General features: G+C 42.3%; 2 pseudogenes; one reads left to right on the top strand and one right to left on the bottom strand.

Annotated features, from left to right (window-relative positions):
• The first annotated feature begins 37,358 nt into the window (after nt 1-37,358).
• Nucleotides 37,359-59,489, top strand: LOC106983988 (mitochondrial-processing peptidase subunit beta-like; annotated as a pseudogene).
• A 9,591-nt stretch (nt 59,490-69,080) lies between these two features.
• LOC113600930 (uncharacterized) lies at nt 69,081-69,181 on the bottom strand (annotated as a pseudogene).
• Nucleotides 69,182-72,089: the final 2,908 nt, after the last annotated feature.

Raw genomic sequence — 72,089 nt, 5'->3', positions numbered from 1 at the left:
TAGGCATTATTCCAAGAGCATCAGTCTGGAAATTATTAGCTCTTCCAAAGATTCTGTGAGTGTTTAATATCCCCCTATGAAATCTCTCCTTATACAAAGCAAGTAGAGTGATAATGTTGTCTGCAACTAAGAACATGAACTGATGCACTGTCCAAAAGCTTCCACAGGCTTGCATTATCACTCCCTAGGCTTCCCTTCCCATCAGACCATTCTCCACAATGACAGCAGGCTGCCTTGTAAAAAAGTAAATCCTCAGAAAAATGCCAGTTCTGTGACTGAATAAACGAACTCATGACTGAAAGATCATTTGGGGGAATATTAGAATTTTTAAAAGGTGAAGGGATTAGGAAATTATTGAGCTCATTCTACACATTGGACAAATGAGACTCAAGACCCAGAAGGTTAATTTGACCTGAAACATCACACTGATATTTCTAGTTCATAGGTTCCACCAAAATTATCACAAAATTATGGGTGTAAAATCATCATCTCGCACTTAAAAGATAATATTAATTATTTTTAAGATTCTAGAATTTCACTCTGTGCACTGCCATTTGAAACAATTAACAGACTCTGGACATCTATTTTTCTTTTAGGAGAGGCTTTGATCTTCATGATTTTCATTTAATGAGCTTCAGGCAGTGACAACATTAACAAGAACTACTCTAAATTTGTTTTCTACAGTTACACCCACCCCTGGCTTACACCAAGGTACAGCATTAAGAGCATGGGGTTGGGGAAATATCAATAGGCTAGGAAGATCATTATATTGTTCTTTCCTTAATATTTCCAGAAAATGAATCTGTAGCATTGCGTAGCATTGGGAGTAGAAGGTTCCGTTCGATGTTGAACTTTTGTGCATCTTCCTGCAACATAACCCCACACATACCCTTATTCTCTATCCAAGGGTCTTACACCAGCATTAAGAGCATGGTGTCGAGAGCCAGACTATATGAATCTGAATGACAGTTCTGGCGCTTTCCAGCTACGTAACCATACACAAGTGATGGATTCTCTTCATGCCTTAGTTCTCCCTTTGACAACTGGGTATAATGATCATACTTGCCTCATAAAGTTGCTGTCAGAGTGAAAAGAGTTGGCGTTTGTAAAATATTCAGAGCAGTGCTTGTTAGTGCACTGTAAGTCCTACATGTTTAATTAAAAAAAAAAAATGTAAGCTTGCAGTTAACTAAACTATCAAATCTCTTTCGTGTATGTGGCTGCCGATTCAGACCCCCAATCTATTGGTGGTTGATTTCTTTTTTCCACCCCAAATATAAGACTTTGCACTGAGCCCTGTTGGATTTCCCTTTGGTGGTGCTGACTCAGGGGCACTCTCCTCCCCTGAGACCTTCTGTGCTCACCCACTCACCCAGCCACCCAGCCACCCAGCCTCCCAGCCTCCGGGGCAGGTGCCAATAAGAGAGGTGTAAAAGAGAAGTCCTCTGCAAGATATGCATGCAGTCTGCAGTCAGTCAACACACTCTGCTTGCAACTTAAGTTTGTAGCCGAACCAACTGTAAGTGGCTCTCAGTACTGTTAAGTTAGGCAGATAGTTAAAATTTGACAGACACAAAAACCTAATAGTGGATCAATTTCCAGCCAATACTACTACCAAACTGATATTTTAGCTGCCATCAAAATAAGCTCGGGAAGTTGTGATTCAAAATACCCCAGTGAAACGAGACAAGGAGCACGACAATGGGCACACTTGTGACGATCACAAAACTGCCAGGTCTACAGGTGGAATTAAGTGTCCCATTAATGACTAAAGACACAATTCTGGGAAGCAAGCCATCCAAATGCATCACTTGAATCCTGTTTGGCCTTTCTGACGTCGAAGATAAGAAAAGGAATCAACTAGGGAAACGTAAGATGCGGAACTACAAAAATAAACTGGTTTCGTCCCTGACATCTGTGTTTATAAATGCATTATGTTAAACAGCAGAGATTTTCCCCACGGCTAGCCAATAGCAAGATGGCGTCTTGCGTGTTTTGTTTTTTCTATAGCCCTAATCATAAGGGCTTTCCTTACTGTCTCTCAGCTTCCAGCTTTTGTTTTAGTCACTCCATAAAGAGTTGGCAGAGACATAGACGGGCAATTTCAGAAACATGGCTTATAACCAACCTGCTCCACTATTTTGTGACAGAACCTGAGTCTGTGCTAATTGTTCTTTAATGGAGAAGTAGTCACTCCATACCCCCCTGCTCCTAACCCAGCTGGAGATTTTCCCTATCAATAACCCCAGAGCAGGCTTGAACCAAAGAAGTGACACATGCGGGAGCCAGATGTTTGGAGAGTGAGAAGGGGAGGTAAGTTCACACAATTGTTCTGCCTTCTTGCTTTCCGCTGAGGTTCTTTCCTGTGGGCTGTAGGACACATTAACAGGCTCTGGGCATGTATGCGGACAGCTCCAGCCCAGCCCTGCACTGAGAGCCTGCTAAGCAGGCTGCCTTCCTTTTCCGGTGCAGCTGGTGTTTGCAGAAGGACATGATTTGAAAGTTGATTTATTTACCTTTTTTTTTTTTAAATGAATGGACATAGATGTCTGTTTGTTGAAACAATTAATGAACTCTAGTGTTATGATTAGAATTTAAGAGAAAAACATCCTTGGCTTTCAGGTGGAAATCTAAGGACTTTGACTTCTGGAATGTTCATAAAGGTAACTCAGAGCTAAATCAGAGGACATTTTTTGGGGGGTGGGAGTGAGGGGGTCTTGTTTTTAAAAAATAACAGCTCATCACTTTCACTTGTGGAAGCCAGTGGGCTCTAGTTTATGCCCCTTCAGTTTGTCTCTGTTGTCTCTGGAGACTTCGAAGATGTTTATACAGCATCACCTCAACTATACAGGGAAGATAACATGCCAGAAAGGGCCTCTTCCTCGTGGGCCAGCTCCTCCTTCCAAGTCTCTTCAAAAAGTCAAGGGATCGGAAACCTAAGAGACAGAACCTGACCGCCGTGCAAAGTGCAGATAGACTGAAGAAAGCGTGCTTTCTTCTTTAAAAAATTTATTCATTATTTTGAGTAGGGATATGAACATGCTCACTGATTTAGAAAGCTTTAAAGGAACATCCAGTGAAAAATAATTCTCTCTTGTACCCCTGCCCCCCACCAAGCCCTGAGTTCCCGTATCAGAGGTAAGCATTATTACCAGTTTCCAGAGTATTCTGGAGAGATGCTATGTAGATTATAAACATTCTATACGTGCATATACGTCTCAAAAACACAACTGATTATGTACAACACACACTGTTCTACACTTTGCTTTTTTCACTTAACAATACATCAAAGGGCTCTGTCTTTTGTTTGTTTTTTGTGCCTAAAGTGCTATCAGGAGAGAGAAGTCATCCTTCAGTTCAGTGATCTGCATCTGCTTCTGGTTTATCATACTGACAACAAATAAGATGCCAGGTTAAACTCTACCTCAGCCTCAGGCCATCTCAGCCTGGAGAAATAGAAATCACATTTAGAACCTTAAAACTCCTAAAGAGTTAAACAACAGGAAGTCTGGGGTGCATAGAAGAGGAGGGAAAGACGAATTATCTTCAAAAGAAGGTTGTGTGGCACTGACAGTGGAGCAGAAAGACACTTTGAATGCAATCTTGCAAAACTGAAATCCATTGGTTCTACTGCCTTTGTAAGTAGAACACAAACTTATGTAGTTGTGTCATTTTTGCTAGTTGAGGATCTCTAGAGGCAGCAGAGCATCAATATTCTGGGCACAATATGAAAGTCTTAGAATCAGACAGACCTGGATGTTAGTACTGGCTAATATGTTAATGATAGTTATTAACTTAAATAAGTTATTTAACCCCAAAGAGCCTTGGTTTTCTTTTATGTAAAAGAGAAACATGTACCTTACAGAATGGTTATAAGAATTTGTTAAGGGGCGCCTGGGTGGCTCCGTCGGTTGAGCGTCCAAGTTCGGCTCAGGTCATGATCTCGTGGTCCGTGAGTTCAAGCCCCATGTTGGGCTCTGTGCTGACAGCTCAGAGCCTGGAGCCTGCTTCTGATTCTGTGTCTCCCTCTGTCTCTGCCCCTCCCCTCCTCATGCTCTGTCTCTCCCTGTCTCAGAAATAAACAGTTTTAAAAAATTAAGACACAAGAATTTGTTTAAAAAAAAAAGTGAAAAACATCAGCCATCGTAGGCATCCACTACCACTGTGATGGTGCCACATAACAAACCATCCCCAGTGCTCCATGACTTGAAACAATGTACATCTAGTTCATGTTCATGGGTCTGTCTGCTGTGATTTGGCGGCACTCAGCTGTGTTTATCTGAACTTGGCTGGACTCGAAGCTTTGGGTCAGGTTCAGGGTGTGTTCCACACGTCTTGGTTGCAGGTCAAAGAGCAAAAATTACCTGGGGGCATGTTCCCTTCATGGTGGCGGATGGAGCCTCAAGAAGAATGGCAGAACCTCACCAGGTCTCTTATAGCTCCAGCTATAAGTAACTGGCACATTGTTCCTTCTGCCCGGTTCTATTGCCCAAAATACCACAAAGGCCAAAGTCAATGGAGGAGGAAGAGTATTCCACCCACAGTGAACCACAGCAAAGGCAGGCAGGGGAGGAAGAATTGTGAACAAAATGTAGAGGCACCCAGTACAGTCCCAGCCACCTAGAAAGTTCACATAAATGGGAGTTATTATATTTATTCATATTATCTAATAAATATATCTATCATTATTATCATATACTCTTCACATATGAAAAGCATAAGAGATGACATTAAACTTACAATGATTCTAAAATACACCCTAAAGAGTAATGTTTAAAAAAAAAAATACCTACTTTCAAAAGTCCAACCATTTGTTACCCTGTCATTGATACGCCTGACCAGCACTGGCATTCGCCGGGGCCTCTATGCAAATTTCAAAGAGATGTGTCCCCTCTAAGTAGGTGCAGCCCCAGAGCCAACAGCACGACAAGTACATAACAAGGGGACAAGACACAGCTCTGCCCAAGAGCACGCAGGTTGGCACCTTGGAGAGCTGCCCCCTCAGCCAGGCACAATGTGCAGTGTGGCCTGCACACCACAGACAGCAGCGCTGCTCTAGAAACGGGAAGGCGACTCTGGAATCTCATCATGTACTGGGTTCTGGTTCATTGCCACCATTGCTATAAGCAATTTCCTTGGAGCTTTGATTCACAGCTTCCTTTCTGCTTTTCAGTTCTGACCTGGAAGATAGGAGCTTTGGGAGTCCAGTGGCACCTCTTTCCCAGAACCCCTAGAGCTTTTCGTGCCTGAACCCAGACCCAGGTGATGTGGCAGCTTGCAGGCGGCTCTAAGGCCTGAAAGCTGGGATCACAGAGAAATGTAGAGACTTACACAACTTAATTTCTTTCATCCTGACTGACAGGATAAGGACAGAAGGGAAGAGGAGAGAAATCTAAAGAAGCTTTATAGGCGCTGACATTCTAAGCTTGTGGGTAGATAAGCTGCTCATCAGGAGTGGGGGTGCAAGGCAGCAAACATGGGGGAGGGGGAGAAGAGTGGGGAGTGGAGGAGAGGGAGAGAGGGAGGGAGGAGAGAGAGAGAGGGGAGAGGGGAGAGGGATAGGAAGGACGGAGGGAAGACAGGAACTTTGATCCCAGGGTCAAGAGCAGCACCTGACATGGAGGAAGTGCTCCTTAATACCAGAGGGCGTGGGGGAGACAGAAGACATGAAGGCTTGTGATGTTGACCTTCATGATTTTACTAGAAGCACTGCCCAGTGAATAAAGCGAACATCTGAAGGTCCCACCAATCGATCGTGATGTATCTTACGTGGAGAAGCAACGTGCCTCTGTCCAGCATAACTCACCAATCCTCGCCCTGCTTCCTAATCATCTTTCTTGACCTTCTTCTCTCTCCTTCTTGCCCTCCTGCAGACAGAGCAAAGGATAGCATCCCCCGCTCACTGGCTTGAAGGCTCTCCCTCTCTTCGGTTTTCCTGTTTTCTCTCTTGTAAGAGTCTGTTAGACACTTTCTCTGAGGTTTACTTGCAGTCAGACCTGAGCATCTTGGAAGTAGTCTCTCTCAGGGTCTCTTGCTCCAGTGACACTGTGGGGCCCCCCTCAGCAAGACATGGGGAGCAGCATGGAGATGGTAACAGCCAGGCATTCTCTGCATGCCATCGAGCTGGAGGCTTCTAAAGAGGGCAGAAACCCTGAAGGATACTCCTGAGTGAACTCTCCTTGGACACTGGCCAGAATCCAAGCTCGGCTTCCTCTGATCCTTTAAAATGTGGTTGGGCTCTGTTGGGTCTTACCCGCTCAGGAGTGAGTCCCGCCACTGGGCCATCCAGCCTCCTCTCTGGACCTTTCCAAGTCCATTCAGGACCCAGCTGCCGGTGCTGGAATTCAGCATTCGAGGGAGGACGTGTTTATTTCGAAACAATCGTGAGGCTTGATTTGATGTAGTGAAAGAAATTAGTGCTTGCTGAATACGGCCCAATTAGTACTGCATTAATTCATACAGATTAGCAGCTGACATTGGCTGGAAGGCACGCATCGGGACATTTCAGCAAGTTTGGCTGAGCTACCTCTTCATGGTTGCCGAGCCTCCCCTCCCTCACCCCGAAGCTCAGATGATGACTCTGTTTGGAATGATTTTCACATCAAGGGTGCATGGTGTCATTTTAGTGTTAGCTGGAAATGGACAAATTGAACCATGGTCAGCAGATGCCCCAAAAGTCAGTCATCAAACTGACACCCTTCTGAGACCTGCTTTCTCCCAAGCCCACATTCTAACCATTAAACAACTCACCCAAGATGGAAGACATTGTCACATGCTACTATGGAAATACAGCAAGGCACCTTGTGGACCATCACACGTGGGATGTGAATCCACACCTGGTGTGAGCAGCTAAATATGCAGTAACAGTGCCTTGAACAAAGACAGGATTATCTGTTCACGGTTACGGGTTGATTGTGTCCCTCCTCCCCCATACGGTGTTGATGCCCTAATCCCTAATACCTCGGAATGTGGCTGCCTTTGAAGATAGGGCCTTTAAAGAGGTGATTAAATTAAAATGGTTCCCTTGGGATGGGCCTGTATGTTAGTCGGGGTTCTCCAGGGAAACCAATCCTGAAGGATATACAGATAGATAGATTTCTTATAAGGCATTGGCTCACAGGATTATGGAGACTGGCAAGTCCCGAGATCTGCAAAGTGAGTCAGCAAGTTGGAGCCCCAGGATGGCTGATGAAGTAGTCCTAGTCTAATCCGAAGACTTGAGACATGATGGTGTAGTTCCAGCAGGAAGCTGGTGGGCCAAAAGCTCAGGAAGAGCTGACGTTTTGGTGGAGCCGGAAGGCAGGAGAAAAGCTGATGTCCTAGTTCAAGGTAGTCAGGCAGGGAGAATTCTCTCATCAGGAGGGCCATCTTTTGGGATTCTAGATTCATTCTTTGCTGGTATATTTCCAGGCCCCAAAGACTTACTACCTCAAGGTCCTTCCCTTCATGCATTCGTTCACGTACAAAAGACTATTTCAAATGTTTGGCACGCACTGTGTCCTTGTGCCACTGTGTCACTGAAGTCACCCTGTTGAAAAAAAACCGAGAAGTCCCCCGTGATGTAATTTACAGATTAGAGGAAAGAAACCTATTCAAGTTATTATAATGAAGTGTGTGCTCAGGATCTGAGAGAGAAGCTCCTAGGAAAGTAGGAACCACACCAGCTGAAAGATCTCATCTATTACCTGTTTGCCAAAACCTTTCCCATCCTGCGCGGCCTGGGGCAAATGCTAGCCCTTCACAGCTCAGCCCGTGCCTATCAGAACTGCGCCTTTGTGCTTTTATGTACTTAGTAATTTAAAGAGCATTTATGGATGCTAGGCTTTGAGCTAAGTACTAAAGAGAGCTTATATCATTGAGCCTTTACAACAGTCCCATTATGTAAACTATTTCACATTTACAGACAAAGAAACTGAAACTCAGAGACTCAAGCTAGCAAACCTTTGCACAAATACTTCCCTCTTTCTAGGATCCTCTTCCTCCAGATGGTCATCTGGCTGCCTCCTTCCCTAGGTCTCAGTTCAAAAGCCACCTCCTCCAAGAAGCCTCCCTTGACTACTCATTCTTAAAGAACTACTGCTCTGAGTCACTCTTACATATGACTCTTGTTTTTCATAGCCTCTACCAGTCTCTGGAAGCATGGTTTTTGTTTGTTTGTATGCTTATTGTCTGTCTTCCTCCATTAGAATGTGTAAGTTCAAGGAGCCTGGGTGGCTGGTGGACCGTCCGATTTTGGCTCAGGTGACGGTGTTGCAATTCGTGAGTCCGAGCCTCCCATTGGGCTCGTTGCTGTTGGCGTGAAGCCCTCTTTGCATCCTCTGTCCCCCCACCCCATCTCTGCCCCTCCCCTGCTTGCTCTCTCTCTCTCTCAAAAATAAACAACTTTTTTTTTTCATTTTAAGAAAAGAACGTGCAAGTTCTATGGGAGGGAGAATGGCTGCCCCCTCGAGGTTCGGCAACTCTGTACCCTTGGCACTTAGCAGGATACCTGGTGCATAGTAGGCCTCCATTTAATGTTCGCCGGATAATGAATGAATATAACCAAAGTCATAGAGCTAGTAAGGGGTGGAGTTGAGATTTAAACCTAGATGCGTTGTTCCCCAAACTCCGGGATTTCCTTCTTCTTGTAGACTCCCCGCTGTCTCTGCTTCGTGGTTCTGAGGTCAATGCAATCGCATCCTAGACAACTTTGCATCTCTGGTAGCTTCTGCTGGGACACTGCCATGCTCCGCAGACGCTCCACCCATGTGTGCGCAGATGACCAAGTTTCCATGACAACGCCAGGGGAGGAAGAAGGGCTCTGAGGCCCTGTAAGATTTTCTTTCCTCTCCGCTGAGGTTCGCATCACTGACTGGGAAAGTTCCCTCCTCCGGCCCACTCCAGCCCTTTGCGTCATTTGCAGCCTTGGGAGGAGGTGGGTCCCGGTGCTGAGCTGACCCGCTCCCCATGGAGGTGCTTTCAACTGAGAGGCCACCTTCAGTGGGCGGAGCTTTCAGCCTAGCCCCTATTTGAGGGTATGGCCAAGTCCTCAAGTTTCTTAGAAGAGTCTAGTCCTTCTGGCAGAGAAACGTGCTTGTCCCCTGGTACCATGGGCAGGGTTCTTCTCTACCAATGAGAGAGGCTGGGCATTTCAGTCGGCGCAAGGCTATCCTCTCGTTGCGGGGGGGGGGGGGGGGGGGGGGTGAATATAGCACAGCACAGAGGCTTCCTGCCTTGAGCCTGATTCAGCTTTTGCAATTTCCCTTCGATCGAATCTTTTGAAGCTCCCCCTTCAAACCCCTTTATTGGTGCCTATGGAGAGAAAGAGAGTAGTGAAGCCTCTCTCTGGGGTTTGCAAAAAAAAATTCACTCTGTTGTCATCAGAAAACCCAGAGGAGTAAAGAGGTCAAAGTTGGGCTCCTGTCTGTGCGCAGAGCTGGGCTGGCTACTCTGACTTCAAGGGTGCTCCTGGAACCACATGGCAGCTGTGCCCTAGGTCAGCTCCATGGGGACCAGCTCCAGCCAGAAGAACTGCCTCTCCTTCCCAGTACTTGTGACTTTATGAAGGGCTTTAGAAGAGGCAGTCTACTATCTTGGATTAACAGAGAAGACAGATGCCTATAGGGTATGATTTGACAGCAGTTAGACACGACTTGATCCTTCACAATAGCTCCCTATTGGGGCATCTGGGTGGTTCAATCAGTTAAGCCTCTGACTCTTGATTTCTACCCAGGTCGTGATCTCATGAGTTGGAGCCCCGCGTTAGGCTCTGTGCTGACAGCGTGGATCCCGCGTGGGATTCTGTCTCTTCCTCTCTCTCTGCTCCTCCCCAGCTTGTGAGAGCATGCTCTCCTTCTCTCCCTCCCTCTCTCTCTCAAAAAAAGCTCCCTATTGCCTGAACTTCTTCCGTTAACATCGTCCCCTTGAGTCTCAGAGTTGGCCTTTATGGAATGCTAATAAAACGCAAACTTCCCTAGAAACACAAATAATCTGCTAGACGGGTGTTGGCAAACTTTCTGCAAAGGGTCCGATAGTAGCTACTTTAGGCCATGTGGACCATACAGTCCTTATTGCAACTATTCACCTCTGCAGATATAGCCCCAAACACTGTGTAAGCAGATGGGCATGGCTGCATCCCAGGAACATTCATTTCCAAAACCTGCTGCAGGCTGCACTTGGCCCTTGGGCTGTGATTCCCCAACCCAGCCCTAGGCTGTAAGTCAGTGACATTTCCTGAGCCTCTCTCTGTCCCCAGTGCCTCTCACATGATGCACACAGTGAAGAGATTCAACATGCTGTTTGTGGAAGTACTTATCAGCTGACAGCAGTTCAAGACAAGTTGTTTGGTGGCCAATTTTACCAGAAGGAGCTTCGGTGTGGGGGAGGGGGGTTACATTCAGAGGCTAAGAATAGAAATCAAACTTGCCAACTTAACAATTTTAACCAAACACATTCCATTAGTTTTAGTCATGAATCTCAAACACAACTGGGCTGAGATTACCATATCCCCTGTCTGGGGACCAGCAGAAAGCGAAGTTTGGGAGCAATGCAGACCAGTGACAAACAAGGGTCCCTGAGCACAGTCACTCCCTCCAGCTTTGGCTCTGTTGTTATGTTCCTGCACTCAGGAATGGTGTTTGCTCTTATCATTCCAGACAGCGAGCCAAATTCCTACTGTTCTGGCTCAGATAAACCGCTAACACCCCTTGGTAAGGGGTTAGCTGTTCTTTAAACAGCCCTCTCTGCAATCTGGTGTTCTACTTACCTTGTTTTCTCCTCAACCGCAGACACCTCACTGTGGCAATCAAGGAACCCAAGATGTGCCTGTTGGCCTCTTTCAAGATGGCAGAAGTCATGATGGTGAATCTTAGCATCGATTTTAGGAAATGATAATTACTGTCGCCTTAACTTCAGCTGTTTTCTGGACTACTGTCTTAGTTTCGTGGAATGTGGAGCACAGAGGCCTGACAGTGTATTCATTGCAATTCCAAACATTCGAAGACCTTATGTCAGCCAGGATAGGTAAGTTTGGGCTGCAATAACAAATAAACTCAAAATTTCAGTTTCTTAACACATCTCAAGCTTATTTCTTGCTGATGTCGCATTTCCAACAAGGGTTTTCAGGCAGGACGTACTCATTATAATCGTTCGGGGGTGGAGATAATGCCGGCTCCACCATGACACGTGCCTTCATGGTCACCTCATGAGGAGAAAGGGGAGTGATGCGTCATGCCCTGACTCCTTAACTCTCTTCCCAGAAGCGTCATATCCGCTCACATTTCATTGACCAAACCAGCCCTATGCCAGGGGGCTGGGTAAGTGGACCAAGAAGGTGGGTAAGTGGACCCTACCAAGTGCCTGAAAGGATGACATAATTGTGAGCAAGCCTAACGACCACTCTAGAACCTGAATAAAGGGCCAGGGGAATCTGTTGGCACGAAGAGTCAACTATCCCCACCGGAAAGATGCATAATTAGAAGCTGAGTGCTGATATGATTCTGAAGGCCCTGGGAACAAGAGTGATTCTGAATATTTTAGATGTGCAGCAGATGAAAACAGCACTCACCAAGGAAAGGCGATTGTTGAGGGCTGAGGTGAAGTAGGCTACGTCAGGACAATGGAATGTTCCTCAACGGGGGAAATAGACCACCTTCTTCCAGGAAGAGGTACCTTTTAATAAGTCTGAGAGAAATACAATGCAGTTATCATGAGATTCTGTATGAGATCAAGGGTTAAGCACAGAGGTGGTTCTGAGAGGGGGTAAGACCGTTGACATGGGAAGAGGAGAGGTCCTCTGATGGAGCAGACAATGGAGACACAAGGAAGAAGCCGGTGTGTCTGCTCCATCCTGACCTGTATGTAATGCCCTCCCTGGACCACGGTGTCGGCAGTGCCCAAGACAAAAGCAAACCAAACAAACAAAAACAAGCCTCAGAGCATAGCTTGTTCAGTTGTGCAGGTTGGGCAATACACACCTTGAGGGAGGACCCATCACGCTGTGATTTCTGTGAAGGGAGCACATGAGACCTGGTCGTGCATGATGTGAGGCATTCTGGGTGGCAGCCCTGCCTCCAGGCCCTGTGAAGGCAAGATCTTGGACTCAGGGCTCCTGAGCTCATTAGTGTGGTTTCCTGTTTCTGGCATTGCCTTTACCTTCGAATCTGACAACAGACCCGAGTGTTCTGGTCTCAACACTTGGTGTTTACCAGCGCATAGCTTACATATTCCCCAGGAGTGAGGTCACAGGGGGGGAATCCTCAGCCAGGCAAGGCCTGTAACCCTAGAGAGGACAGGGAGAGAAAGACTACTGTCTGCAAGCATGTTGACGCACCCCACAGAACACTACGAACCGGAAAGAGGGATTAGGATGTGACTGGGATTCCCAGGAGCAGAGGAACTAGGGAATTTTTTGTTCCAGTTACTGTCATCCTATGGGGCCACTAACACTGGCCTGACCTGGAAGAATACCCGTAACAGAAGTACACTCAGTGTCTAACGCAATTCTGAGCATAAAGGAGGTCCTCATTACATTTTTGTTGAAAAAAATTCACGAGGATGTATGTTTTTTTAAATTTTATTTATTGTGAGAGGGAGAGAGAGAAAAAGAGAGAATGAGGGGGGAGGGGCAGAGAGAGAGGGGGACAGAGGACCCCAAGCAGGCTCTGCTCTGACAGCGGAGAATCCGACATAGGGCTCAAACTCACAAACCCTGAGATCACGACCTGAGCAGAAGTGAGACCCTTAACCAACTGAGCCAACCAGATGCCCCATGAGTATGTGTGTCAAAAGAATATTCAACTTTCTTCTGTCCATAGCCAATAAAGATGATGAGAATTTGGCCACAACACAAGCTGTTGAAATGTGAAAAAGTCAATCAACCAAAGTGGAGGGAGAGGCGGCGAGTCTTTGTTCTGCAGGAAACTGAGTGACCATCTGGAATTGGATTGATGCTTGGGGACTGTGCCTTGTAGATCCACCTTCCCTTGAGAATTAGTCCTTGTCAGTTCAGCGTGAAAACATTCAATGATGGAGTGAGCTCACAGCTCTTTAAATGCTTGTAAAAACACGAGGCAGGGTTAGTGTTGGATCTGGTAGTGGTACGACCCATTCAAGGCATCACCATCTTGAAAAGTAAACATGAACGATGCTGCCATCACAACGTGAAACGAATAGAGGGAAATCTGCTTAAGTGCTTGGTCCTTTTGAGTAAAAGCAATGCATTTACATACTTCTTCCTCAAAGTAAGCATAAATGTAAATGATAATTGAATGTGTGTAGGTGCAGAATAGCTATTCCTCATGAAATGATACTGCTTAGGGAATTCAGTAGTGATGTTGAGGTCAAGCTGACTTCAGGTGAACATTTGCCTCTAAGTGCACGTAGGACCTCTTCCCTGTTGTCCTTTGTCGTTTTCTTCCGGACAGAGACACAGGTGGAAATGTAGACATGTTGAAAACCTAACTCACCATCAGTGAGTCTCTTGGCCTGTACAATATCTGTCCTCAAATAAATAGAACATGCCACCTTCAAACAAAGAAGAAAATCTGGAAGAGGGGGAAGGGCAGGACAGAGGGCAGATCTAGATTTTTAGGACACTGTCATCCAATGGATTTTTCTCTGCCAAGATGAGTATTGGCTGTTACAAAACCCATGCTTAACAAAGCTTCCCACCATCACATTTACATAATGCCTTATTCACATGCATAGAATTCCACATAGCATTGCTTCTGACCAAAGAACTCAATTTTCAGGGGGAAAAAAAAAATGTGACCTGGGTCCAGGAATCAAAGGTGGAGTGAGAGTGGCTTCTGTCACAATTACACCAAATATCCACTCACAGAACGTTTGCTCTCTGGCTCTGAAATCTGCTCCACTGATTTGGGAGTTGCGACTGCCAATCAGCCAGGGGGCGCTCCTCGCCCTGCCGAACTAGCAGGTAGAGGAGGGGTATCTACACTGGTACTGGCGAAACCGGATAACTAAGGGATGTCGGATTTCTACTATACGAGAAGTCTTTCTGGAACCCAGGGGGCTCTGCACGTTAAGTACCTCCACGTGCAATAGTAAAAGGTAATGGAAATAGGTAGCATCCACAGCCACGGCAAAAAGTTATTATTTTATATGGAATTTCAGATATATTGAGAAAGTGTGCTGAGTAGCTGAGTAGCCAAGGGAGTGAACTGTGCTCAGAAGCTATACCTTTCTAGTTTCCGCTCAGTGATGTCTACAGCCCTTTTGACAGTTGACTCTCGGTTACGACCGGCCGGTAGGGGGCACTAGAGCAACGTCAAAAGGCCAGAGACGAGCTAGGGCCCGGACCCGCAGCTCCTCTTAGCTTTGCCTCACAAGGACCCTTCACCCTGACATTGACTTTCAGCGTTGCCAGCAGTAGTACAAAGGTCCTTCCCCAGAGTGTCTACCTATTAGGAAGACCACCTGCTTGTCTTTGTTTCCTCGGCCCCGAGAGTAGTTGCTACTTCCAGCAGTGGTAGCGTTGATGACTTCAATGGTCGCTTTCTATTCCTTTACCCCCTCTCACCTGTGTAATCAATTCCCCATATTAAACTCCCTCTGTTGATACATCAAGTGTGGGTTTAAAATTTTGTTCTTCCTGAAGGATAGTGGACTCACACGAGTTTCCGGTGTCCCACATAGCGATTCAACACTTCTATACATCGTTCTCTGCTCGCCACAACCGTGGTTTTTGTTTTCCTGACTGGACCCCAACCGACACCCATCATTAGAAGGACACTCAAGATGATTTGACATTTCACTTACTATCAGTTCTTCAGAAAGATCCATTCGGACGCGTAGTTTCAAAAAATTAAAAAAAAAAAAAAAAAAAAAAAAAGGAGAGAGATAGTTTAAGAAAATTTAATATGGAATGGCTACTCGTCAAATGCCACCATCCAAACAGGAACGGGAGAAATTTCTCTGAATGCTTGCTGGAAAACAAGTTCATTTTGTTAAAAGGTTTCCCTCTTTGTATTTGGAGGTTAAAGAAATGACAGAATTTATTATTCCACCAAACAAACCATTTTGCTTATTTTTGGTAAATTGCACTAAATGTGGTTTAATTACTGTGTCCAGAATAGCATTTCACATCTGTGGCCCCAAAAGCGGTTATTGCAATGGATCTGTGGGATAAAGAAATAGAGCCCTCTTGTGGCTAACTCCAATACTACAACCCCTTGCAGTTCAGCATAGACGGTTAACCTCCTACCGAGGCCACAGGATCTTTGGACACAGATCCTGGTACTGCCTGTACCTGACCCTGCCTGGTACTGCAAGAAAACAGACAAGAAGTATACTGTCCAGAGAAGTTATGCCCGTGCTTCTTGGCATTATACAAATACAGGCGTATCTCGTTTTATTGCGCTTCGCTTCACTGTGTTTTTTACAAATGGAAGGTTTGTGACAACCCTGCATCGAGCAAGTCTGTTGGCACCATTTTTCCAAGAGCACTTGCTGACTTCATGTCTCTGAGTCACATTTTGGTAATTCTCACAATATTTCAAACTTGTTCATTATGATTACATTTGTTGTAGTGATCTGTGATCCGGGATTATGACCCACTGAAAGCTCAGAGAGTAGTTAGTATTTTTAGCAATAAAGCGTTGGTAAATGTTTTAATGAAGTAATTTTTAACAATGTACGTTTTTAAATGTTTATTTATTTTTTGAGAGAGAGAGAGAGACAGAGCATGAGCAGGGACGGGCAGAGAGAGAGGGAGACACAGAATCTGAAGCAGGCTCCAGGCTCTGAGCTGTCAGCACAGAGCCCTACACGGGGCTCAAACTCACCAGGTGCCCTCCACCCCAACAATGTACTTTTTAGACATAATGCTACTGCACACTTAATAGAGTACAGTACGGTGTAAACATAACTTTTATATGCACCGGACAACCAAAAAATTCATTTGACCTTCTTTATTGCGACACTCGCTTTAGCACGGTGGTCTGGAACCGAACCTGTAATATCTCCAAAGTGTGCCTGTATAGCATAAACACACTTACAAAACGTGTAAACGAGGTCATTATTAACTACCCAATTTTTTGAGGTGTACGTAGAGGGCGTGAGAATAGATGTAAGCCAGTCTAGTGTGATCAGTTGAAAGAGACACTTAGATCCCTTAGAAGGCAGGGGTCTTAACGCAAACCACAATCATTTCTTTCTGAACTGGTTACACACACAGATAAGGTCCCCCAGTGTCACAGCAAGGGAGACTCAATGAATGCACCAAGAGGATGTGCAAGCGGAACGAGCAGGTGGAATGTGTGGAAACATGCACGTTGATATTTTTTGTCGGCAAAGACAAGATAACCAGTGGAGGGCAATGTAGAGACTTCACAGGACAACCCGGAGGGAGGGGCTGTGGAAGGGAGAAAGCATTTAAGGATGGCGATTGGATGGTGTTGGGTTCAGATGCCATCTGAGCACATTCCTAGCTGTATGACTTAGGGCAAGTTGCCCAACCTCTCTGTTTCTCAGCTTCCTCATCTGTAAAATGAATATTACAGCATCTACTTCAAGACAATGTATATAGTGTAGTGGTTGAGGGCACATGCTTCAAGGTCAAGCTACGTGGCTTCCAAACCTGATCCTGCCACTTACTCTGTGACCTTGGGCAAGTTACTCAACCTCACTGTGCCTAATCCATAAAACGGGATAAAATCTACTGACCTTGCTTGGTTGTTTTGAAGATTCAGTGATACATAAAATACTTGGAACAGGAGTCACGGATGAGTTTGCCAACATTACTACTGCTTAAAGAGCCCGACAATGCCTTGTCCATGGTAAACACGCAGTACACTTAAACCTTGGTTTGCGAGCATAATTCGTGCCAGAAACATGCTTGTAATCCAAAGCACGTGTATATCAAAGCGAATTTCCCCATAAGAAATCATGGGAACTCAGATGATTCATTCCACCACTCAAAAATATTCATATAAAAATAATTACAATACTGTAATATAATACAAAATAATAAAGAAAATACAAAATATTTTAAGAAGTAAACAAATTAGCCTACACTTACCTTTGAAAACCTTCATGGCTGGTGTGAGCGAGACAAGAGAGGGGAGGGTTATTATGTAGGACAACTTTCGCTATCAGTAACCGAATCACTGCTCTCTATTGGCTCAATGGAATCTTTTTCTGTGTCGGGGCCATTGTATGTGCTCACACAGATGTTGACTGCAGCACAGTATTAAGAAACTCTTGTCATATACTGTGTCTAAGGTAACTGACACTAAGGCAGCAGAGGAAAATTAGTCTATCTGCAGGCAGCCTGACCTAGAAGGAAGCAAAGCATTCCTAAGCTTACTCTTGAATGGAAAAGCAAAGGACCTTCCATAGGTGCTTTGAAGTGACAAAAAATATACTAGTGCCGTTGTGGGCACCTTTCAATGTTCTGAAACATCACTGATTTCTGCCAAACACTGTGGCTTGCGACCAAGCATCCAAGCATGGGAGACGATCACCCACAATCCCACAGGGAAAGAGAGAAGAACCCATTGGCTCAGTTGTGATCATGTGACATTCGGCATCATGTACTATTCGTATGGCAAGACATCACTCATTTATCAAGTTTCAATTTATTAGAGCTGTTTGCGAGTCTTGCGGAACACTTGCGGAACAAGTTACTCGCAATCTGAGGTTTTACTGTGAATATTAGCTTTATTATTGTCTGTAAGGCATCGTGGACACATTTACTTGTCTTTTCCACCTGCTTCATTTTCTCTTAAGGAGAGCCATGTGAAATTGCCATTTTTGTAGCTCAAAAATACTTGAATGAAATAACTTCTTGGTTTAATCTGATACAGACCAATGTTTGTCTCCACATCACATTAAGGGTTGTTGACAAAAGTCTAAGAGGAATAAAATAGAACTTTCTATCCACATTTATGTCAGTGAGCCTAGATCCCCTTTGCCACCTGCAATGACAAATCCCTTGAGCAGTTCAAGTGAGACTAAGTCTGCTGGGAATCCCCTGAGTCCTCCTGTTAGCCCCTAGGAGGCATGGGGAAGCCATGACTGGAGTGTATGTACCAATTAGAGCCTGGTCAGGAAAACAGAACCTATTCCAGGTAGTTCCATAGAGGGAATTTACTATCAAAAACTAGTTACACAGGCACTGGAAAACATAAAAAGGGGGGGGGGGGTGCCTGGATGGCTCAGTAGGTTAAACGTCTGACTTCAGGTCATGATAGTACAGTTGGTGAGTTCGAGCCCCACGTAGGGCTCTGTGCTGACCTCTCACAGCCTGGAGCCCACTTCAGATTGTCTCCCTCTCTCTCTGTCCCTCCCCTGCTCATGTTCTCTCTCTCTCTCTCTCTCTCTCTCTCTCTCAATAAATAAATAAATAATTTTAAAAATTAAAGAGTCTCCCTCTCTCTCTGTCCCTCCCCTGCTCATGTTCTCTCTCTCTCTCTCTCTCTCTCTCTCAATAAATAAATAATTTTAAAAATTAAAGAAAGAAAGAAAGAAAGAAAGAAAGAAAGAAAGAAAGAAAGAAAAGGTAAAAATCCATACAGGGGGCATTGAAGCAACCCAGGGATTAGCAACAGCAGAGAGTAGCTACACCCCTGCCTTCTGGAGGGATCAAGGGTAGATGGAGCATTGCCAGAGTCAGTCCCAGGGGCCCCAGCAGGAGAAGGGCCCATGTGGGGCTGCCTAGTCACTCCTAGAACTGCCCCTCACCCTGACAGAGAGGAAGGAGGGGAAATCTCCCTTCCCACTGCTCCCCAATCTGACTGTATCTCCCTTTGGCCGCACCTAATCCTATTCCAGTTGGCAAGGGAGCCTGGGACACGTAGCTCTCAGGGACTAGCTCCTTGAATGCAGAACATACAGGGGGAAAAAAGGGAAGTAGATTTAAAAGCAGGGAGGTAAATGCCTGCCCAGGGGAGCAGGAGCTGGGAGGAAAGAGATGGGAAAGGAAAGGGAGACGGCACGACCAAACGGGAAAGCCAGCTGCCGCCATATTGTTTCTCAGGCGCTTGGGAGTATCCTGGACCTAACAGAGGTAGAATCTTGGCACTTAGCTACTCTAGCCAGGTAATTCCAAATAAAGCTGTGAGAACCACACTGATCTCTCTTTGCTGACTTCATAAGATGGAGAAGGGTACAGGAAACTCGGATGGGTGGTGCTGGGAACTTCCGGCTGACTGACGACCCTCCAAGAAAGGGAAAGGGGTGTGTGCTGTGCCATCTTGGCCTCTGTCCTTTACTTTGGGCGACAAGTCCAGCAGCCGGGAAGCTGGACTTGGGAAACGATTCCTCATCTTAGAAGTTCTGTCCCGCAAGACTATGGGAACAAAGCAACAGAATGCAGTTTGGGAGCCTGGATTGAATCCTGGAACAGAAAGGGGCAATAGCAGAGACACTGGGTAAAGTCTTAATTTAGTCAATAGGATTGTGCACATGTTAATTTCTTAGTTTTGACAAAATGTGCTATGGATGTTAGAGGTTAACTTTAGAGGAAGCTAGGGGAAGGGTATATGGGAATACTCTGTATTGTTTTCTCTCTAGAAATTTAAGTTTATTTCAAAATTATAAAAAGAATTTAAGTTACCTCCTCTATATTGGTTTCTTCCATTAGCTTCAAGGGGAGGCTCCAGAGGACCTGTGATGCTACTGCCAACCTAATGAGGCATCACCCAGGGGAAGCCGACACCTCCCCAAACCACCCTGAAGTCAGTGATCACATCTAGGAGAGGGCCAGAAAGGCCACATCTGGGAAGCGTTTCTGTGGACATTTCATTGCTGGTACAAAATGCGAATTCATTAACAGTAGCCTACTTACAAAGAAAACGATTAACACTTAGGTTGTCAACATACCCCTGTCGTTACTCTTATCAGTGAGATGTTTGTTATGCCCCTTTGGCTAAAGCAATGAGCTGGCTAATGTTCAAATTTAATGGACGACGTTCACTCTCTAAGGAAGTTCTTTTTTTTTTATTTTTTTTTTTAACGTTTATTTATTTTTGAGACAGAGAGAGAGCATGAACGGGGGAGGGTCAGAGAGAGGGAGACACAGAATCTGAAACAGGCTCCAGGCTCTGAGCTGTCAGCACAGAGCCCGACGTGGGGCTCGAACTCAACGGACCGCGAGATCGTGACCTGAGCCGAAGTCGGCCGCTTAACCGACTGAGCCACCCAGGCGCCCTTCTAAGGAAGTTCTTAACTCAAGATTGGTCACGGTACTGGTCACAGATGCTCAGAGTTTACATACAATCATCCTTTAAAGTTGGTGGCCTTAAATATTTTTTTAAAAAAAGTAGAGTACAACTATATACACACATAGATGCATACGTACATAGATACACATACAGCCAGCAGAGCGAGGAGTCTAACTCATTAGTATCTAAGTGAAAAGTGAGGTTTCTCCCAGTTAGCTGCTCTCATTGTCTTCTGTCAAGGCCCCACTTCCCACTGGGTGGTGACTCCCTTTAAGGCATCTCCATCCAATTCTGTAAACTTTTTATTTACTTTTGGTAATTAAAACAGTGTCATTCTGGCTACCAAGACTCAATCCTGTGTATTTTAAATTTGCAATATTGGGGCGCCTGGGTGCCCCAGTCGGTTAAGCATCTGACTCTTGATTTCGGCTCAGGTCATGACCTCACAGTTCGCAGGTTCATGAGGTTGAGCCCTGTGCTGACAGCGCAGAGCCTCCTTGGGATTCCCTCTCTCCCTTTCTCTCTGCCCCTGCCCTGCTTGTGCACGCTGTCTCTCTCTTTCTCAAAAACAGATAAATAAGCATTTTAAAAAAGAGAGACATTTGACAACATCAGCTTCTGATCCACAAATGCTGGCCCCCCATTCCCATTCCCTTGATAGAACAAGCCTCTTTGGTGGTCCCTCTGGCAGTTCCTGGCAAGCCTGTGCCCCCCCAAGCTCACCTACTACCTTCAGCCCTAATCAAGGGTACAGACTCAGTACACCTTTTGGGACTCTCAGAAACCAGCACCCAAAATGGTGTTCTTTGACCCTTCTTCCCCATCTGGCTTTGCCCTGCTCAGGTCAGATGAGGTACATGTGGGTGGCCGCTAACCAGGGCAAGGAGCATCTTCCCTCTTTACAGAACCCACAATTCGGTAAGTAATTTCAGGGGTTGCCTTCTCTGGACTTTAGGGATGGGTATCATTCATGCTCACCCTCTCATCTCCCAGAGGGAGAGAAGTGAGGCAATGGCCTCTCTTTATTGTACTCCCCAGTGGAAGTTTGGCCTTGACCTCTACCTTACATCCCCTGACGGTTTAGGACCCCACCCAGTCAGTATCTATTACCTCTGGTACTGGAGAGTCTTACGCCAAAAATTATCTCTTATTTGAATTTGGCACTAGAAAAGGAGAGGCTTCTCCTATTGGGAGACCATCCCCATGGTGTGTAACCTCCAGAGCAGAAAAAGATCTCAATTAGGACCTCCCCCCAGACTCCTAGGCACCCATAGGTAAATCTATTCTTAAATGAAACAGTTGACTCCTCCACTGGAGTCAACCTACTCCCAGATTGACCTCCGCAGCTCCAAGGATACATTCTTTGCGATGGCGGTGTGTGTGCTATAGCTCTGTCCCATCTTGACATTCCTTTGAACTTCATGTATCCTCTTTGACTCTTTTAACACAATAGTGGCAGGGGACTTGAAAGGTAAAAATTACCAGTAGTTGTTTCAAAGCTCCAAGCATCTAAAATCCGGAGCATGCCTCCCTGTGGACCACTCTTTGAGAGAAAGAGAGAGCTGTCTGTGTCAGAGGACAAAGTACTTGGCTAAACTCATCCCAACCACAGCTCCGTATTGGCTGTGTGGAGTGTCTCTGGAGAACTTCCCTCATGTCTCTCTTCCAGGGCCATTTGTGTTGATGACGTACCAGTTAACACCTCTCTGCTGCTCACTTACGTTCTTAGACTATGTTGAAAGGCCATTGCTCCCTGCTCTCCATTCCCTTTGCATTGTTCTTAGGGATTTGACTAAAACGGAGCAGTGGAGGCTGAGAGGTGGAAGGAGTCCCTCAAATTCCATCGAGGTGTAATAAATGTTCACAACACTGAACACTCTGTTCTTCAAAACGCTTGCGGGTGGCCTACTAAATGCCAAGCGCAAAATAAGTACTGGGAGATAAAGAAGAGACATGGTCACAGACTGGCAGCGGAGACAGAGAAAAGCCCTGTTACCTTCTTAACTTGGATAAAGCATGCCGAGTGTATTCTGGGAAGGACTCGCCTGTCATTCTTGGGTGCCAGCATAAGGCTACAGAAAGGAAGCATCACATGACTTGGGCTCTTGAAGAATAAGAAACCAGGGGTGGAGATGAAGAGAGGCTTTGCCTGAGGCAAATCGAACAGCTAGGCAGAGGCTTGAGAGCCCATGACATGCGCAGTGGTGGTGCCGTCTGGCAGAGCAAGAGCCAGGAGAGTAGGCCTTTGGGAGCCATTTTCCTAGTAGCCACATGTCAACAGATCCTGAGGGATCAACTGGCTGTCTTGTGTCCAGGCCATAGGAGGGCTGGGTACACGGTGGAGGATTTGGGACCAGAACTGCCCATGGCAGGTCCTTGTTGGGATTCACATTTGTATTAAGCACTTACTCATAGGCCAGACATTCTGCTAAGTATGTGATATGCAGTAAACCCCACTTAATCCTTACAGCTACCCTATGGGTTGGTACTGTGTGTATACACCCCATCTGACAGACGAAGGAACAGGCTTCGCAATTTAAACGATTTATCAAATCATAGAGCAAATATACAAGAGATCCAGGTTTTGAGCCCCAGGGAATGTGACTCAAAATCTCATATTCTAAACTACCTCTCCCTTGCATGAAGGATGGGGAGATATAGTCTTCCATTAATGAATCCGAGTATGTGGTTTTACTCAACTGTGTACCCCAAATCGTAGATTGGAGGCCCCAGGACCCTTGCTCCTCAGGATCAGGACATTTTACCCAGTATCACACATGGGATTAACTACCTTAAGCTTAGCACAGGAGCATCTCTCCTAAGAAACAGGAGGATTGAATTTTTTAATTTGGGAGAATGATGTAGGAACTCACACCGGATCAGCAGCGGGTCCCCACGAAGGAGACCTGGACATTGCTTAGAGATCTCCTCCTGTGCCAGCCTCCCCCATTTCTTCTACTCTCTTCTCATTCAGGCTCTGATCCCTGCTTCAAACGAACAAATGCACATTTTTAAACAAGTCAGGGCTGATCAGGACCTTGGTATAAGGGGGAAAGTCATGTCCCACCTTTAAATGTTACTAGAGCAAGCCAGGGATCTCATTTTGGAAGGCAAACGTATCCTAATTGTCATCAGAATTGCATTCGCCTTTAATTCAAGGTTTTGCCTTCAAATCAGGATTTTTATTATGCTGTCAGATCTTACATAGGGTGGTTAGTTTTGCTAAACACAGCCATTTCAAGACAGGATATTTTACTGAGCACAGAAGAAAGCTGAGAGTTTCAAGGAAAAAGATTAGGCTCGCCCTTTCATTTTATTTAGAAAACTGTTTTAACTCATTTATTCATTTCATTGGGCAAATATTGATCGAACGCCCCCATGTGCTAGGTTCAGGGTATACAACGTACTATGAGACCCAGTTTTTGTCCTAGAGGAACTTGCATCTACTGGATGAGAAACAGGTGAGTAGCCCATTGTAATCCTGAATGACAAGAGCTGTGATATACCCGCACCATCCTAAAAAGGCAAAGACGGTGCGACCACCCAGCAGAGAATAGAATTGGAGGAAAGATTGTGGAAGGCTTCTTGGAAGTGGCGAAGTAACTGAGTCCTGAAGGATCAGCCATCAGGAGCATTTTACCCACACTTTAAAATCAATCAATCCTCAATTGAAACCAATGAAAGCAAATCATGTGTTCATGCACCCACCTGGACAATAAAAGCATACACAATATGGGTAAGCCAAATCCCAGGTCATGAGCAAATTCAGTTTCAAGGCGAGGATCAAAAGGAAAAATCAACGCAGCTGAGCACACAAAACATACTCTCCTCTCAGCCGACGGGCAAAACAAAAAATTAGTGGTCTCTTCCCACATAGCGGTTAACTTCAAAGTTAAACGCTAGGTGGCGTTCTTAGCATAGTTTGCTGTCACATCTCAGGGAACGAGCCAGCCACGGAAGGTTCACTCTTTCCAGGAAAAACAAAACAAAACAAAACAAAACACACTCTGAGAACAGCCATTATGAAACTGATTTTATAGGAAGAAATAATAGCTTTCTGGTATCCTTTCCCTACAATGAACAATAAATCGTACCTTATACTAACAGTAAATGTTTTCCTGTGGTCACATTTTCCTTGCATACTGAGGTGGACCCCTAGCGGGGAAAAATTCTCCCAGGCCCTTTCAGCCCAGCTGTTCTGTAAAGGTAGCAATGCCTCTGTATAATAAAGCCCAAGAGTTCATATTTAAAGGTCCTTCAGGCAACTCTGACCAATCACTCAACTTCATAGTCTCTGGGGAGAAGCTTGCAACTTGGGAAAAGTGGTTAGAAAAACTTCAACACTCAAATCACCGAGGCTGGGTGATACAGAATGCCTGCCTCCCACTCTGCTAAGGAGAAAAATGCTATACGAGAGGATTAGGGGATACTATGCAAAGCACGTTAAGCTCCTTGAATTAAACAAATTATGAGAACACCAGATGTTAGCAGTAAGTCTCAAAGATGACAAAGATAAGGGGGGGACCTAACCTCTTAAAGCCATGCTCATAAAGCAGCAAGAATCTGATAGCACAAGGAAAAGAAGAACAAAGAAGGAGATGATTACAGCTGCAAGTATTTTAGGCAAACAGGTAAATTATAGGGGAGAGGAGTGTAGATCTCATTGTATGTAAAAGGGATGGGAAATTTGTTTAATGCTGCAAACAAGAAGCCAACCAGGCAGAGAATAAATGCAAGACACCAGGCAGAAAATAAAAAAGGAGAACATGTTTTATTCCTGATAATATTTTCAGCAAGCAGGTCAATTCTATATGGTTTCCAGACATTGGTGTCAGAACCAGTCCTGATCTGTGACAAGGTTTTCACTTGACTGTGATGAAAAGGGATCAAGAAGGACATTGCAAAAAGTTTTTTTAAAGACTAAATACTTTATAGGGCTCCTGGGTTGCTCAGTCAGTTGAATGTCCAACTCTTGATTCTGGCTCAGGTTGTGATCCCAGGGTCGTGGGACGGAGCCCCCCCTAGGGATTTGCAGTGAGCACGGGGCCTGCTTGGGATTCTCTTTCTCTCTTTCCCTCTGCCCCTCCCCTACTTGTGCTCTCTCTCTCTTAAAAGACAAAACAAAAAAGCTAAATACACTGAATTTAAATAATGTGCTTTTATTCTTAGATCTTTCCTGTCTTTCTATAATAAAAAAAAAAGTCTTACTTCTATGACGTGGTCATCACAGAGCTGTTTATGTTATTTTATTGGTTTGTAGTTCATCCTCACTCTAAGTTGGGACCATGGGGGCCCTGAAACATATTTTTGGAATTGTTACTGGTCTGAGAAATCTACAAGTCCGAGAACTACTGTGGCAACAACATGTTTAAGAGAGGAATAGCTAGGTGTTCTTCGTTCATGTATTCAACAAATACTTGCTGAGTCCCTCCTGTGAGTGGGTGTCATCCAGCAAGAAAGGATGAAACGGGGAGAAGGCTGGAAGTCCCCTGCCAAAGGGATGGACCATACTAAGGATGATGGGGTCCACAATCCTTGTGGTTGCATGTGGGTTAATTTTTATCGTCTTCTGTAAAATTCAGCACTTTATTATTTTTTTTAAGCCAGCCTGGGATGAATGGTGTGTTTTTTCCTTCCAAAAGGTCGAGTAGGTGAGATCGCCTGGGTGGCTCAGTGAGTTGAGCATCCGACTCTTGATTTCAGCTCAGCTCACAATCCCGGGGTCGTAGGATTCAGTTCCGAATCTGGCTTTGCGCTGAGCACGGAGCCTGCTTAAGATTCTCTCTCGCTGCTCCTCTCCCCTGCTTGCTCTCTCTTTCTCTAAAATAAAAATAAATAAGTAAAAAATAAAAGTTGCATAAGTGAATGTCTTTTACTATTGAATTACTTTAAAAACACGTAGCCCTCCCCACCCTGAGCATTGCCAGGGTCTCTGTCCAAGGCACTGATCGGCTCCCTATGTGTAGTGTGCCATAAAATGAAATCGCTCTGAAGACAGAGCTCCAGATAGACCAGGAAAGTTTAGGTGTGGACCAGAAATTCTCCCCCCATCACGGAAAGAGGAAAAGTGTGTTTACAGGATCCATTTCCGATGTGTCTAGGCATCCCTGAAGGAGAAACAGTTCACCTTGATCGCATTGCTTTCCCGGGTGGCATTTCGAGGGTCTCAAGATCACTGGGTTATATTTGGAGCTCATTCTGGCCACTGCCTGGTCTCCAGTCTTTAACGGTCAAATCAGCAGGAGGATTTTAGATAGAAAAGATTGATAAAATCTGACAGCACTTGCACTGGTTTCCATGGTGATATGCGGAGTTCTTACTGGTCCTTAAGACCAACTACATGAATAATTAAAATAAATTATTTCAGGGCTGCCTGGCCTAGATAAAAGGATCTGAGTTAAGAAGAAATGTTAAAGCCTCTGCTTCTGGTACAAAAGTGATAGATAATACGACTCTAAAAGGAGGCTCGAAAGGAATATCCAGGTGTGGTTTTGTTTATAGCATAATCAAAATATACAGTGATTGACTCTAAGGATTTGTATATCAGAGAATTGTTTCGATGCATTATCTGGAGCCTTCCTTTACAAGACTTTCAGGTCCTTTAGGGAAGTGTTTCAGTACATATACAACCTTATTAATTCTTTTTACACCTAATCACTTCGCTCAACTATGCCCCTGTGCGCCCAACTTTACATTTTACATTCACTTGGAGTTATTGTTTCTATAATATACCTTTCAGCCTCAGTGTATCTGGCCAGTTTGGGCCCCTCTGCAGCCGCCGTGATTAAGAAGTGCTTTCTGTGCTGCACAGCATCTGCGGAGTTGGCCCTGAGGTGTCTTTCCCGTATCTCTTGACACTTTTCCCAGATCCCACGGATCAACTTTGCACACGTCTCTGTCTCAGATCACGCAGGATCTGAAATAGGATTTCCAAACTTTGCCCCACTACCTCTCTACACTCGCCTTCTGCTGGACTCTTCTATGGATAGATCGGCCTCTAATGCCCCTCTTTCAGTTATTTCTTCGACAAACAGCTGCCTAGAGGCTGGCCATACGCCTCATTCTGTTTCTCACTTTTCCACCCAGCGTTCTGGCTTCAAGTTGTCTTCGTGTCACTACACATCCGTCAAGTCTTGCACAACTGCTCTATAAATTCCCCGGTAGTAGAAGTACCTCTCTATTCTCTCAGTGGGGGACCCCGCATTGCCTCCGCCTCCCTGAAAAACAATGAACATCTTCACATAGGTCCCCTTAGAGATTTACATCAGACTTTCTCTGGGACAGGCACCCAGATACCCTTCCCAACAACAAACCGCTCGACTCCACAGCAGGATGGCTGGTCATAATATCGGCATATTCATAGTCTGACCAAATAGGACATTGGCTTTCCAGCACGGGGCACCATATTTCGCAGTCCACAGGCCCATCAGGAGGGCATGACGATCTTTACACCCCGACCTCTCCACGACACGTGGCCTGAGCTCCAGCTTTGTAATTTGTGCTAATCTCATACGTGTAAAGTCATAATTTTTGTTTTACTTTGCATTCCTTGTAAACCTCAGTGAGTCTGGGCAACCCATCACTGGCTTGGCACCATGGTAAGTTTTCTCTTTTTATGAGTCAAGTGTTCTTTTCCTGTGGTTATATTTCTACTTGATAATAATTCCCCATCTGTTCTCTCGGGATTATTTTCACCGAACAGAAAAGCTTATTTGTGATATAATCAAATCCATTTTAGCCTCAGGGTTTGCCCTTTGAGGATCTTGTTTTAGAATTTCATCCCCATCTCTGAGTCACAAAAATATTCTCCTACCTACCCTCTATTAACTTTATGCCTTTACTCTTCATATAGTAGGTCTTAACCCAGCTAGAGACCACTTACGTACGTGGAGGTAGGCAGGAATAGTTTTCACTTTGAGTTCCCGGTTGTGTTTCATTGAACTATTTTTCTTTGATCAGAACTGTACTATGTTTATTACTGTTACTCTGTGATAGAGCGAGTCCCTGTTCCCCTACCCTTTGGTCTTCTTTTTCTAAGTTGACTTCGTTCCTAAAGAAGCAGCCTTACATACACGTGTTGAGTTTCTAAAAAGAAAATCTAGCTGGAATTTCAATTGGGATCGCACTGAATTTATAGATTCCACTGAAAGAACTGCCATCTTTATTTTTTTTTAATTTTTTTTAACGTTTATTTATTTTTGAGACAGAGAGAGACAGAGCATGAATGGGGGAGGGTCAGAGAGAGAGGGAGACACAGGATCTGAAACAGGTTCCAGGCTCTGAGCCATCAGCACAGAGCCTGACGCGGGGCTCGAACCCACGGACTGTGAGATTATGACCTGAGCCGAAGTCAGATGCTTAACCGACTGAGCCACCCAGGCACTCCAACTGTCATCTTTATTATATGAAGTCATCCCATCCAAGAACATGGAATAATTTTTCATGTATTCATATCTTATCTATAACTCTTAATAGAGTTGCCTATTTTCTTCTCTGAGATCTTAAGTAGTCATTTCTTAATCGAATTGTTTCAGTAACTGTTGTTTTAAAATACTTCTAACTTTCTGCTACGTCTAGTTCCCTCTTGTTATCTTATTTGTTTTCTCTTCAGAATGTTCCTAGCTATTATTTTTTATACTTATTTATTTATACATAACCTCCATATAGAAGAGTGCACCAAATTTTACTTTTACATCTTGATGAATATTCATAAAATGAACACTACATCGTCATATACCAGAGAGATCATTGCATGTTCTTTGATAAATTAGTCCCCAGGAACTTTATAGCTTTTGTTTTCATTGTGAAGAGTAACCTATTTTTTAAAAACATATTTAGTAGATAGTTGTCACTGATAGAGCAATGCTACTGCTTGTTTTAAGAAGTATCTGGCCACCTTGCTGAACTTACTTGTTCTAATAGTTGGTTGGTAATTCTTTTCCTTTACTAAACAGATTATTTTACCCATGGAAAATCACAATTATTTCTCTGTCCTTCAAATCCTTTGCCTGTTATTTCGTTTACTTTCTTGCAGCTCTTGCCCAGGAGCTCCAAAAGTAACATAAGCAGTGGCAGCGATGGTGAGTATTCTATCTTGTTCCCAGTCTTAGATGGAATTCTAGAATTTCTCCAGCAAACATATAATGTTTGCTGTAGGTATTTGGCAGATGACCTTTACAAAATAAGGATGTTTCCTTCCACATCTGATTTTCTAAGAATATTTCTTAATTTAATTTTACATGTTTATTTATTCTTGAGAGAGAGAGAGCATGAGTGGGGGAGGTGCAGAGAGAGAGGGACAGAGGATCAGAAACAAACTCCGCGCTGACAGCAGAGAGCCCAGCACGGGGCTTGAACCCAAGAACCGTGAGATCGCCCCTGAGCCGAAGTTGGACGCTCAACCGGCTGAGCCACCCAGGTGCCCCAAGAGTTTTAATTTTTAATCATAGATAGTTATTGAATTTTGTCAGTACTTTTCCTGATTCTATTACCATAATCATATAGCTTTTCTCCTTTAGTCTATTGGTGTGGTGAGTTACATTCATTGATTTTCTGATATTGAATCATCCTTGCTTTTTTGGAGGTACGAGTTTCTTAATGGTATATTATCATTGTCATAATGTAAATTATTATAATTATTAGTACTATTATTAATAATAATAATATAGTTAGATTGGCCTCACCGATATTCTTCAAAAAAAAAAATTTTGGAGCAGCTTTAGCTTCACAGGAAAACTGAGCAAAAAGTACAGAATTCCCATGTATCTCCTCTCTTCACATATGCACAGCTTCCCTCATCCTCAGTGTTCCCCAACCAGAGTTATACATTTGTTGCAACTGATGAACCTACACAGACCCATCATAATCACCCAAAGTCTACAGTTTACATTATAATTCATTCTTGGCATTGTATATTCTGTGGGTTTGAACAAATGTATAATGACACGTATCCATCATTATAGTATCACACAAGGTATTTTATTTTTTTTTAAATTAAGTTTATTTATTTATTTTGAGAGAGAGAGACAGAGAGTGTCTCTGGGGAGGGGCAGAGAGAGAGAGAGAGAGAGAGAGAATCCCAAACAGGCCCCTGGCTGTCAGCACAGAGCTCAACTCAGGGTTCAATCTCATGAACCTTAAGACCATGACCTGAGCTGAAATCAAGAGTCAAGTGCTTAACTGACTGAGCCACCCAGGCACCCCTCGCACAGGGTATTTTCACTGATCCAAAAATCCCCTGTGATCCCCTATTTCCCCCACCCCACAACGACCTCTGAAAACCACTGATCCTTTTACTGTCTCTATAGCTTTGCCTCTTCCAGAATGTCATAGAGTTAGAATAATACAGTATGTAGCCTTCTCAGATTTCGATATACATTTACACTGAGCAATATACATTTCATGGCTTGAAAACACATTTCTTTTTAGTGTTAAATAATAGTCCATTGTCTGGATATACCACAGTTTATTTATCCATTCACCTTCTGAAAGACATTTTGCTTGCTTCCAAGTTTTGGCAATTATGAATAAAGTTCCTGTAAACATTTGTGTGCAGGTTTTTGTGTGGATATTAATTTTCACTTCCTTTAGGGAAATACAAAGAAGTGCGATTGCTGAACTGTATGGTAAGAGTATATTTAATTTCTACAAAACTGCCAAACGATCTTTCCAAGGAGGCTGAACCATTTTGTATTCTACCAGCAACGAATGAGAGTTCCTGTTGCTCTGCATATCCTCACCAACATTTGGTGCTGCCAGTGTTCTGGATTTTGGCCATTCTAATAGGTGTGTGGTAAAAATATCTTTTTTAACAAAGGAAATAACACTGCTCCCCTCTTCAAACTCTTCCACTGCCTTCCCATCACAATTATGTCCAAACTCCATAACGAGCGTGGTGGGAACTTGACCATGTAATTTATCTATCCAAGCCAGGCACCTTTGAGACTAACAGAAGGCTCTGCAAGTAATGACATCAGGAAAAGTGACATCACCACTTAAGCCTTCCTTGTTCCCTCAGTTCCAACCACGCTGGCTGTGTTGCTCTTTTTTAATGGTTCCCACATTGAGGCCGTTGCACTAGCAAAAATTCAACAAGGATGTATGAAATGCCTGATATCTATCAGGCACTCTATCTGGGGATATAGTGAACAAAACAAAATTTCTACTTTAATGGGATTCACATTCTAGATGGTCCTTCTGTCTAGGAGACTCTCCCTGAAGATTCTCACATGGCTCACTCACTCACATCATTCAGGTATTTGTTCAAATGTCACCTTCTTGGAAACATCTTGCCTGGTTATCGTATCTGCAATAGCCAGCCCCTACCACCGCATCAGTCTCTATCCCCTGGCCCTGATTTATTGTTTTTTATTAGTACTTGAACTTACATTACTATATTGTGTGTTCTCTTATAGTCTGTCTTGCCCTAAGAATGCAAGCTTCCAGAAGGCAAGGATTTTGCCTGCCTTCATCACTGCTCTGTCCCCAGCTCTCGGAACACTGCCTGAATCTCAATCAGTATTTGTTTCATAAATAAATAATGAACAGTTCACTGGGATCATCTAATGTATACAAACCTTTCCTTTGGGAACATTTAACTATATTTTTGAAGAGCATTTAATAACAGTGTCTTCCCCAGAGCTACCTGAAGAGAATATCACTATCACCACCATTTCTCTTGAAAAAAATATTTTCTTACTCATTCACTTAATTGAAATGGCGGTTCTGTCTGCACTAAAAATTGGACTATACACGTAGAATCCACATATAATTCTGAAACCTCTTAGTATCACTGAAACCCAGACTGAGAGCACACACATGAAGGAGTTGGTAAGTCCTTTTTCTGGGGCCTTCCATCGCATATTTATCCACTACTCTCCCTAATAAAATGCTGCACTTTTTAAACTGCAAAGAAAGCCCTAGAAAGGGAACTTTGTCTTTCCTGGATACCTTTAGTGCTGAAGTCTAAGCTGCATGGGCTCCTTAGGGATGTTTCCACATCTAGTCAAATCCAACTGACTGGAGTTTTTGCAGGTTGTTGCCTATATGCTTCAGAGAGCTCTCTGTAGATGAATATGCGAATGAGAATAAACTATACAGTTGACACTTGAACCATAAAAGGGTTTGGGGTGCTGACCCCCTCCATGCAGTCAAAAATCTACATATAGGGGCTCCTGGGTGGCTCAGTCGGTTAAGCGTCTGACTTTGGCCCAGGTCACGATCTCCCCGTTTGTGAGTTCGAGCCCCGCATCGGGCTCTGTGCTGACAGCTCAGAGCCTGGAGCCTGCTTCAGATTCTGTGTCTTCGTCTCTCTCTGCCCCTGCCCCACTTGTGCTCTGTCTCTCTCTGCCTATCAAAAATAAATAAAATGTAAAAAAAATTTTTTTAAATCTACATATAGACTGGACAACTCACTGATAACAGTCAATCAACATGTTTTGTATGTTATATATGTTATACACTGTATTCCTACAACAAAGCAAGCTAGAGAAAAGAAAATGTTATGAAAAAAAATAAGGAAGGGAAAATACATTTACAGTACTGTATTTATCGAAAAGAATCTACAAATAAGTGGACTCGCGCAGTTCAAACCCGTGTTGTTCGAGGGTTAACTGTAATTATGAAATAATGAAAACAATTTTTCTGCCGAACTTGCGGATATCATTCCCATGAAGACTGCCAGCCTAGTCAAATGTTTTCTCCTTCGTCCTGCCAAGTGTCTCCGAAATTTAATTAAAAATGGCTTTGGTGGTGTGTATCCAAGGGAAACCAATTCCTGGTTTTAACTAGGGAAGAAATGAATACTTAAAGCAGGTTGCTATGATGGGCTAGGAGAGCACAAGCAGGGTTTCAAGACCCTGAACTGGCTCGCATGCCGCATACAGCTGACGGCTTTAAGAACGTGTTAAGAAAGGTGGTGGCTCAGAGCGAAGAATATCAAGGAAGCTGGTGATTCGGCAGAACTTTAGAGAGGTGTGGGTCAAGTACCCCTGGGAAAACAATGGCTTGTACTCCCACCGTCACCCCCCCCCCCCGGGGCATACTGCTTTGAGCATCCTGAAATCTCAATTTCAATTAGCCTACTCCTTAGAGTGAATTTTATTCCTGTATTGCAATCCATTATAACTGGATTCCTTCTGCTGTCTTTCACATTATTGTCCTGGACTGCAGCTATGTGTTGGTGGAAAGAATGCCGCGTGTGTTCAAATTCGACTTGAACAGGTTTAATTTTTCAATTTAAGGGTTTGGCAAGACGCTTCATCTTTCTGCGGCTCAGTCTGTAAAATGAAGTGAGTGATCCCTACGTCTCCGGCTGTGTGAGGAGTGAATGTGGTCATACGTGTGAATGTTTGCCCTTCAGTTGCTGTGAGCAAGACCGGGACCAAAGTGAGGGGAGCGAGGAACAAAATTGAAGTCCTCCCCCCCTCCCCTGCACTTCTGCAATCAAGATACATAATATTTTAATGCAATATTTTTTTATTTTTGAGAAACAGAGAGAGAGAGAGACAGAGTGTGAGCAGGGTAGGGGCAGAGAGAGAGAGAGGGAGACACAGAATCCAAAACAGGCTCCAGGCTCTGAGTTATCAGTACAAAGCTCGTCTCGGGGCTCGAACCCATGAGCTGTGAGATCATGACCTGAGCTGAAGTTGGATGCTCAACAGACTGAGCCACCCAGGAGCCCCTTAATGCAATATGTTTTAAAAGCCAAACCTGATGTAAAAGAAACTCCGTGTGAACATGGGGCACCTGAAAGACTCAGCTCTTGGTCTCCACTCACGTTATGATCTCATGGTTTATGAGTTCAAGCCCTGCGACCGGCTCCATACTGACAGCATGGAACCTGCCTGGGATTCTCTCTCTCCTTCTCTTTCTGCCCCTCCCCTGCTCGTACTTTCTCTATCTCTCTAAAAATAAATAAGTAAACTTAAAAAAAAAAAATCTGTGTGAACAAAATCTCAAAACTGCTCGCCCTGGGTATGAGAATGTGTTATAATCCTCTATTTGGTAGAGCCATCAAGGACATTGGACCAATGGTCTTTGCACCGTCACACCATTTTAAGATTGTTTTTTGTTTTCAGCAACTGGTTTCAGAGCCAGCTTGCCATCTGCTTGTGCTTCCTCCCTGCCTGGTCAGCTGGAAGCTGTTCTGAACTTGCCGTGTGCTTGAGCCGGCTCTCTCTTCCTTGTGGTTACACGGTCGCCTTTCTGGCCATTCTTTCCTCCCTCAAGTTTCTCTGCTGTCCTGCAAGGGGCACTCTGGTTCTTTGAAAAGGCTTTTGTTTTTGCTCAAGATTTGGTGCCAAGGGTTCATTCTTTAAACTTGGTTTTCCTGATGTTAGACTCCCGCACCGAACAGCTGGCTTTTTCTGAGGCTCTCAAGGCGGTGAAATGTTGTCAGAAGAATCGCCTGCTTTAATGTACTCTCACTCTCAGGTGAGTTGTTCACAGAGAGCTATACTCACCGGTCCAGCCAGGTGACAAGTCCATACATACAACTTGCACATTTCATGGAACACAAAAGCTACCAGCGTCTAAATATGCCACGAATGAAGCAAGGTTAGAAGTCTAGGACGTGCGTCCCACAGGGAGAATCTACTCAAACTCTCTCCTCCTGAGCAAGCAAGGAGCTATTCACTGATTTATTATTATCACCATCATCAGATTCATATATCTACCGATAATAACTACTCTTTACTGCTTATGTACTAAGTACCGGGTGCTCTGCATACATTATCTCATTCAATCCTTACAACATCCATTTGGAGTAGGAATTAGTGGCCTGTTTATGGATGAAGAAACACAGACTCAGGTTACTAGAGCTAGCAATAACTGATTCATTCATTTATTTATGCAGCACATACTTACAAATTTCCTGCAATGATTGAGTCTCTGTGTTAGTATCTTTGGAGGCTAAAACAGACTCTGGATTGAAAAGAGAAAGGGATTCATAAGATTATTAAGTAGCTCACAGAATCTTGGGGAGATGTGGTTATGCCAACAGGGACAAAGCCTAAAGTCACATCACAGACCGAATCCAGTGAGGAAATTGTCACACGGACTTCACCATCATGGGCAGTGGAAGATGCCACCAACAGCATGACCACTGCTACCCTGGGGACTCAGTCCTGCTGGACTGCCACCTCTGGCAAAGAGAATCTCTCGTGTCCTTGCCAGTTTCTATCATTAGCTGTCCATTCAACGCCTCATTTGGGGCATCTGTTTGGAATAATATGTCACATGTACACATCCTAACTACAAGGAAAGCTGGGGACGTGAGTGTCTGCGGACTTCTACAGTAGAAGGTGGGATAGGTCTTCAACAAAGACTGAATTCTCAAAATAGAGGAAGGGACTTCAGATCCTGGTATATCTAAAACAATAGCGTGTGACCACTACATCGTGTCCTTGACCTCTGGGCACTTACAAACTGACGGGAGAAAAGATGCATACAAATGACCGCTGTATGTAAGATATGCCACCAAAATGACGTGGACAAGGAGTGCCACTCGTGGGGAGAGGTAGGACATCAGTTCTGGCTGGAGATACTGGGACAGACTAGAAGAATTTTCACACTTCTATTGGGTGCTAGAATTGGGATAGATCACAAGGGGGGTTGGGTCAGATAGGAAAGGCCATTCAGAGACTGAGGCAGCCAAGCCAAAAAAAAAAAAAAAAATCCCAGGGGTGTTGGCAAGGATGAGTCCTCAGATTTTGCTGAGAGGGAGAGAGAAGGGGGGCTAAGGCAGAGAGCTTAGCCGCGGGAGGATAAACGTGGCCATGGGGAAGGGAAATAAGGACTAGATTCAGGGGTCATTCTGTAAGAAACAACAACTGAGCTTACTTCTCTCAGCACCTGTATTGGTTAGGACCCCTTATTTGTGTCTGTGATGATTTAAGTGACGTCTGTCTCCTCTATCAGACAGTGGCCTCTAGGAGGCAGGGATATGTCTGCCATTTCCCCTCCTCACACACCCGGAGCCCTGCCCCGTGCCAGCTGAAGAGAAGGAGCTCAGTGGATATTTACTGAGGGGAAGATAAACAAACAGACTGATGCGTAATTTGATAGAGAAAAGGAAATGAAGATAATAAAGATACTTCTGAGGTTTGGGTCATACAGAAGTCTTATCAGCATAGTGAATTTGAGGTTCAAAAGGGATGCCTCAGGGGAAATTTTCCAACAACTTTTGGGAGATGCGGGAAAAATGATTTCTAGTTCTGCGGAATTAGGCAAGTTAAGTCTGTTCTATGTAAATGTGTGATGGCTAATGCATCTCAAGCATGCACTGCCCTGATCACTTATTACATACGCAGCATAAAAAATTGGCTTTGGAAAGAAATGATGTTTGACCAGTATCTTTTATTTCACATTACCCATGCCCCTGCTCATACATTCCCTACTGGTACTAACATTCTGGACCACTGTGTGGTCTGAATGGAGAGCTGAATCTCCTTGGACAAGTTTTGTGCAGCCACCTGTCCTATACCTGCAGTAAGAAACGGAATGAAAGCGAGCATCCAAGCCACGTCAGGGAGAAGAATAAGAATGTATATCAAAGATTCAGCTCCCAAGTCCCCCTGGGTGCACAGGGTCGCCCCGCCCCCCACCCTACCAGGACATACTTGAGAGTCTTCCTTGGTCTTACACCATAATTCACATCAAGAGCTGATTAATTTTTCACAGCGGGGTTCTTTCTGTGTGTATTTGTTTTTCAGTCTTGCTCTTCTGGGGTTAAGTGACCCAAGTGGGGTTTGGTGGCTAATAGGGGAACAGGATTTAAGGAATTGCACAAACGCCGGAGGGTTTCCACTGAGCTCGCCTGGTAACGCAGCGAGGTGATAGGGTGGTAAGCCCAACATTTTATAAATTAAGCTGCTTTACCCAGAAAAGGAAGCAGAACGGTTGCTTCTTTATAGTTAGCTGTTTCTCTCCCAGTAAGAAGAAAAGTAAATGACATATGTCCATTGTGTCTCCCCCAAATTCAGGTTTAAATAAACCACTGAATCTGGGTCATAGGTATCTCAGAAGAAACTAAATTGTCCTGGCCAGTAAACAGGTGACATGTTTGAAGAAGGGAACAGCAGGTAGTGGACATTTGAGGCTCTGAGCTTCCCAGCAGCCTTTACTTTGGCAACCGAACCACACCTTTCCTTGGACAACTGCACCTCCCTGGTGTCAGCCCAGGCTACCAGGGTGGGCATGTGGCCCAAGTTGCTTCCAGAGATCCAAGAGGACTGCACCGTTGGCTGGCGAGGTTAGTTTAGGGATTGGCACCTTTCTCACCAAGTCAGTGAGAGGAAACTCTGGAGTCTGTAGCTGCTATTATTCTAGAGTGGTTTCAGAAATGTCTGAGTCCAGCCTCATAACATAGTTATATCATAAGTGTATCAAAAATTTCTTATGAAAATGAATTTACCCCAAAGCTCTATTGTTCACACTTTATGACAACACTAAACGTAACACTAAACACTAAAGACCTATGTTATGGACTGAATGCTTGTGTGCACCAGAAGTCAGATGTTGAAATCCTAACCCTGAATGTGATGGTATTGGGGAGAGTTGAGCTTTGGGAGGTGATTGGGAGGTTGGAGTCCTCATGAATGAGATTAGTGCCCTTATATAAGAAGAGATAAGAGAGTTTGCTCCCTCTCTCTGCTCTCCACCATGTGAGGATACAACGAGAAGATGGCCCTCTGCAAACCAGAAAGAAGGTCCTCACCAGACACTGGATCTGTCACTGTCCTGTTCATGGACCTACCAACCTTCAGGACTGTGAGACATAAATGTCTGTTGTATAAGCCACCCAGCCTAAGGCATTCTGTTTAACAACCCAAACCCACTAAGACAACAAGCTCCTTTGTATGAGAATTATTCATGTGTTTATGTGCCCCCCCTCACTGGGCTATGGATGCAGGGGTCAAAGACCACATCTCTCTCTCTCTCTTTTAAATCTTATATTCCCAGAGCATGTTGCACACATGACACCTTTAGATACATTTAACAAAATGTGTAAACCTCAGCTCTGCCTGAACATGGGTGATGGATCCCCTAAAATAGATCAACACCACGGTAAACTAGTCTGAGAGATTCTACAGCTACCCAAGGTTTCATTTCATGGATACATCCTAAATCGATAACTTTATGAAAGTCATACTTCATTTTCTGAAGCCTCCCATGAAACATCTTCAGAACTAAAGGCAAAATGCTTTGCTTCTTGAGGAAAGAGGATTTTTTCCTAGTGGATAATAATATCTTTGCAAATGACCATCTTTCCTTCTTTGCTTTGGCCATCAGGACACCGAAGCAAATGTATTGCTCAATTGCCGTAACTCTGTAAGATCTTTTTAGTTCTCTCATCTTCGTTTTGAACTTGTTCTAATTTACATTTCTCTGGCCCTGCTATTCAATTTTAAACTTGTATTTTATTGTGTATCTTTCCTATACTGTTTCTTGGACAAGGTACGGGATATTAACAAGCCAATTCTAGCTCAAATAACACAAGTTTTTCAAAGTATGTAGATGCTTGAGGTAATAGCACTGAGTGTCTATTGACACTTGACTCTTATCAGGTGGAATGCTTTGTTTTCACAGAATGGGACTCCTGTTCTGAGGGTGGTACTAATGGGTCTTTGCTGGGCTTCTGCGCTGACCCGAGCAACAAGAAGTGATTCAACCTTGACAGGTTCGCTTTTCTAATATGGGGTTAGCATTGCTCATTGCTCAGCTCCATTGGGATCAGTGGGTTAATGTCTGCAATCATTTTGAATGCGAAAAATTCTGGGTCATTCCTATTTGAGTTGCAGTGTCGATCCTTCTCTTTGTGACAGATGAGTGAGTTTAAAGTCCTTCAGTTCTATGAAACCATTTCCTTTTTAAGTCTGCTGAAGTCACCAGCAGAAAAATTAGGTAGAGCCAGCTATCGGCAAAAAGGAACCCAATCTGGACATCTGAATATGACTCAGAGACACCAAACAAGGGACATAGAAAGAGGTTGGGGCAAGAATCTAGGACTCACAGGGACACCGGACCATCAAGATTTCTAGGAGAAGTTACGGAAACATCTGCAAGGTCAGAGCAGGAAGTCCAGGGCTGCTTCTCGGAGACGGAAGTGCCTTTCTTGGGATCGATGTGGCAGCGCTGAGATGCTGCCTAGCCCAGGGCCCGGGAGGCCTGCTGAAGACCAGGGAGTAGATGCCAGGAAGGACCAAGAGTCCATCAATCCAACCCCAAGCCCTTCATCCACACAGAGGGGAGGACAAGCCTTAGGATTTGGGGACCCAGGGAATTGCATTATCAGGGCCAAGACGTAGCTCGCCATTAAATGAATTACAATGAAGAATCTGTGTTCAGGAAATCTCTTGACTGCTTTTGCTTCTGTTCCCCAGTCATGGCTCTGCGAAGGGCTAACCAAAGGATAAAGCAAACAAAGGTCGATTGCTGAGTTACAATCAAACAATTGTGAAACGTTGCAATTTGGGGGCTTGAAAAATACAAAGTCTACAAAATGTCAGCTGAATAACAGATAATTGGCCAGAAACATACATCCAGGAGGGGCTTGGACTGCTTTGGGTGTGTAAGGAATGCCTCCCTTCAGCACCAGGGGGTGTGGTGAGGTAGGCTGGGCGGGAGCTGGACAACTGGGGACTCACTTCAAGTCCTGCCAGCTCAGCAAGGAGTCTCCTGCCTCTCTGGGCTGGCTCACCCTGTCCACATCCCACCCTTCCCTGCTTCGTGTGCAACCTTTCACACTGTTCCCCAGAAGAGCTCACTTTCGGCCTGACCACTTAGGATCACCACCTTTGTGACCCTCACCCTTTGCATCAGTCTAGCATTGTTCAGCCTGACAGATGACCCAGCCTCCTGGTTTTCTTTAAATAATGGGAGAGCATTTGCTCTCGGGAAATATCAGGCTGCATCCAAATTTAAAAAAGAAAAATTGGAGAGGAAAGCATTCAAACAAAACTCTTGGAACGGGGCTCCTGCGGTAACATACCGAATAAAGGAAAACAGGAAAGCAATTGCAATATTAAAAATAGATGACTTCCTGCTTGTAAATTCTTCACTGACCTTGTTGATTGGAGTGTGGTCAATGTTTGCTGGCCTGCCACCCCTTGACTTCATGAGGGTTCATGCCAAGGGACAGTTCTCCAGGGTTCAGAAATCCCCCCTCCCCATTTTAAAAGCATTTGTTTATAAATTTGGCTATTGGCATCAAACTTTTTCTCCTTGGTTCTCAATGCCTATCAGAGATCAAGTCCTTATCCTTTGTTTCACTGCTGTGTCTACAGAGAATTCACTGAATGTTGAGAATCATTCAGAGGAGCCTGGAGTACAGGTACCTGGGCATGACACCATTCCCCTTGAAATCCGCATCCACGGCCAACATGGTGTGAAAGAAGCAATGGAAAAAATCATCCGGCCGAGAGAGCATTCCTCCACTCAGTGAGTATTTAATGAGCACCTCCTACATGCCAGGCACTGCTCTACACACTTGGGGCATACCTGTGCCCTCAGTGAGCTTATACTGTAGTTAGATAAAACAGACAATAAACAATAAGTATAAGAAATCAGTAAATGACATAGCATATTATAATTCAGATGTATAGCAAAAAAAGGACAAGGGAGGTAGGGCAAGGAGGATTGGCAGGTGGGTGCTTTTAAATTAGGTAAAGTGGGCCTTGGTAAGAAGGTAATATAGAAACAAAGGCAAGTGGCTAGGTAGATCTCTCAAGAAGGGTCCAGGCTGACACAACAGCCCAAGCAAAGGTCCTGAGGCAGAACCATTGTGATTAGTCACCCTGAAACTTGAATTCCCTCTCTTCTATTGTCAGGGAGGCCGCAGACAAGACAGTTATTCTCCATGGGCAGCAGAAGGATGATTTTGAAGCAGTAGGAACAATAATGAAGATGGCTTTAACAGGGGCAGTTCTTTGGAACTGGGGTGTGCATGGGTGAAAAGGAGGAGTAAGAAGTTTAAAAAAAAAAATGAGCCTGTTCCAAGATTCTACTCCCTGAGTGGAGAGTAAGAACTAGAATCTAAAGGGCACACCCAAAACAAATAAGCAGGAGACAAGGAGCCCCAGTCTCAGGGTTTTGATTCCTCATGCAGTTACAAGTCCTGCTTGGTGTCTTCTGAAGCACTCGTGGAATTTGGCCTTGGATCACAGAATTTGAGGACTGAGTTGTTTCTTCCTGGCTGTGCTTATTCCCTAATCCCTTTCTCTGCATCGCCTTGGTCCCTGGAGTTCTCTTAATCATTTTCTGTTCAGGGCCACTCTTGAAACTAGATCTAGCCATCGGATGATCAGTAGCTCTTAAGACTTCCCCCTCCTCTTTCTATGAAGGCAGATTAATTTACTGTAATCTGAGGTCCTGGGGGTGGGGGTGGGGGAGGATTCATACCCATGGTTAAAGAGGCATGAGAGTGGCCAGGGCTTGGGAACTCAGGTATTTATCAAAAAGCATTTGATTTTCTCCCATAGCCATTCCAGTTCAAGGATGAGAGAGAGAGGGAGAGAGAGATGAAACTAGAACTATGTGTATTTAAAACCCTCCCAGCTATCCATGATTCTTGGAAGAAAGTTCACAATCTTTAACAGTCTTTTTGACTCTATAGTTTATCTTTCAGAGTCCTCCTCTTCTAACTGAATATCTTGACACTTCCCTGAGGCGCCCTGCTTTCTACTGTCTCCAGGTATGTGTACCTTCTACCCCAGAAGACTCTTCGAGCCCCGTCTTCACCTGGCTAAAGCCTACTCATGACTCAAGTGCCAGCAGAGTCAATCCTTCCTTGGGGAAAGATTTCCTAGTCCCTAAACTAGAATGGGCCCCTGTCCTTCCAGAATTTAACACAACACCTGGCCCATAGTAAGTGCTCAATAAAGATTGCTACCTATGACTTCATTTGATGGATGAATGAATGAGAAAATGATCAGAAAGAGAAGCTAAGATCAATGTGAATTTTTTTAAAAATTGAGGACCAGGAGGACAAAGAGAAAGAATGGAAAATCAAAGAAAAAGAAGTCTTTAGGTCTGAAGTGCTTTTGCGTAAGGCAATATTCAGGCTAGGTCAATGAGGTCAATCACCAGGGAAAGCAATGGGGATTTGTTCTAGGACATTCATTTTCTGGCTTTCTGTCAAAAGTAACATTGTTAGCCATGTTAGCTGACACTGAAAATGAGCTGGATCCCCCCTGGGGCTGAGGGGGTAACACAAGGGCACAACCAGGAAAGTTAAACACATCCAGTTTGCAGGGGTAAAGAAACTAAATTACAAGAACATAATTTCAACTTTTTGCTCTGTCTTGATCCACTGTGGTGGTGATCTTGGGTAAGTCACTTAACTTTTTGAATTACACTTTTATTGTGCAAAAAAAAATAAACTTGAGGCCATTTGGGGGGAAAAAAGGATATTAGCCAAGCTTATGTATGACCAAAGGCCCCACACAATAGTGGTATTATTTGATCACCGATGCTATCCCCAGCTGTTCCCTGTAAGGTTTTATTAGTCCCACTGCTGTTTCCTGATTCGTTTCCATTCAGGAAGCTTTGAAATAATGGTTAGCAGAGGGGCACATTGCAAAAATAAAAATTTTCACTCTTTTAACTTTTCCGTCTACTTTAATCCCACTGCCCATCCTTCCTCCCTCTCCAGCTTCAGCTGGAGTCCTGCCATTCCTGTGATCAATCATGCACTGGAGGGAATCTTACTCGTTGTGGGGGTGGGAAGGTAGGGGCAGGGGGAACTCTGGGCCAGCATGACTGTTGAGTGTGATGTACTTTTGTGGTGCCCTCAAAAACAGAAGTGAGGAAACAGGCCATCATTTATCATGTGGCTTTGTAATGGATGCTGATAATGCAAAACAGCCAAGCAGCTCTTGAGGTCGCTCCCATAAAGTACTGAGTCAGCTGTTGGGGGCCAAGTCGGAAAGGGAGGTTCCCTGTGTGACTTGCCCTTCTGCCAGGGATCTCCCCACAGTGACAACTGCCCGCTTGCTGATGGAACCTGCCATTTGCCCTCGGAAGGCACACAGCCTCCTGTCTTATGCACATTGACAGTTTGGGGCCGCTAGGGGGAGCTAAAGATTTCTCTCCTTTCTAGCCACTCCCTCCTCTGTGCCCCATGCCCCGTCCACCCCAAGCCAAGCACACTATTGGATTCAGTAGCTAGAAGGTGGAGCTTTTGGCATGATGACGGCTGCTGGCTCTTGAACCAATCACGGTGACAGAGGAAATGTAGCATTCTGATTGGCCAAGCCTAAGTCACCTGCCCACTATTGGTTGGAGGTGAGGCAACCTAAGCCATATGCACACCACAGTGACGCATGATTCCAGCACGAGGGGAGAGGTCACTGTAGTGACCCCTGGAGTCAGATCTCCCATTTCTCTGCATTCCCATGCTTTTGCCCAAAGGCAGGCTCCATCGATATGAGTTTATGAGTTTACTGGCAAGAAAACCCTTGAATCCACAAATGAACACATGATAAAAGTCATGCAAAGGCAGAACTCCATGAAAGCATTTTATTTATTTATTTTTTTAAGAACCTTTTCTCCACCAGGTACCCACCTAAGAAGATGTCAAGCCAAGAAAATGGAATTACTAAAATGGACTGGTCCAGCCTCTCAAACGCACTCAGCTACATTCTCTCCTTCTGACCTTTGCTGCTCTTCAAGGTCACAATGGCCTCCGTGTTCCTACCTCCAGTGCTTATTTCTCAGTTATCTGACTTGCGTTAGCAACAGGACCAAGTTGATAACTTTCTTCTCCTTGAAACCTTTTCAGATAATGTCAATCCTCTGCTTAAAAAACAAAGTGTCCTCAGAGGAAAACCTAAGTTCTTATTATTACCTGTAGGTCTACCTACGTTATCTGCCTCTAAGTTATCTTGCTTACTATATCGTTGTTAATCTCACCCTTGTTATACCCTGTACTCAAGCCACTCAACCACCTTTGCACTTGTACTTCCCTCTTCCTAGAAAGCTCTTCTTCCACACAGCTTTCTCCTTAATCTCTTTAAGTCTTTACTCAAAAGTCATCTTTTGGGGCATCTGGGTGGCTCAGGAAGTTAAGCATCTGACTTCGGTTCAGGTCATGATCTCACAATTCGTGAGTTTGACTCCCACGTCAGGCTCTGAGCCTGCTTCAGATTCTGTGTCACCCTGTGTCTCTGCCCCTCCCCTGCTCCCCCTCTGTCTCTCTGCTTCTCAAAAAATAAACCATAAAAAAATTTAAAAACCAAAAACAAAAGTCATCTTCTTAGAGAGGTCTGCTCTGGAAACCCTGTCCAAAATTCAACACCTTCACTGTTCTTGTCCCCCCTTCCCTTCTTGTTTTTTTTTTTTTCTCCCTTTCTTTCACTATCTATCTATCTGTCTATCACTATCTAACATTCATACATTATTTTTACTTATTTTGTCTTGTACATTATGTCTTCTCCCACTAGATTGTTAGTTCCCTGAGGACAAAGCTACTTTTGTTTGTTTTTATCATTAATATCTTCTTAGGACCTACCACAATGCTTTTACATGAAAAAGGAAAGTAAATAAAATAACATCACTGTACCATGAAGATTTGAGACCCTTGAAACCGTGCTGTATATTTGGGCTTGACTTTTAATTAAATTCCGTTTGGGGGCAGGATTGGTTTCCAAGTCTCCAAGCCCATTCTTGATCTAGAGGAAGCCAGGAAGGTTTTTTATTCATGTCATTTACCAGTTCAAAAGTTCTCAATAGCTTCCCCACTGCCTTAGGGATCAAATTCATCCCTCTACCGGCTGTGCTTTTCCAAGGTTATCTCCTGTGTCAGCACTACATTTGTCTTCTGCAGCCAAACTGGTATATTCACCATTTCCCCAAATTGTCTTCCTCTATTGTTTCTCCTCCTTTTCTCTCATCTGAAACACCCTCCTTCTTTTCCATCCATCCATGCAGACCCACCCCATCCTTCATGACCTCATTTCTTCTCTACCTGCTGACATCCAACTCATTTATTCAACTCACATGGTGCCTGCTTTATAGTCTTCCTTGAATACTCCAGATGGAATGAAATACTCCTTATCTAGTAATTTTACGGTATTTTTTTTCCCTAAGCTCACTTCAGCTCATTTCACAGTACCATAGTGAAGGAGTGAAGTAAGGGTCCACAGCAGTCTAGAGCGTAAGTGCTTTGATTCAAACCCAGATCGTGCCACTAACTGGTTGTATGACCTTGGGCAAGTAAAAGAACCTCTCTGTGCCTCCGTTCTTTCTTTGTAAAATGAGGACAATAATTACCTATCTTACAGAGTTTTATGTGAGAAGCTTGAAGCTTGAAGATTAGCTTGAAGATTAAATGCACAAATATGTAAAAAAAAAAACAAACAAACTTTGGAATAGGGTCTCTACTGAGTGTTTGCTATTGTTGTGGTGGTTGTGGTGGTTAGCAATCCATTTTCAGTCCACTTGATTTTTGGGGGTTGGGGTGGAACGTAACAGATGGATTTACTTCCAGTTCCTTAAAACATATACCTTAATTTTAGTAAGTAATGAAGGTGTCATTGTTTTCCTGCTCTTTCCAGTTTGAAGGTACAGGTGAATTAATTGCATTGTAGGGAATTCTTGGTACTATAAACAATTTCATTGATTTTTTTTTCCATGCATACACCATGTACAGCCACGATGCAAGTATGACATTGAGTTGAACTGATTTCATACTATATGGTGCTTTTATTTCTATTTTAAGATTTCAGCTTTCCTCGATTTCTCAGTGATAGCTTTTTTATAATTTTGAATCCAGGATGCATTCATTTGTTTGAATCCATTTCTTGCTTTAACGTGGGAACACAAGACATTAGTTGTAGTCCACTACTGTCTACTTAATGAAATTGTTTTTGAAACCCTGCCCATTAACCTTTAACCCTGCCGCCTGTGCATAGTTTCCGTATTCAAATAAATGATTAACTCACTTACCAGTGGTGTTTATGAGTTCTTGGCTTACCCTGAACCTGCCTGGTCTAGTTCAGAGACTGAGGAGGTTCCAGAATAATCTCCCCAGGCTTCTCCTGAGGCACATCTCTAGCTGCCCCATTTGTCTTCCTTTTCCTTGTCATCCCCCATGCTAGTCTCCCACCCCTCTTCTCTCCACCAGGAGGTACAATGCATCTGGTCCTCATTGTGGTGATCATTCAACTTTGCAGTCATTTTTATAGATGTTTAATCAGGTGTACAGGTGAAAAGATGAAAAGTGAAGGGTGCATCTTTCCAAATATTTATCCAAGAAACAAACCCAGCAGTATTCAATCCAACCTCTTGTCTTCTCCAGCGGCACTGTGTCAGTATCCTCTTATACAACAGTGGCCTGAGATACTTGGTCCCAGAAGGTGAATCCTGGAACTACTGCTTAATACCCATGAAATTAATTCCTTTTTTCACACTGAATAGTGTCCTCGCTCTCAGCTCTGGATAAACAGGCTTGGAAGTGGTTTATAGGCCATGTTGTTTTCCTTCTGAAAAATGATCCTTAAAGTAACTTCAGAAAACAGAGGGGCAACTCCAGAGATAAAAAAAAAAAAAAAAAAAAAAAAAGGAGGCCATGATTGTGTTAAAAGCCTTTCAGTAGGCTATCGTGCTGTTTGCAGAAATTGTAAAATAATTTTCCACCGATTATTAATTTTAAAGTAATTTAGAGCAGTAGGACTTGGAAGGAAAGATGCCCAGGAGGATAGTACCTTCAGTCATTTTTGTAAAAGTAGTTAAGATAAAACAAAGTACCCTATAGTCTGACACAGGTCACTTTAGGATATAAAATACTAAGTATTTCACTCTTGAAAGGGACAGAGAGCTATCAAACAATGGCATGAATGAGACAGGTTGTGGTAATGGCTCATTTTCCTGGAAAATCGAAAAGACTGGCCAAAGATAACGGTTCTTCCCTATTGCTTTGGAAATCCTCCAATACATAAGTTTCACCTTTATCGTATCTCTGAGGTCCAAGGTCAGGGATTGTGAGTCAGCCTTCCCAAGTGTACTCAATGCCCTTGGTCCTAGACTAACAATGACAAAGGGAAGGAGCCACATAATTTAAGAATCCAGCTTGAAGAATCTGAATAGAGAATATGAGAACCACTGAAATTCATCTGAGAACATTTAGAAGACTGGTTTTCTCAACGAGGCCAACCAAACCATGACCACAAGTGTTTTGGTGGACAGAGCCCTACCTTTTATCAACAAAATGGCTATACCATTTACAAAAGATTAGAGGAATCCACAGAAGTCCCCAAACCAAGAACTATTGAGAGGATGTAAAGTTCAATCAATCAGCACAGGGATAAATAAAAGAGGAATTTGAAATCGCAAGTCTCAAAGAGATGAATGAGATAGACAAGACCTTCATGAGCCGAAAGAGAAACAGAGGCAGCAGTGATCACTGTCCGTGGTGCTCAGAAAAACGAAGTTGCATCAGACAAAACTGAACTATCAGAGGATTTGAATGTAGTTTCCAAGGTCCACATAAAAGGGGGAAGGAATCCATCTGTTTTGTTAAATGTTTTCCTGGAACTTCATCAAAGTGAAAGAGGATCCTGTTTAATTAGTCAGAGCCTATCAGATATACACCTGAAAAGAAGCTAAAACCAACACTCATTAAAATGAAGGTAAGGTTCTTGGACCCCAGTGAAAAGCACTGGAAACTTTGCCAGAAGGTGGTACATTGGTGCTCTTTTGTGGGGGGGAAAAAGGTCCCTGGATGACAACCTGACATCAAAATCATAAAAGTACCAGTCAATTAAAACAAAGAAAGAAAGCCAGCTGTGTCAAATGTTTTTATATTATCTTCTAATCTTCTCAACAATATGTGAGGTTATTGAGGAAATGGAGGCTCAGAGAAGCAAAGCGGTTTTGCCAGTTTTACCTAGTAAGTTTCTCCCCACAATTTAGATCTAAATTGAACGTTTCTAGAGTCCCTGTTTTTTTCATAACATGCTGCCTCCATATGGGGCAATAGCCTGTGTGGATGAAAGAGGAAGAAGACCAGCATAGTGCTTTGAAGAGAACAGGAGGCCTTTTCTGTTACTGAATACGAAGATGATCCCCGGGGGAACGAATGTTCCGGGGGTAAGCCATTCCGCATGTAGGTACTAATGAGATCACTTTGATATGTCAGCTTTTGCTGGCTCCAGAGCCCCATCAGCTGAACATCAGGGCATATCAACCTCAGCTGAACATCTACTTCTTCTCCATTAAGATTCTCTCCCCCTTTAGAATCTCCAGGAATCCCCAGGGTGTCATGGGCACCGCAGACTAACGCTATCCTTTAGTAATACCACTGCTATTCCTCAGGTCCCAGCAGCCTCAGGGCTCCATCAGCAGCACTGCTGTCTCTCAGCTCTCTTGCCTACACTGCAGGTTTCTGAGCTACTTCTCCACTCCTCCCTCCTCTGACTACCTTCTCTGAGCTCCAAACACCTTTCAGACATCCCAACAGGATGTCCTAGAGACATCTCAAACACAACACATCGGAAAGAGAAACTGTCTTCCCCAAAGATCTTCTTTGCCTCTCGTGGGCTGAATTTTGATGGATCAATAACAGCAGCACTCAGAGTGACTCAAGCCAGAAACCTAGAATTGCCCAGTGGTTTTTCCAACCAGATACCAAGTATTATCAGTTCTACCTTCCTCACAACTGTCCTGTCATTCCTCTCTATTCCCTGAGGGGTGAATGGGTAAACCAAGTGCTCATGGGTGAGGCGACATCTATAATTCTACTCACCTTGTTCTGGGCCTCCTCATTTTCCTCCTCTTTACTGTCGTCTAGGTTTCTAGATTTCTTACTTCATGCAAAGTCCTTACTTTGGCATTTAAAGACTTTCATGATTTTCCCTCTGCTCATTTTTCCACCCAAAATTAAATCGTTGGCCCATTTCTACTTCCTTAAACCTACTGACTCCAGAACAGCATGGAGAGCTGGAGTTCAGATGTAGACAGTGAATAATAGGGTCACATTTTCCAAGAACAAGAATGTTAGATTGTGCACACCTGATATGTCCAAGAAGAAACAAAGGATGGCTTGCTATTTGAAATGAGCAACAATATAGGGGATAGAAAATACTGAACTTCAACAACTTTCTTAATCGTATCTGTTCTCCTGTGTTCCATGTTCCAACTAATGAAAGAGTAATCAAAGCAAACAGCTTTGGAATGAAAATAACTTTATGAAGAATGTATGGACTGAATGTAATCTGTGTACGAGGCATGAGTGAAAGAATACCAGTGGAGGTCAGAAACATGATTGATGGTTTGATAAAGACTCAATGAAGACTCAGAAAAAGATGAAAATAATTAACACTGAGAGATAAAAACAGCCTCCTGCAGCATCTGGGAGAAATTTCTACTAACCGTAAGGTGAATGGAAGTGTATTGGGAAAACAAAATGTTAGTCTGCCTGTGCATTCCCACATGAAACAGAGAAATCCTAGCAACCTGAGAGAAGGTAGCAAGACACTCACATTCCTTTCTCTTACACACAGACACAGAGTCATATTTAAGACTTACCTGGGGCACCTGGGTGGCTCAGTCGGTTAAGCATCCGACTTCGGCTCAGGTCATGATCTCGCGGTCCCTGAGTTCGAGCCCTGCGTCAGGCTCTGTGCTGACAGCTCAGAGCCTGGAGCCTGTTTCCGATTCTGTGTCTCCCTCTCTCTCTGACCCTCCCCCATTCATGCTGTCTCTCCCTGTCTCAAAAATAAATAAATGTTAAAAAAAATTAAAAAAGAAAAAAAGACTTACTTAAAACTTACTTTAAGTCATATTCTAGACAGACTTGTAGACTACTAACCTCTAAGACAACTCAATGTGTGTGTATGTGTGTGTGTGTGTGTGTGTGTTAAATGCATCCTTGTGCAGGTGGTTCTTTATAAGTAGAGCAGTAAGTAGAGGAATAAAGATGTTAGTGGAAAGCAAAAGAGTCCATGCTAAGAATTATGGTCTTTTTAATAAAAAGAAGAGGGGTAAGGAGGAAAACATTCTATAGCACTTAATATGCTAGACATTCATTCAAGTGCTTTTTATATAGTAATTAGTGTTTAGAACAACCCTTCATTAGTCAGAATAGCATAAGCTGTGTTGTGGCAAAAATAAAATAAATAACTCCAAAATCTCCATCTTTGGCACAGCACAAGTTTATTTCTTGCTCACTCAAAGTTTGATTTGGGTAAGTAGAGACTCTCCTTCATCTGGGAACTCAAGGATTCAGGACCCCTCCATCTAGAGATACCACTCAAGGGCCCTGTGGTAGAGAAGAAGGACGCAGAAGGCAAACTAGCTCTCACCTGCTGCAGTCTTGAAATAACACGTGACCTTTCCGCTCCCAGGCCATTAGCCATAACTAGTCACATGACCCCAATAATAGCAAGGGAGGCTGGGAAATGTTGAAGAGCCCATGGATATCCCACTGAGCACTCTTTTACTTACAAGCCTTATGTGAAAGGCAATAGCACAATCCCCATGATTTTTACAGATGAGGGACACTGACAAACAAGTAAAAGCAATTTATCCAAATTCACGGTTAGTAAGTGGTAGACCTAATACTTTCACCAGACAATATGATTCCAGAATCCGTGCTTCTAAAAATTATATTCTAATGCCTTTCAGAAGTAATAGAAATTTCATAAATGGTTTACATAAGTGAAACAAACTGTGGATGGAGATAGGAAATCTTCTCTTAGAATCCCAGAGCCAGGTTATATGAGCACCATCTGGACACTGGGAATTAGGCCTAAAATGTACAATCACTTTTTTGTAGACCTGCGAAAGGACTCAACCAGAAGGCTGGTGTTCAGCAAGGACAATCAAAGGAAATCCCTGCATCCTGCTAATGGGCAAACACATAGTCTGGAGACATTTGTCTTACTGAGGATGAGCAGCATGAAAAAAATCAACTCAAGACATAGGAGAAAAGTATTGAAAATCCAAGATCAAGGGAACAGGAGATTAACAGTACAGGAGTCTATTATCTAGAGCAGGGGTGAACAAACTTTTTTGTAAAGGTCCAGATGGAAATTTTTCTTTAGGTTTTGCAGACCATACTGTTTCTGTGACAATTACTCAACTCTGCAAAAAGGCACAAAAGCAGCCACAGACAATACATATGTGAAAGGGGTGTGGCTGTGTCCCAATAAAATTCTGCTTACGAAAACAGACCGAGGACAAGATTTGGCCCATGGACTGTAGTTTGCCAACCCCTGCTCTAAAAGAAAAGGAAATTAAGAAATATAAATGATCAATAAACATTTGAAAAATATTCAATTTACTAGGAATCCAAGAATTACGAATCTAAACAGTGATGTAATTGTTTATCAACAAACAACTGACAAACATTTCTTAAGAGGTTATTGTTAGAAGAGGTTCAATGGGATGATTTTATATACTTCAGATAAGAGTGTGAATAGGTGAAATTTAGCTTGAAATTAATCTGTAGGAAATTATGTATATATGTGTATAATCTATACATACATATTATGTTCAGTAAAATAAGTTAGAGAAAGACAATATTTTATGATATCATTTACATGTGGAATTAAAAAGCCAAACTCATAAACAGAAAGTAGAGGGGCACCAGTCGCTTAAGGGTCCAATTCTTGATTTCAGTTCAGGTCATAAACTCACAATTTCATGAGATTGAGCCCGATGTCCGGCTCCATGCTGGCAGCTTGGGGCCTGCTTGGGATTCTCTCTCTCTCCCTCTCTCTCTGCCCCTCCCCTGCTCATGTGTGCACGCTCTTTCTCTCTTCTCTCAAAATGAATAGATAAACTTAAAAAAAAAAAAGAAATAGAAAGTAGAATGGTAGTTGCCAGGAGCTGAGGATTGGGGTAAATGGAAAGACGTTGGTCAAAGGGTACAAACTTCCAGTTATAAGATGAATAAGTTCTGGGGGTCTAACAACTAGTATATTAACAATAGACTTTGTATACTTAATAAGAAGGTAGAACTTAAATATTTTCACCAAAACTTTTGTACAAAAAACGATAATTATGTGAGGTGATAGATGTGCTAACTTACATTGTTTTGGTAATCATTTTGCAATATATATGTGTATCAAGTTATCACATTATATACCCTAAACTTACACAAGATTATACGTGTGTGTATTATTATATATATCTCAAGCTGGAAAAATATATACACACACTTATATGTGCTAATTTTGTAAATATATATATTTAAGACTGTGTAAGATAAAGTCGAACACAAACCATAAAATGTTAATAGTAAGTTAGGATGTAGTATATCTTTGTTTTTCTGTATCTTTGAGTTTTTCTACATAAACATTTCATAATCAGAAAAAAATAATTTATAAAATACAAAAGAAATATTGTGTTCTTGTTGAGTCAGACTTGATTTGGGCTTTTGAATCAGACTTGAATGAATTCTCAGCTAGATACTAGCTGGTGATCTTAGCCAAATTATTTTATACCCCTGATCTTTAATTTTCTCATTAAAAAAGTAGACATAATCACATTTACTTCTCATAATTTTTTCAAGGATTAAATGAGTTTATATATATGAATATATATGTATATATAGTACATAGCATATTAGAATCTCAATACATATTGGTTACACTTTTAGAAAGACATACAATGGTCATTGTTAAAGCTTTGAAAGTTGAGGAGAGACAGTTAAAGCGAACTTATGCATGTGTTGGGAGGGAGAAGAGAAGGGGAGAGAGACGGAGAGCTAGAGAGAAGGAGACAGAGGGGAGAGAGGTTGGGAAGAGAAAGAGAAAGAGAAAATGAAAGAAGGAGGGAGATTGACATTGTTGCAGAGATATTTCTGTGAATGGTGGATTATGGATGCTTTTCTTAGCCAGGATTCAGGTCACTGTAAAACAGTTTTAGTCAGAAGTTGAGAGACAGAACTGGGATATAGGGAAAAAAAACACTGGTTTCTTTTCTGAACACAGAAGCTTAAAGAAAAACCTTCTTTAAAGAAATGTTTATTTATTTATTTTGAGAGGGAAGAGAGAGCGTGCGCACCCACAAGTAGCAGAGGGCAGAGAGAGAGGGAGAGAAAGAATGCCAAGCAGGCTTGGCAGGGCTCGAACTGGCAAACTGTGAGATCATGACCTGAGCCGAAATAAAGAGTCAGACGCTTAAACAGTCAGCCACCCAGGCACCCTAAAAAAACCCTTCTTTTATATCATTATTTTTTTAATGTTTATTTATTTTTGAGACAGAGAGAGACAGAGCACGAGCAGGGGAGGGGCAGAGAGAGAGGGAGACACAGATTCTGAAACAGGCTCCAGGCTCTGAGCTGTTGGCACAGAGCCCAACACACGAGCCCACAAATGGTGAGATCAGACCTGATCTGCGGTTTCCTTAGAGCCCCACGTGGCAGCAAACTCCTCGACATAGCACAGAATTGCAGTAGAAACATTTCGGGAAGTAAAGGGGGATGGAGGAGAGAAGAGAAGAAACAAATACCAAGGAGACGAAGTGAAAAAAGGACTTAGCTCTCACAGTGGGTCTTCAGAGAAGAGGGATCCTCCACACTGCTGCTGGGCAGGTCACCAAGGAATCTCCAATAGGCAACAGAACCCCCTCACAAGCCACCAGAGAGGTGAGGCACCAAGCACTTGGGCAAAGAGTTCCTCAAACATCCCTTGCTCTTCTCACCTCTGAGTACCACTGCATAACATGTATCTCCACACCAGAAGCATTTTCCAAATGCTCCTTCTCTCGTCTCTTCCCCACTTTCCCACCCCCGCTTTATATCCCACTAAGCACACAGGGGCACGTGCACCCATGGGCACACGTGTCAGCCCCTTTGGTCGACTCCTTATTCACACCTTTATCTCTGAGCATGGACGTTCCTATCTCTGGCCTCCCCAGAGGGTAGGCTGTGGCTCCTAGAATCTTATATAAAAGCTGTGTGGCACTGCCCGTGTGCTGGTCTGTCTCATGTAGTGAACCGTGGTGAGCAATTTGAGGACAGAGGTGCTGTCTCGTGGCCGTCGTTCCTAGGCTCACATTGTTCCTAGGCATCGGCACACAAATGTGGCTGGGCTCTTCTTATCGTCACTCTTCGGCATCACCCCCAGCAGAGCTCCTTGAGTGTAGGACCCAACTTCAGGCACACGAGACAAAGTGATCTCAAGAATGCTGGAGTGAGAAGCGAAGAGGCACTACAGGCGACAGAGACCTGTTCACAATGGGGGATGATGGACCTGGGCTGCAGCAACAGACAGGACCAGGGCTGCAAATCAATGGCATAATTTCAACTTCTCTCACCTTCTGAAGGTCTTCCCCTTTATTTGATATTTCTTGCGATATTGCATAGTGTTTGCCAAAGACTGGGCAGAGGTGAGTGGAGGGAATCAGTCTACCAGCTTCCAGGTGGACTTGTCATTCTTACTCTCCATAAAAACTTAAACCTAAATATGTAGTCTCTCTCTTCTTGGCAATCAGTTAGCAACCTATTCTTGGTAAAACCTCAGACATGATGCCCTTGTTAGTAAGGAAATCAGAATGGCATGCCTTACTTTACTTATTGAGCACTTACTCTAAGCCATGCCCCATGCTAGGTGCTTTATATACGTTTCACTTAGTCCTCACAAGAAACCTTTGAGGTGAACACTATTGTCCAGTTTTGCCCATGATGAAGTTATTGAAGGTTGAGTCATTTGCCCAAGGCCATATCTTTAAAAAGTGTTAGAGTGAGGATTTGATACATGTCTTTCTGTCCTGTCCAAACTGTATTGCCAAGCATTATGGATATAAAGCTCTCATTAGCGATCATTCAGCAAAAGTTTAGGGAGGGAAGACCCCAATATCAAATTCTATGTTCAACTATAATGGTAAGTGACTTATCTAAAAGACCAGGGATTGGGTTAGACTACTGATAAGTATGCAGCCTTTAAGAGACTTAGGCTGTAGTGGTAGCAATCAGACCTCAAAAGCGTGTTGGAAGTTGACCCCAATTAACACCACTGGGCATACTCGGTTTAGCTGTAATATCATGTAACTTCTACAACATCCTTAAAACTCCAGGTTCTGTTTTCCAGGGTCATTGATGACAGTTTTGTTTTCAGAACAAACAGCTAGAGTGGGATAAGGATTCCCAGTGGATATTTAGTCTCTAGCAATGTCTATGACCCACACTTTAAGCCCTAGAAATAAACACAGTCCGCTTGCCAAAAGGTCTGTCCATCATGTTGGTTCAGACAAAGATAAACCCAATTAGGTATAATGAAGAAAGTGAAGAAAATTGCTGAGCAGAGGAAAACTCCACACCATTAAAAAGACAGCAAGACAAATCTACTTTTCTAAGGGTTTAAGAATGCCAGGGTAACTGGATTAACTCTGACATCCGTGCTCAGATTTGAACCTTTGGTGGAAGAAAAGCTTATAGCTTAATTTTGCAAGGCCCAGCATGGAAACTTTGTTGGCCAGTAGGGAGATGGGGTATGAGAAAATTGGATTAGAACTCCTGATAGAAGGGCTTGAACAATCAAGAGGAAAGTGCAGTTATAAGCAGTTGTACCCGACAAGTCTTTCCTCTGTGTGATGTTTCAATTCCAGAAAAGATCACAAGTGGATAACCAAACCATTACTGATTTGTTCCATCTAGCAAGTGGCTAAACTTGAACTGCGACAGCTTTCGTACTGGTAACTGTAAAGAATAAATCTTTTTTGGGGTGCCTGGGTGGCTCAGTCGGTTGAGCGTCCGACTTCGGCTCAGGTCATGATCTCACGGTCTGTGGGTTCGAGCCCCGCGTCGGGCTCTGTTCTGACAGCTCAGAGCCTGGAGCCTGCTTCGGATTCTGTGTCTCTCTCTCCCTCTGCCCCTCCCCCACTCATGCTCTCTCTCTCTCTCTCTCTCTCTGTCAAAAATAAATAAACATTAAAAAATTTTTTTCAAAAAAGAATAAATCTTTTTCAAAGGCAGTAGTTTTAAGTTATTATTTCCCTCCCTTTTTTAGAGAAAAATTATCAGCCAGCTCCTAAAAGACTGTTCCACCTTTACTTGCTATTAATGTTCCTCCATCTTACCACCCATTTCAATCAGCAGCCACTTTCCCTTTTCCCACCCCAAAGCTCTACATGAGCTGCTCTCAGTGGTGATGCCCCTCCCAATGTTCTCATAATCCCTATCATTTAACTCACCGCAATATATTATAATTACTTATATGTCTTCCCATATGAGAACGTAAGCTTTTCGTCGTATTCATTTTTGTATGTCAGTATCTAGCACAGTGTCGCACCCAAGGAAAATTCTCAGGAAAGGCTTACTGAACGAATTCACACATGGGTGGATGGATGTATTGATAAATGAGTAAATTCTTGACTTACAGGATCCCCTGAAGGCCTGCTCTAAGAAGATATTCCTGGATGATCTTTCAGAACGTTCCAGCTCCTTCTGTGTCCTTCTGATGAGTTACTTAACATCATTGAGATTTAGTTTTCCTATTTATAAATGAAAGCAGTGCCACCCACTTCATTAGGTTTTTGAAGCTCCAAATAAGTAACTTATGCTGGGTGCTTATCCACGAACCAGACACTGTTCCCTATCATTCTCTCTATATTTAGTCTGTCTTCTATGGCACAAGTTGTCCAGGGTTGCACTGGGACAGTAGCAACCTTGCTATAATAAGGTACAATGATAACTTGGCCCCAAAAGCTAAGGTATTTGTGTCTGATGTGTTCAGAAGATTTTTTATTGATGCAGGAGGAGAACTTTATCAATTCCTCAATTCAGCTTACTTTGTAATAGAAACTTTGTGAATTAGAGTATTTAAGAATACTGCCCAAACTTCCACTTCCCACAATATTAGGGAATAAATATCATGAAGAATCCCCCTGGTTTACAGTGCCTAAAAATGCTGGATAAAAAATGTAAAATGCTTAAATGAGCTGTTAGGAAAAATAATGGAAATCATCGAATCTAAAAATACCAGAAAGCACAAGTTTTCAGAGGTAACCACTGGAAGCAATGGGACCCTGAAGACATTTACTTATTCCTGGTGGCCTAGAGTCTTTATTTTAATATAAACCAAGCAGGAGTAAAGATGCAATCCCTAGGCTCTCAGCAGGGTGAAGAGAGGAAAATAAATCCCTAAATAGGCCAGGACCCAGAAGGTGACATTTTTAATGCAAGGGTAAACCAAAAGAAGAAAGTCTTTCCCACAAAGGAAAATAGTAAAGAAATATTTTCGTCTCAATCTTGATTCTGAGTAGAGTCTAAAATTCCTATTCACAAATGGTTCTCATGAGGGTTTAGAATGAAAATCTAGAATTCACACTACATATGTGGTCCCCAAATACCTAACTTAAAATTTAATTTAAAGTAATTCAAGATTACTAATGCTTTCCCAGGTATATACACACACCTTAAACTGAAGCCTCAAGTATTTTCCTCAGGTAATTATAAATGCGTTGAAATATAAAAATATAAAATACAAGAGGAAACAAGTCATTTAAATGAGAATAAGTAGAAATAACGAACAACAGGATATAGCTACAAAAAATGACTGATGCTGGAATTATCAATTAAGAAATATAAAATAAATAAGTTTGATACACTTATTTTTTAAAAAGAATATTTGAAGTATAACAAGGTATGGAAACTATGAAATATGATCAGATAGCTTTGATAAAAGAACCAAATAGAACTTCCACATGAAAAAAAAAAAGCACATAATGAATGAAATGAAAAACTCAGTAGACAAATATAGCATTAGATACAATGGAAGAGAGAATTAATGAACTGGAAGAAAGAATTGGAGAGTTACTCAAGAGCAGAAGAGGGAAAGCAAAATTGAAAAAAAATTAACTGGAAGTTAAACCATGGAGAGGGGAGGGTAACAGTGGACATCTGAACACTGCTGTTGCCCATGGCTCTGGTGTTTCACTGAGAAGCTCCTGGTCAGAGGTGCCATTGGGCAGTCATTATAATTTGAAAAGAACAGATTGTGAAATACACAGGCCACTACACAAGTTGTTTTAGATGTTTCCAACACATGAATAACATGTTTGGAAATGGACTCACTTGCCTCTGAAGGCTCTAGGTTCTTGATATATACAGCTGGGTTCTGACTGATTGATCTTGGAAACTTAAATGAAAATAAGATGAATAATGGAATATTTTATTCTCTAGACCATACGGATTTAAAGGGCACCCAAAAGAGACCTAAATTAGATCTGGAACTTCAAATGAAAACATGGGTGTTCATTTCAATACCTATACATCCAGAAAGTAGACCACATCTTTGCCAAAAAATTCTTTAAAGATTTGCCAAGAGCCTTAGACATTCTTGTTGATATAATAAAAAAAAAAAAAAGTACATTCGGAGAAACAGAGATTGAACGTAAGTATGGAAGGACGTGAAAGCAAATTTATAAGAACTTGTTTTTTTATTATCTACATGTCACAACTTATCAAAATACTGCACTTGGATGGGCAATTTGGGGACCAATGGAAAATATCAAACCTAAAAATCATAGACTTAGTGAACTATGTAACCACATATTATAAAGGGCCAAGAATAGTCCTTGCTGTAACTGGAGGATTTTCCTATGATGAACAGCTTGAGTTAGCAAAGTTTCATTTTGGTGACTTTTTGTCTACACACAAAGGAGAAATACAAAGTCTGCCTACTTGCAAATTCATAGGAAGTAAGAATTGAATGAGGAACAATAAGATTGGCTTTGGCACATCTTGCAAGAGCTGTTTCTGAAGCTGTTGGTTGGGCACATCCAGATACAATCTCTTTCATAGTTGTAAATATGCTGATTGGCAACTAAGAATTGCCATTGCAGAGAAGGAATAAATCTATCTGGCCAGCCAGCCAAGTTCATCTGTCATGGCAAATTATGCCATAGCTTCCAGTCTTTCCATACTTCCTACACAGATATAGGATTGTGGGGCATCTATGTGAGTTGTGAATCAGCCATTGTTACAGACATGTTATGTATTGTTCAAAAAGAATTAGATGTGACTGTGTATGCATATCGCTGAAAGTAAAATTGCACAAGCCAAAATTATTCTAAAAACAAACATGTTGTTGCAAATCTAATGTTCAAGTCCAACTTGTAAAGATATTGGTAGGTAAATGTTATGCTATAATGGAAGAATTCCCATCCCTGAGCTTGAAGTTGGACCCAATGCAAAGGTATACCAAAGGAAAATCTGGACTCAATGCTGCAGATGCTGAGAAAGTTCAAGAAGTGTGTACCAAATACATTTAGGGTAAGAGCCCAACTATTGCTGCCGTTGGTTCCATTGTGCAAGATTTTAACTGGATTTGCAGTAACATATGCTGGTTTGTGATTAAAATGCTCTTAATCAAAAATATTTGAATACATTTACTTATAAGACTAACATAAATCTGACATTTTTAGGCTATTAAACTTTAAAGAAAAAAATTAAAATGGACATGTATATTCAAGAAAGAAGACATGGAGACTATAATTAAGATATCTAACATTATCGAATCAAAGTACAAGAAATAAATAATAGAGAAAATGTAGAAGAAGGCAGTACTCAAAGAGATGTTGACTAAGAATTTTTATAAATTTATAAAAGACAGAAAACCTCAGGTGAATCAATGAATCCCATGCAAAATGAATAAAAAGAAATAAAAGTTTCTTGTATTTCTTATATAAAAATAAACTTATACTTACATTGTAATGATACTACAGAGCATCAAAGGAAGGAAGGAAGGAAGGAAGGAAGGAAGGAAGGAAGGAAGGAGAGGGAAAGGAAAGGAAAGGAAAGGAAAGAGAAGAGAGAGAGAGATGGAGGAAAAGGAAGGAAAAAGAATAAAAGAAAATGAAAAAGAAAGAAAATCTTAAAAGCAGCTGGCAAAGGAACAAGTTAGATTGACATCTGATTTCCAAACAGGTACAATGAAAAATCTGAGCATAATGGAATTTTTTAAGCAGAAAGGAAATAACCATCAAGAATGATATTACCATAGAAATTGTCCATCAGTAACAAGAATAAAATCAAGACATTTTCAGAAAATAAAAATTGAAAGACCTTTTCAAAAGGAATTTCTAGGGGATGTACACAAGAAAGAATAATGAGCCCCAGGGAAGTCTGAGATGCAAGAAGAAATGCTGAGACAAGAAAACATTAAATAAGTGGGTAAATCTAAAACAACATTGTAATTTGAGAGGTTAATGACTAGAAGAATTAAAGTATTGGATAATTATAGTAAATACTCTTAAGTTGGGAAAGGTTAATCCAAATTAAAGCATTTTCGGTTGTTTATATCATTTGAGAAAGGAATAGATGAATGAATGAAATTTAGAATTGCTAAATTAAAATCCATTCTATAATTTCTAGGGAATCATTTAAAAATAAAAATAGAGATATAATTTCCAATTATTTAAGGGAAAATTAAATGAGGAAAAAAAACTAAATCCAAAATAACATGATAAAAAAGAAAGGACATATAAACAGGTAAAGAGAAAACACAATATAAGTGGCAAAATAAATTCAAATATACCAGTAATCACAATAAAGGTAAATGCATAAATTCTTTAATTAAAAGTCAAAGACTGTCAGACTGGATAAAGAAACAAATCCACCTATATGCTATTTACAAGACACCCAACTAAAAGTTAGGGACTCAGGGGCACCTGGGTGGCTCAGTCAGTTAAGCATCCAACTCTTGACTTTGGCTCAGGTCATGATCTCATGGTTTGTGAGATCAAGCTCTGCATCAGAGCCTGCTTGGCATCTTCTCTCTCTGTCCCTCCCCTACTTGCATGCACTTTCTGTCTCAAAATAAATAAATAAACATTTTAAAAAAATAAAAATTAGGGACACAAAAAGGTTCAAAGTAAAAGAATGAAAGAACATTATCATGAAAATATTAAATAAAAGCTAAGTCAACATCAGATAAAATCAACGTTGAGGCACAAAACAATATTAAAGACAAAGAGTTACTACATAATTTTTTTAAAAAATTAAATTTATTAGCAAGGTGTAGTAACTATTAAATTAACAAACCTATCAGCCCAATGAGAAATTTTAATATATCTTTCTCTATAAGTGGGAGACCAGATAGACAAAAGAACCAGTAAAAATATGAACTTGAGCAATATCATTAACAGTCTTGATCTAATGGACATCTATAGAACAATACATATAAATTTTGGAAAATTTACATTATTTTCAAATATACACAGAATACATATGAAAATTGGCCATGTGGAAGACCATAAAATAAATCTAAATAAATTTCAAGGAATCAGAATTTATATAAAACAGTTATCTGAATAAAATATAATTATGTCACAAACTAAGAACACAAACCTCTTTTGGTTTTGAAATTTAAAAACATTCTCCTAAATAACTTTAGTCAAAAACATTATAAGGAAAAATGTTAAATACTTATAATGACAAGATAATGAAACTTGTGTGAGATAGTCACAGCAAAACTTAGAGGGAAATTTAGAAACTTAAATGCTTTTCTAAAATAGAAAGACTGAAAAGTTAACTAGCTAAGCACATAACCTAGGAACATGGTAATAGAAAAACATAAAATATGTAAAGTGGAAAGCAAGACGTAGTAACTGTACAAGCTTAAGTTAATTAAATAAAAAAGAGAATATTATCAAAGCAAAAGTTGACTCTTTCAAAACACTAACGAATCAACAAACCTCTGACTAAACTGAGAAGAGAAAAAAAAAAGACTTAATTAACGATGTTTAAAATAACTAAGTGAATGTAATTACTAATGCAGAATAGATTGGCAGGTTAACAGTGAATATCAATAACAAGTAAATTTGAAAACATAGATAACAAGAACAAATTTAAAGGAAAAAAAGAAAATAACTCCAGAAGATATAGATAACTTAAGTAATCCTACATTTATTAAAGAAATAAAATCAATAATTTTAAATCACTTCACAAAGTAAAAATTAGTCCTTGAACATTTTACTTGAGCATTCTACAAACATTCAAAGAACAGATAATGGCCATCTTGCACAGACTCAGAGAACAAGAAAGAAAGAAAAACTACTCACATCATTTCATAAAACTATTATAATCTGATACCAAAACCAGACAAAGATAGTGTAACACTATCTTTGTTTAAGATAGTATAAGGAAATAAATCTTAGAAATTAAAAGTAAGAGAGCAGAAATAAAAAATTAATGAAACATCTGAAACTAAAATTGAGAAAAATATTTCAAAAGACACAAAGTTATAAAATATGAGAGAGACGATAAGAAAAGATTTGAAAACCAAAGAGAATTAAAAGGGTAAGAAATAGAAAATCAAAAGAGTACGTTCAATATCCCACAAATAGAAGTTCCAAAAAAGAAAACAGAAAAAATAGAGGGAAATCAATTATGAAATAAATAAAATAAGAAAGTTTCTAGAACTAAAGAAAGAAGTTTCCAGATTGAAAAAGCCCATTGAGTATCCATTATGATAAATGAAGACCACACCACATGTCAAATACCAAGTTATGCTTACTGCTGTATCCCTAGTGACTAGAACAAGTGCCTGTGCTGTTTGTGTACCATGCCAATTACATACAGGGAATCAGGAACTATAATGATATAGGACTTCTCAACATAGATCCAGCTGCTGTGATCCTTTTTTTGTTGTTGTTGTTTTGCTTTTGCAGTGTGACGGTTTAAAGAGAGAAACAAACAAAAAAATAGCATGTGACCTTATCTCTGGATGAAAAAAGGGACTTCCTATCAACTTCCTTACCATGTCTATAAAGGTGACCCTCTGCTTCTTCCAAGCTAGTTTGTATTCTAGTATGCTTTTTCCCATTCTATGAACATTGGGAAATAGAAAAGAAGGCAGAGATTCACCAATCCATTCAACTAAAACCTATTCACTGTTTCTAGTTCCAGGACAAAATGGAGTAGACACACTTCTCCCTATTGTTCCCACTACATAGAGTTAAAACCACTGAACATTATATATAAAAGAAATATAAGAAGACTTGAACTTTAGAGAAAAGGCAGACTGTCTAAGGACCTCATGACCCAAGGAATGACACAGGGGTAAATTTCCAGGGTTTTCTTTTTCCTGTTTATGGTGGATGGTGGAGAAGCTGACAACCAGGAAGTGCCAGTAGGCACCGACACAAAATGTCCTCCCAAAGTCTATTCTCTCTACAAAGGAGCAGGAAAGGGACAACCTAACAAGATAGTAAATGTTTAGACAATAACTACTGTACTCTAGGGAAACACCTTGGAAAAAACTGTGGTCCCACCACCATTATCAAAGGCCAAGTGGAACAATATCAAGGTGCCCCTTTGGCTCCCAGCCAACTTGGAGGCCTGGTGAGGAGTCTGATCTCCTACCTTTACCCAGCAGTAATGAGAGACCATGCTTCTCGGTGTCCATAGAGGTCAAGAGGAAAACCTGGTCTTCTTCCCACCAGATAGCAGTGGGACAGTGTCCACTTTCCTCTACCAGCGCTATATCAGAGGCAGCCTGCTAAAAGAGAAGATTTAAATAATATTGCATCTGATAACATAATATTCAAAATATCCAAGATAAAATTTAAAAAATAACTACTTAGTATACTAAAAACCAGGGAGGGAAAAAAGCAGGGAAATCACAACTTGAAGAGAAAATACAAACAGCAGATGCCAACACAGAAATTACATAAATGTTGACATTATCTGACAAAGATTTTAGAGCAGTTATCACAAAAATGCTTCAAAAAGCAATTACAAACGTACCTGAAAAAATGAAAAATATGAAGTTGCAGTAAAGAAATAAAGAATATAAAGAAGAATCAAATAGAAATTTAGAACTAAAGAAAATAATAATCTATATTAAAAAACTCATTGGATGGGGAGCCTGGGTGGCTCAGTTAGTTGAGTGTCCAACTCTTGATCTCAGCTCAGGTCATGGTCTCAGGGTCATGGGGTCGAGCCCTGTGTCAGGCTCCATGCTGAGCATGGAGCTTGCTTGAGCTTCTCTCTCTCTCTCTCTCTCTCTCTGTACCCTTCCCCTGACTCATGCTCTTGCTAGCTCTCTCTCTAAATAAAATAAAATAAAATAAAATAAAATAAAATAAAATAAAACTCATTGGATGGGGTCAACGACAGAATAGAGAGGACAGACGAAAGAATTAGTGCTTAGAGATAGAACAATTACAATCTGAACAACAGAAAGAAAATAGAATAAAAACATAAAATTTAAAATAAAAACATAACTTAAACCCTAACATATCAATAATAACATTAAATATAAATGGTCTGAATACACCAAATAAAAGACAGAGGCTGGCAGAGTCAATTAAAAAGCATGACTTAACTCTATGGTCAAGGTCACTTTGCTGAGTGAAAAAAAGCCAATCTCAAAAGGTGATATACCAAACGATTCCATTTATATAACCTAAAAATGCCAAAATTATGAAAATACAAAGCAGATTAGCTGCTGCCGGGGGTTAGGGATGGTGGGGAGGGACTGGGTATGACTATAAAGGGAGATCTTTACGATGACGCCACAGTTCTGCGTCTTGACTCTGATGGTGGTTACATGAATCTACACTCATGATAAAATGACATTCGACTGTATACACACATTGCAGCAATGTCAGTTTCCTAGTTTTGACATTGTTCCATAGTTATGTAAGGTAAAGGGTATCTGAGATTTCTGTGTACTATTTTTGCAACTTCCTGTGCATTTTTAATTTTTTTCAAAATAAAAAACCTATTAAGCACTTGTTTTGCCAAGTTTTGACATCAAGGACGAACAAAATACAGATTTAGAAAATCCTGCCACTTTGTAATCCTTTTAAGGGAGTGGGTAAGACTCAAATATGTTAAAGATACAAATAGCAACAAAAAAGGGTTGCAGCTATATGAGTAGTTCTGGGGTTGCAAAGTCCAAGAGCACCAAGCCCCAAGTATTGAGTCTTTAGAATAACAATTCAAAATGATAACTATTGAAAAACACAGCCTTAGTTCAATGTCAAATTTATGCAGTCAAGGTGAAAAGCAGAGTATACCCACTAGTGGATCAAAAGGGCTTGCTCCACCCAGAACAGCCCTCAGTTTTCTGCATGAAAAATTATCTAAAATAGATCTCACCACATACAACACTCATCTGCTAAGTGGCAAGTCTTTTCCATAACTGATCGCCACTTGTCCACCCAGGTCACTTGCCAACCTGAATAATAGGGTGTAAGCCTGGGCACAGGCCCTAGTCACAAGGCCAGCTGCCCATGTTCTGGGAGGACCTCCAGGGGCACACACATTAGGCAGACCCTCCCTGACACAGAGCAATCCATCACTTCCCAAATGACCTTCCTCCGTATTTTAGTGAGACTGATGTTACCAAGATCTCATTTTTCCTGGCCCTGAGCCAGTAGAAACTTTTGTTCTTTGTTTACCCATGTTTGTTTGTTTGTGTGTTTTTTACAAATTAAAAGTAATTTATTATGTAATATTCTGTGCCTGCAATGGAATATGTGCAATATACATAAGCCCACCAGCAAACATAAGGTCCCAAAATTGACAATATAATTGAAATTAGTTGTGTCCTCCTCCCCAATATCCATTCTCCTGCCTTCTCCTCAAACATAACCACTTTCCTGAATTTTGTCTTTATCATACCCTGTTTTTATTTCTTTTTTAAATGTTTATTTTGAGAGAGCACGCAAGAGAGTGTAAGTGGAGAGGGACAGAGAGGGAGAGGGAGAGAATCTCAAGGAGGCTCTGCACTGTTAGCCCAGAGACAGCACAAGGCTCGATCCTATGAACTGTGAGATCATGACCTGAGCCGAAATCCAGAATCAGACGTTTAACACACTGAGCCCCCCAGGAGCCCCTATCATACCCTTGTTTTTTAAAAACAGTTGACTGCAATGTAGTTTTCCCCAAACAATATTTGCTCAGTTCTGCTTATTTTTGAAAATATGGACAGTGCTTTTATGAACAGTCTTATACATGTCTCCAATGCACACTTGCAAGAGTTTCTTGAGGGTACACACGCAGGAGTAGGACTGCTGGGCCACAGAAATGTCATCATTACCTGTGCTACACATGCTAAGTTATTTTCCAATGAAACTGTGCTATTTTACAGTCCCACTAGTAGTATACAAGATTCTGTTTTTCCACATCCACGCCAACATTTGGTATTATCAGACTTCATAATTTTTTGTCCATCTAGTGGATTTAAAATGATATCTCACTATGATCTTAATTTGTATTTCCCCGATTACTAACAATGTAGAGAATCTTTTTGTATCTTGAATTGTCATCTATATTTATTTTTGTGAATTACATCATGTTTTCTGGACTTTTTTTTTTTAATAGGTTGCAGGCATGCATTATATATTCTGGATCCTATTTCTTTGTCAGATGTGGTGTCAAGATTTTCTCAGAGTTTGTGGCTGATCTTTTTACTGTCTTTATGATGTTTCCAGTAAGCAAAAGTTATTAATTTTAATGAAGTGAAACTTATTCATCTTTTCCTTTTTAGTTTGTGCTTTTTGTCTTTCATCCCCATAGAGAAGGAAGAATTCATTGTGAAAGGGAAAACTTGAAATCGTTTAGAAGAAAAAATGGCAGAATGGCCTTTGTGACCTTTGGGGAGAGAATGATTTCTTAAACAAGACCCCGAAAGTGCTTATCATAAGTCATTGCTGTGTTAACAAACATTTTTAAGGACTGTTAGAATAAATCAGGAAGATAAGCTGAGCCCTCGCCACTTTTATTTTCCCCGGAGAACCACAGCCATGTGCACTGCTGTTGAAGGGGTGGTCTCAGAGCAAAGGGCTGTTGGTGCAGCCCCGAGGACTGGCCTCTGTCCCATCCCTGCCACCTCGAGGCCACCGCCTTCCCAGAAGGGAGGCACAGGGATCTGCAGCAGTTTCTTCACCTTTAGTTCTTTTTTGTTACTAGTGCTGATGGGGGTCTGTTTCCGCTAATCTTAACTGTGGCAAAATGCTCCAGGATGTCTATTCTTCTGGTTACATATGGAATTTCCTGGACTTCAGTTGATTGCTTGGGATGGGGGCTGATTAGATGCAGCTATTTCCAGGCATCCTTGCCTTTTCTTTCCTGAAAAACCATTGTGTTTGTAACATATTTTTAGGTGGGGCTACATTATTCACATACATTTTCTTTTCTTTTTCACTAGTTTCCAATCGAAGTTTTCTTCCAGATAAAAACCACACTAGCATCGAGGGCTACTTTCAACAGTCCTATTCTTTGTAATACTATTTATATAGTCCTTGTAATACTGTACTTTAACATACTTGTGATTTTAAGGCCCATTTTTTTCCTGCGTGATCTCATAAGGCTTCCCTCAATCCCCCTCATCACCCCCTGCTCCGTTCCCATATATCTATTTATGGGTCATTATCCTCTCTTCTCCATCAACATCTTCTCAGCATCGCTGAATGCTCCAGGGAGACTGGGCTGGTGTGAGGTTCTGCCATGATGAATGGGTTTCTTTTCACTCTTCAGTAAATGAGCTGGCTTCTACTAAGGGCACCTAATTTCTTGGTAGCTACTTCGAGTAAGTAGATTAGGTTACCAGTGTTACTGCTTATCTCATTCTAGAATCAATGATCCAATTCACAGGCTCACCACCTATAAATCTGGGGAAACTATTACACAGAAGTCCTAGTAATTGATTAGTGGGCATTTTCTGAAATGAATCATTTACGAGACAAAGCCTTGGTTCCCAGCCTATTTCTGAGGCAATTAGGACCTAATGAGTTGCTTATTTGTTGACTGTTTGATTAGGGCCATTGATTCTGGTATAATATCTGAATCTTATACCTCGTTTCTCAGGGTTTTGACCACCAGCTCTTCCTCCTTTCTTTTTCCTGTACTTCTTTCTGAAGCCTTCTCATAGAGATGCCCTGTCTGTGGCACAGGAGATCCTTAATTTCCATCTATCTGTTCGTTTTGATGGCACTGAGATGTCATGGCCGTTGGGATGCTTGAATCACAGCCAGGATGTGCCTCCTTTTGCTTATCTTCCCAGGACCGGCTGACCATATCAGAGAAAAAGGCTGAAGGGAGGCATAGGCAGAGAACACACCGAATGCCCTGCCCCTCCTCCCAAGACCTGTATGGTAATGCAGCCAACAGAGAACTGATGTTCTCCACCATCAGGGAGATGGCCATGAGGCCGAAATCCTTGTTTTTCCAATCAGATAAGCATACGGTATTTACACTTTTGTGTATGCCAGGCGCTAAATTATAGACCGTGCCTTAAAATCTGAGTGGGACAGGAAGTCAGATCGTTGCTGCCATACACTGGAGCACTTTCTGGGAACGAGGTCATTTGCACTAAGAGTTTCACCTACACCATCTTATTTAATCTTATTAGCATCATCTGTCCTCGGTGTTATCATCCATATGAGAAACCCGAGGCAGAGAAAGGTTGGGTACATTTTCTAGGTCGTTCAACTAATAAGTGAAGCAATTCAATTCAAACATAGACTTAGCTAACTCAAGAGGGTGCTTTTCACCACTACACCACACTGTCTCCCTCTTTAAAAAAGAAATGATAGGCCAGAACTACATGACACTAAGTAAAAGGAGGTTTCTCACAGAAAGGAGGGTTCTCCGTAGGCTAGAGTAGTCACGGGCTATCGAGTAGAAGGGAGGTGTCCATACAGAACATCTAACCCCAGATTTCTCAAACACTTTTTTAAATCTTTTTTTTTTTAACGTTTATTTATTTATTTTTGAGACAGAGAGAGACAGAGCATGAATGGGGGAGGGTCAGAGAGAGAGAGAGAGAGAGAGAGGCAGAGAATCCGAAACAGGCTCCAGGCTCTGAGCTGTTAGCACAGAGCCCGACGCGGGGTTCGCACTCATGGACCGCGAGATCATGGCCTGAGCCGAAGTCGGCCGCTTAACCGACTGAGCCACCCAGGCGCCCCTCTCAAACATTTTTAAAAAATTGTGGTGAAAAAAATATCACATAACATAAAGAAAGATGGAAATGTTTCATGAATTTGCATGGCATCCTGGTGGAGAGGCCATGCTAATGTTCTCATTTCAGCTTTAGTATATATGCTGCTGAAGCAAGCACTCTCACTTTTAACTTCCAACCCACAACATGAGACATATTTTACATCATGACCCAGTAAATACATGCATAAATAACTGAAATGAAATTTTACTTCACAATACTTGCCATACTCTGTTTCTTTACTATGTTTTACATCTTTCTTTTAAAATAATTCTGGTTATGGCCTGTTAAGTAGACTTTATGACCTAGAGATACTGATCTAGAAACCTCAACAGATGGGGAAGTTGAGACCCAGAGATGCCTGGGGTACCTAGCACAGTGTCTTGCAAATAGTAATTCTAAGTGTCTTTGTTGTATTTCCTTATGTGACTCAGCACACCCACACAGCACCTCAGTGGCAGAGCTGGGATGGAGCCCAGATTTCCTGATTCCCAATTCAGAGTTTTTCTGTCAAGGAAAGTTTGTCAAAGAGGGACTCTCCCATGGCAGAGTTTCTTCACAGGTGTGGGTAGAAGTAGGGGGAAATAAACAGTGAAGTTGTGAAAGACCCACACTGCTCCGCTCCCCAGTGGCCCTTGCCCAAGATCACCAGGTGCTCCGACGGAGCTAAGTCCAAAGCTGGTGCTCTTTCTCTGGTTGCCTATCCCGATTTGCTCAGTGAAATCACCTAGGAGCTCTGGACTTATGTCCAGCCTACACTCAGATCAATTTCATCCAATTAGTTAAGGGTAGGGTATGTTCTAAAAGCTCCTCAGCTGATTTGAATGCAGAGTGACCACCTCAATGCAGGGTAGAAGATATCCCTTAAAACTATTCCTGCTTCCCCGTCAAGCTCCAACCAAAATGCCTCCCTCCTTGCCCGACAGCATCCTGACTCAAATTCAGAGTCCAAAATAACTGCTTTCCCATTATTGTATTCATCCAGCACTCCTAGAGCTTTTTATCCTGTGTTTATCTCCCCTCCTAGACGATGCATTTACTGAGTGCAGGGCTTATGCCTTACTCATCTCTGTATCCAAGCATGCAATAAATATTTACAGAATGCCCTTTGCTCAGATGGCTCTTCTTCCCCAAACCACCCAGACCTCCTAAATCTACTGTGATACAGCTATAACTCCTAATGAGGGTGATGAAATTTCTCCCCAGGATGAGTTCTACCAAGGACAAGAGGGACACTCTCTGTTGCAGCTGCAAAATCCTGACCAGGGAAGACAGAGTCACTAAAGGCAGTGAAACTGCAGCAATGCTTCTTGTGTGTCTGGGCTTTTTCTCCCAATATTTCCCCTCCAGTGTCTTTCAGATTTTGGACAAGGCAGTGGCCCAGTTTGCAGAACCCTGGACAGGAAGTGGGGAAGAAGGACTTCCTGTCCTTATCATGACCATGAGCGCGTTGTGCAGAACTCACTTTTCCCTTTTGTTAGCTGGGAGTGACAGCATTCCTAATTCAGTTGTCACCCTCTTCTTCTTTCCCCCTTGGGGATTAAATAAGAACTCATATATGAAAACAAGCTTCGTTTGGGTCCTTGAGCTTTTCTGAGGACAGCTTTGTATAAATATAAGATACCTTTTGTTATTGTTTATAGCCCAAGGGATTTGCGGAAAGAAGTTGAGAGCCAGCGATGCTCTTTTTTATAGGCAGAAAATAGCTGCTGGAAAAACAACCTGGTGTGTAAGAGCACAATGTTCTTATCGAGCAGACAGAATTATCTTTCCCAGGCAGCCATGAACGCGAAACACCTGGTGCACACGTTTCCTGCCCCTTCACATATTTTGAAAGAAAGGGACCTTTACCCTGACCTGTCAAGCAGTGATCTTCATGAACTTCTGTCCACAGACTCTGTGCCAGTTATCTTGGCTTGCTGCTATGGATTTCAATGGTAAACATAGCTGATTGTCACTTAAGGGGCATCTTCTTCTCCAGATAACATTCAGATCTTATCAGATCCACACAAATGCATTTCTTTTTCCTTAAAATGCAGCCACTGGATTGGTTAAGAGCCAGGGGCTTCCTACCACATCCACCCAGCACGGGATTGGGTGCTGCTGAGAAAAACAGGGACCTTGAAGACTTGATCCTGACCTGGCGATTGTTTACAATCTTTGGTGAAAGAAAACAAAACAAAGTCACGGAGAACATTTAGTGAACAGTACATATCTATTCATAATAGGATTCTCTTTCTACGTTAAAAACTCAAAGGTGTTTAAAGAATGTAGAAATCCATGTGGGGAAGCTCTATGGAGGACAAGGACACAATACACACAGAAGGTGCCCAATAATGTCAGTTAAGTAAATGAAAGAAACTTGAGTTGGGCCTTGAAAGACAAAAAGCATTTGAAACGGCGGAAGAAGGAGCAGATAGCCATGGCTGGAAAAGCCACATAGCACAGTAGTTTAAGTACTGACTGTGGAGTGAGGCGGGTTGACCCGGGTATGCCACACCCCAGCTGTGTTTCTGAGCAAGTTCAGTAACATCCCTCAGCTTTAATTTCCTCTTCCATGATAAGTGAGTACTAAGAACACCTCCAGCATTGGTTTGGGGGAGAATTGAATGAGGTAAATATAGTCAAAGCTCTTAGCACATTGCTGAGCCTGTAGTGCTGCTCAAACAATACTTGTTGTTGCTGTTGTTGTTACCATCAGGAAAAAATGCGAACAAAGGCAGGAATCACTTAGTCTGTAATAAAATAATCAATATACTTGGTCTCAAGTGTGATTCATATGAATTCAAGCAGACAGAACTTGCCCACTGGAAGGAAGAAAAATGTATATTACCTCCTCAAGCTCTAATTTCCTTCTTTCAGCACCTCCCCCACCCCCCACTGCCTCCATATCCCCCACTGTGCCACAGAGAGCGCATCATCCCTCTTCTTTGCCCTCCCTCCCCACTGATTTCCCCTGCCCCCTTGCCCAGGGCTGGACGAGAGCCTGGTGAGTCATAAGGAAGGACTCTGCAATTTTAGCCTTTCT

Source organism: Acinonyx jubatus, chromosome B1 (genome assembly GCF_027475565.1).
Source record: "Acinonyx jubatus isolate Ajub_Pintada_27869175 chromosome B1, VMU_Ajub_asm_v1.0, whole genome shotgun sequence".
NCBI lineage: Eukaryota > Metazoa > Chordata > Mammalia > Carnivora > Felidae > Acinonyx > Acinonyx jubatus.
The sequence above is the reverse complement of the archived record's forward strand: the minus strand, read 5'-3'. Positions and strand labels throughout refer to the sequence as shown.